At 41.5% G+C, this 72,089-nt stretch overlaps 1 protein-coding gene across 3 annotated transcripts; it reads left to right on the top strand.

Annotated features, from left to right (window-relative positions):
• The first annotated feature begins 18,372 nt into the window (after window positions 1-18,372).
• On the top strand, window positions 18,373-67,929 carry CYSLTR2 (cysteinyl leukotriene receptor 2). 3 transcript variants are annotated; one of them, XM_070239707.1, is made up of 4 exons: window positions 18,373-18,723; window positions 32,330-32,393; window positions 58,076-59,125; window positions 60,312-67,929. In XM_070239707.1, the coding sequence occupies exons 2-3, from the start codon at window positions 32,335-32,337 to the stop codon at window positions 59,112-59,114; spliced, it is 1,098 nt and encodes a 365-aa protein (XP_070095808.1). In that variant the 5' UTR covers window positions 18,373-18,723; window positions 32,330-32,334; the 3' UTR covers window positions 59,115-59,125; window positions 60,312-67,929. The 3 variants fall into 3 exon arrangements, with proteins under 3 accessions (XP_070095808.1, XP_070095809.1, XP_023477354.1); XM_070239708.1 differs by having other exon boundaries at window positions 18,374-18,723; window positions 32,330-32,441; window positions 58,076-67,929; XM_023621586.2 differs by lacking the exon at window positions 32,330-32,393 and having other exon boundaries at window positions 18,378-18,723; window positions 58,076-67,929.
• Window positions 67,930-72,089: the final 4,160 nt, after the last annotated feature.

Raw genomic sequence — 72,089 nt, 5'->3', positions numbered from 1 at the left:
GACTGCCTCAAGATTCTGAAATCCTTGAAGATGGGTTTTTGAGACATTAGTCCCCTGTCTTCCAAGTAGCTGGCTAATCTAATTAAACTTCCTTTTTCGATCTCTAACTCGTTGTGATTAATTGGCTCAGATTGCAGCTAGCAGAGTGAGCCCATTGCTCAGTACCATTAACACTTAGGGTCCCATTTTATGGCCATTTTCCCCATCTTCCAGTGAATATTGTGGCCAGGCTGCATCGCATAAAAACATCATCTGTTCTCGGGTCAATGGGGGATACCCAAAAGCCTGCCAATTCTGGAGGATGTAGCCCAACGGGCTTTCCTCAGGAATGGAGCTTGTTTTCCCATATTTTAGGGTCTCTTCTTTTGATCTGTTTCCAACCTCCCAGGGGAAACTTGTAATAGTTAGTGGTGCCACAGCTGCCACAAGTTTTTTCCCAGAGGAGGTTTATTACCCTAATAGGCTGAAACTAGGCTCAGGCCAAGTCTCCTCAGGCCAAGTTTGGCTTAGGTCAAACTAAATCCTTACTGGGAAAATAAAACTGGTGGATGCTGAGTTTAACCCAGGGATCACTGATAGTGAGGGCAAGGAGATAAAAAGGAGACTTCGGAGTCCAGAAAAGCTGGACTGTGGAAAAACAAGATTAACGTTAAGCATTCTCAACAAAAACAAACAGAAAACAGACTCAGAAACTCCAGAGAGGGTTTGACCCCATCTCATGGGACCTCTCCTCAGATGACAGGCACAAAGACAGGCTCAGTGGCTTTGGAGAGGGCCTTGAACCCCCACCTCATCAGTCCAGAGGAGATTCAATCGCCAGAGGGGACTTGAACCACTGGCTAGTCAACAGGGATTACTCCTATTTGCCAGAACCAAGCATCGGTCTTTCTGGAGTGGCCAGATCATCCAATCCTCCCAACCAGAGGGGGACTCTAACTCCCCTGAGCTAGACTACCTCTGGATGGGGATTTGAAACCAAAAGCCAGGCTCCAACAGGCAAACTTTGTGAGACAATTTAAATAACTCGTAGAGCCATGCCGTGGGGTTAGCGCCCCTACTCACCGCCATTGAGAGATCCTCTGAGCAAAGTGCTCAGTGTGACCACTGGGTCTCTCAATAGAGTAGTGACATCAAGCTGGCGGCACAGGCACCACAAAGGCATAAACCCCACATTGGGCACCAATTTGTTACCAAATCAAAGTGGGTTCCCTCCTGGTGAGTTAAATAAGACTCTACACCAGAATTAATTGTCTCACAAAGTAAAGTATACTTGCAGCAAATAGGAGACCATGTGGAATCATTTCCAGAGTCATGGCGTCCCCAAAGAAAGGGGAGCAGGAATCTTTTATTTCAGATGGGGAATGAATATTTGAAAGGAAGAAGTGGGTATTTGCTTGCACAGGCTCAGGTGGAAAACATGCTTCCACATACACTGCAGGTTGTGGTAATAAGGCCTAAGCTCCTCCTGGAGTGATCTTAGCGTTAAAAGTAAGGCAAAGGTCACAGGCGTAGCTTGTAGTGAGGCTTGGTCTGGTTCAGGGTGGTTGGTGATTCCATCTCCTTAACATAATAAAAGGGAGAGAAAAAAAACAATTTGGAAAAACAGTTAAATGCTTCCAAACCCACCCTTGAGTTCCTCAGGGTGATTAGTCGGTGACGTTTTGTCCTCATAGACTGCCTGAGCTTAGTCACTTTCTTCATTCTAGCCAGAATGTGGGGGGCGTGCTTAGATGCTAAGTCTACATTCTAACCTTCAGCCTTAAATCAAATGCCTCGCAGCTGTCCCTTATAGCAACATGTTTGTATGGAAAATGAAGAGAAAAATGAATCTGATTTCTTCCAGTGGAGCTTGTACAAGAGCTTTGTACCTTGGAGCACGGCAGAGGTTTATATCCCAGGCAGCCATGAAGGCATGCCCATGGGATTATGGGAACATTGGAGTTAGGGCAGACCTCCACAGTTCTATTGTAGGAGAGGAAGACATTTCCTCTGCCCACTCTAGGTCCTTCTGGCTGGGCTACGGATTAAATTGACATGAGACAGAATAACAGGAGAAAATTAAACAAAGCTTTATAACATGTACACATGGGAGAGACTCAGGAAAACTGAGCAACTCGCCAAAATGGTGGAAGCTTTCAACTTAAATACCATCCTCAGCTAAAGACAAAGGAGGATGTTGGGGGTGGGGGGAATGAGTTATGGGAGATTACCAGAAAAGTACAGTAAACAAGAATAAGGTTATTATGCAGATTTAAGTCCTTGCCTTCTGCATTGATAAGAGTTTTTAGAGGTAAGGTCATCTTCCCCTCTTCCTGGTACAGAGAGGGAGACAACTTTACAGATGGAGATTTCCCTTACAAATGTAAATGTCCCTTACAAAGGGTAAATTCTACTTTTCAGAGTTTCTCTCATGTCTGCAGTTTTTAAAAGTAACCAGCCCAAAATAGTCCTCATGCCAAAGAGACATATCTTGGGGTGGCCAATTCCAATCCCCCACAGTGCCACCTTTGAAACTTTTAAGTTTCACAGTCTTTTGAAACTTTAAGAAGTTTCATAGTCCAGAAGCTGAGTGGTAGATTGTTTCACCTCACTGAACACATTTCTTAGTTCTGATGATAGACCAGTCCAGTTAAATTCAGTTTAGGAGGTGGTGGTGGAGGTGCATTCCCAAAGTTAGGCCTATATTGTGGAAGCAAGCAGCCAGGTATTTAACAAGATGCCTTTCTATGGAAATAAGAAAAAAACAAGGTTAACAGTTGGAGCAAATTATAAACCAGTTCCTGAGCCCAGGGGGCAGCCAGTCAAGATTTCTAGCTATCAGAACTGAAGCATCTTTTGCAGCTTGAGATGTCTCTGATGATGTCATCAGGTTCAAGTATCTTTCTGGGTGGCTTACAGCTTACACAGCAACAGACGTGAATCTCTATTAAGTTTCTATCAAGTTATTCAGCTTCAGTTTGCAAGATTTCAGGAAAAAGGGCAGGTTCAATGCTCAATGATTCCAAATGAAAATGAGGGAAAAAACTGAAAATGTTAGTTTAGAGATTTATAGTCAGATATTTCAGGCGAGTAGGAGAATTCAGGATCCAGTCCAGTTCACATGTAGAAAAAAACCTCAAAGACAATTAACAGAACTAGGATCTAATATCCACAAATGTGTATTATAGTTTTTTACTGAAACATAATTTTTCTCTCTAAAATCACCCTTATTTTTACCAAAGATAGCCAAATTAAGACTAATTGGTTTGCAGAATAAGTTTAGTTTCAATAAACTTGGCCTAATTATTTACCTAAGTACAGTAAGAATAGCCATCGATCTTACAGGCTCTTTTAAATCTGTTTTGCTGGAACTTTTTACAAGGAATCTCAGATTGAACTTTAAAGGACTCTCAAGGCCAGGAAAGCCAAGCTAAGGATTTGTCATCATGCCTCACCTGCAATACCTTAGATTTGAGTGAATTCCTCTCTTCTCTTGAGGTTCCCCAAAATATTGAGGTTCCCTGCACCTGACAGATAAGTGACATTCGTAAATTTGCTAGGAAACAAGGTATCAGCCAATATTTCAAAGTGGCTTTGTTCCATAAAGTCCAACCCTTGTTCCTCAAAAGCTGTCTGTCATATCTGCGTCTATGCCTGTTTCTCTCAAATATGGTATCCCAATCAAAGCTTTGCTACGATAACCAGTGTTTCCAAATGTCTCCTGTTATAAGAAGAACAGATTCTTATTGAACTTATGCAAATAACTATATTGCCATGAAAATAACAACACTTACTAAGAGTTTCCAAATTCTGGAGGGATCTGGTAGGGAAAAAAGATAAATGTTTCACTTCTACTCACAAATGTATAATTTCACCAAATTGCTATAAGTCATAGTTAGCATAAGAGAAAAGAGAAAAAGATTTCCTTAAAACTGAGGAAACAAAACATCCAGAAATCGACAATATTTCTAACAAAAGTCATAAAAAATTATAATCATCCTCATCAGCTCGTAATCATTCTCATCAATTCATACAGTCCTGTATAATTGATTCTTGATCTTAATCTTCTGTTAGCAGATTTATGTGGCCATTAGTTTCTCCGTTAGATTTCTGTAATTTCTTACCCAGTTCAGTTTTATGATCTGAAAGTTTATCAGAAATCTGTATTCTAGAGTGTCAGAGTCCTTTCCATGAATGTCTCTGAAGAGGAAACATATTTTGCAAAAGCATCACAGTAAAACAATAACTGTCTGTAAACAACAACATCCCAAAATGGCAACTGACAAAGAAATTTGGTTAATTTTATGACATATAATACTTTAATAATAGAATTATGACTGATAAACAGGACAGATCAGAATTTTAGGAATGTTATATCATTTAAAAAAATTTATATCAATAACATTCACCCACATAATACCACCTAGAAAGTTTATCATCACTTGTTTGACAATGCTTCCCACGTAATTTAACATACCAAATAAGCTTAATTAGTTTAGTAGTTTTTTTTCCTTGTAGGAAGAGAGAGAGAAAATTTCTTTGAGAAGTCTCAGAGGGCCTTTGAAAATCCTCATAGAAATCCTCTTCCTTCTTCCAGGTCAAAAGAAAGCCTTCATTCAGGATTTTAATATTTTTTTGAGGGAGAAGCTTGTCAAAAATTTCAAAAGGCTTTAAAACACTTGTTCAGATAGAAAACAATGCTCACTGAAAAACACTGCTCAGTCATATGCTCAAAGTGACAACAGAAACAAATAAAAAATCTTAACAGAGAGAGCTCAGTCCGTCTGAACACAGAGAATTTTTTTAACATTAAAACTCACTTACTTAGTTGGATTTACTTTAATCTTAGCCAACTTGACCAAGCACAAAACTCCTTTCAGAACTTCTCTTTCACAAACATTCTATAACTTTCTTTTTACATTCAGAATATGTCCCATGCTTGCTTTGTTCCCTTCTAGTACTTTAGGACAAATTTATCTTTCTTAACCCAACAAACAAAAATATTTCCATTCTTTATACCTTCTTTACTGAAAACATACATTTTACTTTCCCTGAATACAAAGATGTTTGCCTTATTAATTTCCAGTAGCTTTAATTACATATATTAATTAGAATTTTTAACCCTTAAAGACCTTAGTAAAAACTAAAAAGTTAAGCAATTATGAACTGTCTTTTTTTCTTCAAAGATTAGCACCTGAGCCAACATCTGTTGCCAATTTTTTTTTCTTTCTCTCCCCAAAGCCCCCCAGTACATAGTTATATATTCTAGGTGTAGGTCCTTCTGCTTGTGCTATGTGGGATGCTGCCTCAGTGTGGCCTGATGAGCAGTGCCATGTCTGCACCCAGGATCTGAACCAGTGAAACTCTGAGCCACTGAAGCGGAGCTCATGAACTTAGCCACTCAGCCTTGGGGCCAGCCCCTGTGAACTGTCTTTTATCTCAGCATTCTAAACACTTTTCATAATTTCTAGAAACATGCAACTTCACAGTAATAAAACATATGGCATGTTTACTAATAGACTCAAACACTTTTTAGTTTTTCTGTAATAAGAAGTTAAAAGTAGATAAAGTTACATTTAGTAATTAATGTCTAATATGTTATCATATTTGGAAATGATCTAATACTCAATGAATTTTATCATTGAAATTAACCTAGCAAAACTTCAAAGTTTCAAGTTACGAAAGAGATTTTGGAACTTATTTTAAATACACATGCCATAAACTATGATAATTGCTAAAATTTTATCTATAAACTCATTTCATTTATATCTAAATCATTTGTTGCCAACACTTATGTTTAGATTACCCACAAAAACTTCATGTGACATTAGGCAAAATTAGCTATCCTTCTAAGTTATTAAGCTGAAAAATTTGTAAGAAGGATAACATGAGGGTTTTTTTTTTTTTTAACTAGTAAACCCAGGCTGTGTGTCTGCACCATGTCCAATGATGGTAACTTTGAGGACATGCCTATTTTAATCAAACCAAGAGACTTAAACAAGCTTTCATTTGCCAAAGATCATTTCATATCACGTTAACTTGAAAGACATGTAAGCACTTACTTTAAGTCAATTAAACAGAGCTCTTGATTTTGGCCATATCATCTGGGGGTAAAATTTCACACATATGTAACATGCATATGGACACATGTAAACACACAGGCAGACACAGCAGAGAAGTTAAATTTTTTTTTTTGAGGAAGTTTAGCCCTGAGCTAACTGCTGCCAATCCTCCTCTTTTTGCTGAGGAAGGCTGTCCCTGAGCTAACATCCATGCCCATCTTCCTCTACTTTATATGTGGGATGCCTACCACAGCATGGCATGTCAAGAGGTGCCACGTCCACACCTGAGATCCCAACTGGCAAACCTCACCCGCCGAAGTGGAACATGCGCATTTAACTGCTGTGCCACCCGGCCGGCCCCTGGTAGGCTCTATTTTTAATTCATCTTTTTATCCTCTCACCAAATTTAGCACAATACTGCATGTCATCAGGTCCTGGGCTGAGCATTTCACATGCATTAACTCAACTTAACCCTGAGGACAACGCCCCAGGCTGCTACATTATTGTTATCATCATTTCACAGGGAGTAAAGAGGCTCAGAGAGGGTATGTCTCACGTACACGCACACAGAGCTGGAAATGGTGGCGTGGGACTGGAGCCCAGACTGGCCTATTGCTCAGGTCCACATGCCTCCTGGCAGAGTGACTGGCCTTTCTCCCGAGATTCACTGCCATGAAGGCCCTCCCTCCACCTGGATCATCTGCTTTCTCTCCAGGGTTAGTTCCTGCCCCACTGCCTCTAAGAAGCTTTTTCTGACGTGCTCTTCCTTGGTAAGAAGAGCTGACCAAGGTCGGTCAGGACAGCAGTGACTGTCCCCTGGAGCGAAGGGAGTGGGATGGAAATCCAGCCCCTCTTCCCCGGCAACTGTGAGCCCTAGCCGGGGGCTGCAGTGAACCGAGGATGGAGCACCTTATTATAATTCTGGTACCCAGAAGCGGTGTCCTTCCTACACAGGCATCTGTAGGACTGACCATTCCTTCCTCCAGGCCCCCACCAGCACAAGTCCTCAGGAGCATTCGCTTCCTGCCTCTCTCTTCTAAGCAATGACCCCTTTGATGGCAGGACCCACATCTATGTCACTGTATACCTTTTGACCAGCATGGGGACTGGCACACCTCTGCTTAATGTTTCTTGAGCAAGTGGACCAAAGGAAGAAAGAAGGAAGGAAGAACATAGATGTATTTCTTGAAGTTAGCAAGAAGATTTCATTCCTTTCTTCATGCATACACATACATTTATTGGGTATCTACTATGCCTCAGTTGCATGTAGACAATGGGGCTACAAAGACACCTAAGATGTTCTGATTCCAGCCCATAAGGAGAAACTCACTTTTCCTTTTCCATCACTTTACACAGAGAGGAAGAACAACAGCCTTACACTAAGCTGCTTCCTTAACGTACCCTACAAGTCTTCCTGGGGCTTCATCCTTCCAGGCTCCTGATTAATTAACATGTTCAAAACAGAAGAATCCTTTTTTGTGCACAAAGGGAAGGAATTTATAAACACTGACATCCCTGGAGTGTGGGAAATTCAAATTTCAGAATGCCTTCTCCACCGCATATTTCCCATCTGTTTGTTTTTCTGCAGCATTCACTCCTCTGCCAAACCCACCTCTCTCCACCCCAGCAGGACAGAGCCCAGGCCGGTCTCCAGACAGAGTTCTTTCCCTCTGCAGCCTCTCCTCCTTCCCCATCAGAGCAGAGGGTAGCACTAATTGTGCCCTGGGCTGTCACAGCCAGGAGCCTCTTGGCTCATGTGTGATAAGCAAAATGAATTGGCTCGTCTGGACAGTTCCCAAGTGGCTTGGTGCATGGGACCTCCCTAATGACTTGGATGAAATAATACAATTTCCTGGGCTCTGCAGAATTATGAAGTCTCCAGCTATTAAAGAAACTGCAAAGTACTCTTTAGATACTTAAACACATGATTCATTTTGTGTTATTGTTTTCTTGGGCCACCAGTTTGTGTCCATTATATGGCACATGCCCAGTGTAAGAGGAACCTGCTGCCTCATCTTCAGGGCTGTTAAGATGGAGAGAAGGCTAGTAAACTGAGGAAACAATGATGGCCAGTGAATGTGTCATGTGAATGCTCAGCAATGTAAGAGGAGCCATTTTGTCTGTTTGTAAGGAGAAATTCCCTAATATGGGTAGGATGGGTTTATAATATCAAAGGGCTCTATGGTTTGTTTCCCTGGCATTTGCTAATGGTAGGAGGATGCATAATTACTCTGCATCCCTGAAATGTAGGCTCCTTATCCTTTGGATACCGTCAGATGTGACAATATTGAACTGAGAGAGTCACCGCAATGACTACATGAGCTGTGAGTGTGGCAGTGCCTAGTGTGGGCCTGGCACATGGAGTGTACCCAGTGGCTGATCATTGTAGCATTTGAGTGTGTGAATACGTGTCCCTCAGAGAGCGAGGAGCTCGTCAGAGAAGCCCAGCCCTCAGCTTACAAGGGCCTTGGTGGTATAGTTGCCTGAGACCAGCCAGCAACACAGAACCCGCTCTGAATATTTAAAACAGGGAAGGTTTGCACAGGTGGTGGAAGAGCTGAGAGACCAAGAAGGGACTGAGGTAACAGAGACTAGCACAGGAGAAGGCTTTTACTGCGGTGAGCTGCAGGGGAGAGAGGACATGGCTTTCCCCAAGCTCAGGGGCCGCCCAGCAGAAGCTGGGGCCGTGGTGGGCCGGGCTGGCAGGAGCTAGAGCCACAGCTGCCATCAGGAATGCCACCTGAGGAGCAGGTGGGAAGGAATACCCTGGCTCATTTTTCCCTTTCTTCCATGCTCCACCTTCCGCTAGCACCAAATCCAGCAAGAAGCTGGGCTGCCCTGGGAGTCTGAGCTATGCAGGCCCTGGGGGCGAGTCCCCACCCCACCCCACCCCATAGACAGCAGAGCAGGCGAGCGGCAGGAACCGAACCGAAGGTAAACAAGCTCAGGCCTGGGGCTGCCCAGTGGGCTTTGGAGCCTCAGAGGGACCAAATGAAAGGGTCTGGTTTGAGGGTCTTCGTCTGGAGTGAGACAGTTTGTTTCTAGACTGTCTCCTCCCCTCCTGTCCTTGTTCCGAAGCTTCCCAATGCCTCTATATCCCAAATGTCCCTGAGGTTTTCTGCTCAAGCTGAGTTCTTCTTTCTGAGGATGGGAAAGGAAGAGAGACAGCAGGCTCTGGCCTCAAACTCTTACTCCATCCAGGGAAGGAGAGAACAGACATTCTTCAGGATTTTCTTGTGGCTTGGTTACCATTTTTCTCAAGAGTTGTTCTTCCATCATCTACTGTGTTAAGCTTTATGTTTACAAACTTTCTCCTTACATTCTGTTATTGAAAGTAACAAATTTGGGGAAGGCTTCATGCATCAGGGGAAAAAATAAAATAACTATAGCGCATACTGTTGATGGAATAGAATTCAGTAATTAAAATATGTATGCTGACATGGGAAAATGGTTATTTTAAAGCCTTAGTGGTGACAAATAAAAATGGCAAGCAATAGGATATATTGGAGTGTATGAGGAAGCCATTTGGTATAAACCTAATTCAGCCTGACTTTGTTTTTTTTCAAAAGGGCCTGACTGTGGCTATTGAGCATGCATTGTATATCTGCTTAGACACTTCCTATGGCCAGAACAAAGGCCCTTGAGATAAAGGTGCAACTTCCCCCCACATTGGCACTTCCTTAGGGATAAGCATCTTTCCTTAGGCTAGGAACTGATTGCTGCACTCACCTTTGACCACCCAGCTCATCTGTGACCACTCAGCTGGAGACAACAGGCTGCCACCCTGCTGTGTTCACTGAGACAGAAGACCTACCTGCTGTTTCATCAATCACTGTGCCTACAGAGCAGTCTCACGACTATTGTAAAAGGGACATTTCAACCCTATGTGAAACATCCTTTCTGGGGGTATATAACCACTCTGTGCACCCCACTTCTTTGGTGCCCTTTCTTCCTTCAGGAAGAAAGGCCCCGGGCCATGGTCCTCAGATTTCAGCTCAGAATAAACTCACCCAAATTTTCATTTATAGATTGGTTATGGATTATTTTCATCGACAGTGGGAACAAGCAGGATGCAAATTTATGTCAAACAAAAGGAACAACAGCTGAGCAAACAACAGCAGAGAGAAAGGTCTAGAAGGGAAGGCACAAAAATGTTGCCTTTTAGGGGATGGTACTATGATTGATTTCTGTGTGAAGAAACAGTTTAGCCCAGAAATTCCTGTTGCTTATCTTTGTATCCTCCTTCCTTTCTCTTCCCCCATGGAGGGGGTCCTCAGTGTGCCAAGACCTACAACTAGCCTGCTGAGATTGGGCCAGACCATCTCTTGACTCTGTATTCGGGGTTCTTACCTGGCCACCTGACACCTCAAGCAAAGGTGGGAGCAAAGAAGGCGCTCACCTGCCCAGAATGAAGCCACAGAGGGCGGCGAGAGAGCCTTGAGATCTAGTCAAGCAGGATTCATGACACCACTGTCGGGATTTGGAAGAAACCAAAAGGGAATGATAAGAAACTACAGATCTAAAACTAAACTAATGAGTTTAGGTTCTCTTTTGTACCAGGCATTTTGTTGAGGTCATTCTGTAGTCCTTTTCCAGAATGCTACATTCTTGGGCACTAGTTTATCCTAAGCGACTTGACTATTTGTTTCCTCTAAAAGGCCCAGGATGAGAAGCAAGAAATTGTAGGGTCTCAAAGAGGGAAGGCTGAAAAGGAGGGAAAGGGGTCTGATAAGGGGAATGAAGAGTGTAAAGGTAGCTTGTCCCCCTTTTCCATGTTTATGCCCTCCACAAAGAAAGCTTTGCTCAAATCCTATTTTATAAGTCATACCATGGGGCATGCCCTGCTCCTTCCCAAAGGCTGTTGGCTGGATCTCTTGAGGTCCAGACCTGGAGTCTTCCGACTCTCATTCTCATGCAATATTCTGCAAGGAAAACTTACCTTCTGTTGGAATTCCTAACTTGGCAACCCATCACCAATTTGCTCAACGTATTAAAAGAGCAATTTGCAAAGGGGTAAGTGCATGTGTTGGGGGGGGCAGGTGTCATGTGACCAACATATAGCACGGTTCTCCTCCATCTCCTCCCTCCCATCTCTGATTGGACTGGACTGGAGTTGGCCAATAACGCTCACTCCAGTCTCAGCACCTCTCCAGAGAGCTGACATTGCTTGAAAAGCTAAGATTTTTCTTTGAAGGGAGAATTACACATGAGAGATTGAAAATCAAAACATTAAAATAAAAAGATTTTTATTTTTATAAAAACAAAATCAATCCACTGTGGATTAGTTAAATCTATTGGATGGTTCATGGCAACTGATCACTGTCTCCCTGAATTTTAGGTCCTCATGGCTGGAGAAGGTAGGTGTATGAGTTCCATAAGGCTTCCATAGCACATTACTGCAAATCTGACGGCTTAAAACAACAGAAATTCATTCTCTCACAGTTCTGGAGGCCAGGAATCTGAAATCAAGGTGTTAACAGGGCCATGTTCCCTTTGGAGGCTCTGGGGGAGTCCTTCCTTGCCTTTTTCACCTTCTGGTGGTTTCAAATATTCCTTGGCTTGTGGCTGCATCACTCTAACGACTTCATGCGGCCTTCTCCTCTATGAGGATCTCTTGTAAGTCCTTCAGCTTCTCTCTAATAAGGATACATGTAATTGCATTTTGGGCCCACCTGGATAATCCAGGATAGGCTCTTCTCCTCAAGATCCATAATTTAGTCATGGCTTTTGCCATGTAAGGTAATACATACAAGATCTGAGATTAAGAGATGGACATATCTTTGGTGCCACCATTCAGCCCACTATACTAGGTAATTCTTTTCTCTGTTTGTCTTATCACAGAATGGACTTACTGCACAAAAAGTGTGTTGCCTTCAAAATCTCATGAGTTTTCAAGTTTTAATTCCATTCTTTCCCTTTGTTAATGATCCAAATAGAAACCATGACTCACATTGACTTCTTCTTTGATGTTTAATCTTGTGTTATGGAAATAAGCTCCGCTCTCTGATGTCATAGCAATTTACCAGTGGTTCTGATCTTTTAAAAATCTCAGATTTGTGTTTGCAGGAACAAACCTGCTAGATTCAAGCTAGCTCTAGAAGTCTGAGTAAACAGCTCTGTGACTGATGCATTAGTGTAATCAGCAAGAAAGTGGCCCCCATTATCCTTAATTCACTTTATTACTCAGAAACAATCTTTGACATCTCCTTCAAACTTAGAGCTGATCCTCATCTTTTGATGACTTCTGCAGGCCCTTGAGAATGCCAGAGAAGTTCGCTGTATGTTGTATGCGTTAAACATGCTGCTATTTTTTGTTTTTCTCAAGGTTATCACGAGGAACAAATTGGAAAATGTGTTCATTCATTTCTCTGCTCTCTCAGGACTATCTTCTTTTTGAAGCTCTTGACCTTTTCTCTTTCTTCTCTACTTTGCTCTCTATCTTGGCAGATCTGATTAAAACGAGATTTCATCTCTTTATGTCATCAGCCCAGTTGCGAAAAGAAAGTTTCTAATGGGTGCTTTTCAGCAAAGTTACTGCCTATGGAGTGCTTAGAAAACCCAGGCTGTTCTAAAAATAAAAGAAAATCTTGAAGAGATTTCTCCTCTCCCTGAGGTTTATAGATACAGAGGTAGGGGAAAAAAGAGGCTTTTCTTTCCTTATCTAACATTATAAGACTCTTTTCAAGTCTCCTTCTGCTCCTTGAAAATCTGATATGCACAAGTTAGCTCTGGGAGTGTAGGGTTGAATTTTTTCCATTTTATTTTAGTGAGATAGACAGTAGTCAGTTGATTGAACTTTTTTGGAAGGAGGATGAAAACCTATAGTGATTGCTTGTAGAATTAGTCTTCAAGCTCTTTGTTTCTGAAGGTGAGAATAGTGATGTTTTAATATTTGTACACTGTGAATTTCTACTTGGTTAATCAAATACTAGAAACAGAGTCCCAGGCCCAGGAAGAACCTCGTTCTCTGAGCAGCAGCCTTGGCCTCAGCCCCTTCTCCACAGCTCCACAAAGAAGCAGCACCAAGAACCACCCGCCCTCACACCCACTTCTGCCATGTGAAGTTCAGATCACCGCGTTGTCCCGGCCACGGTGGTTGCCAGAGAGCTGTGGGACGTTCATACAATGAAGGTTCCAGGAGCCTTCTTCCTCTATGTTTTCACAGCAGCGGCAGCTCAGAGCTTTTGAGGAAGAACTCCTTTTCATTTCCCCTCAAGTTTCAAGACTTTGGTCACTTGTGGGAGCTAGAGATGAGATGAGGAAGGATTCCCAGGTTTGGTTCTCGGCACCAGGCCAGGGTCAGAGCCGGGAAGGGCTGGGGCAGGGCACTAGAGTCAGTGGTTTCCAGGGTTGGAGGAGACCTGGGCTGAAGGTGTGTCCAGAGCCAGCAGTCTTTCCTATGGCCTTTGGGCCAGCAGAGGACACTCGTGGAATGGGGTAGGAAGGGCAGACATTGTGGATCGTTAACAGCTTTTCAGACCCCTGCCCTGGGTTCTGGGTCTGGTGTGACATTATTTAGCTGTGGGCCAGGACTGAGCTGCCAGATCTGACTGAGCCTCCCTTTCTTCGTTTGTATCATGGTGATTTTTAAGGTCTGTTGCAGATCCAGGAAGCAAACTGTAACAAGCAAAGCAAACAAAGGCTTCCTTGTTTATTTTTCAAGGATGCATTTGCTCTTTTCTATCCAACACAACTAAACAACTCACTGTTTTGTGCTCCTCTCAGGCTCTAAAACAGTGCTTTTTATTTTTGGAGATCAACAAATAGTTCAGTTTGGCTGGAACAAGGGTTGGGAGTAAGAGGGCCACTAACAGGAAATGTGACCCGAATGGGAGGGTGGGGTGGGACCATGAAGGCAGAACCACTGGTAGACTTGGGCACGGGCCACTGCCCTGGGCACCATGCTTTAGAGGACCTCTCTCTGGTCCTCCTCCAGCCCTTTGTGTCCCAAGCGGGTGGGAATCTCTAGGGCTAAGAGGTGTGCCCACCCCGCATCCCCACTGCCCTACTGCCCTGTCTATAGTGTACCTGCGATACCTGACAATTCCCCAACCAAGTGTCCCTGAGGGCTGTGTGGCCTCTTCTTTGGGTGTTGCAGCATACGATTTGTGTAGCTCTGTGTCCTAGTGGTGGCCAAGGGTGGCTGTTTACGGAGCGGAGAAATTGACATGAAGGCTTGAGTGCCAAAGGCCTAAGTGTGGGAAGAGAACAAGGGCAGCTGCAGTTTGCCAGCTCTTCAGAGGTCGCCATGTTCCAGCTAGAGCCCCAGGGAGTCTAAGTCTGTGCAAACATATAGCACAGGACTCCAACAATTTACAAACAAATATACAATATTATAAGAAGCAATGATGATGATGAGCACTATAAAGCAAAATAAAGCAGGGAGGGGGGTAGTGTTGGGGAGAGCCCTTCCAGAAAGGGAGGTTGGGGAAGTCATCTCCGAGGGGGTGGCATTTAAGCAGAGATCCGAATTAAGTGAGGGAGTGAGGGGTGCAGGTCATTTCAGCACAGGTGCTGAAATAGCAGAGGGAAGTCCTCTTGGCTAGAGATGAAGTTGTGGAGATGTGTAGGAGGGGCTGATCAGGTCTACCTTTGTAGAGCATGATAAAGATTTTTCTTCTGAGAACGTTGGGAAGCCATTGCAGAGTCATGAGTAAGGGAATGCTATGATCTGATTTACTCTTTAAAAATTTGACTGTACAACAGCAAGAGTAGAGACAGGAAGACAATTAGATAGGATATTACTACATCCTTCTTTTTTTTAGACATATTCCAATTTATTTTTTAAATTATTTTTAAAAATTGTGGTAAAATATACATAATACAAACTTTACCATTTTAATCATTTTTAAGTGCACAGTTAGTGGCATTAAGTGCATTCACATTGTTGTGCAGCCATCACCACTACCTGCCTCCAGGACATTTTTCATCTTCCAAGATTGAAACTTTGCACCCATTAAACAGTAACTCCTCAAGGCCGCCCCTGAGGCCGAGTGGTTAAGTTCACGCACCCCACTTCGCTGGCCCTGGGTTTCACCAGTTCGGATCCTGGGCACGGACATGGCACCACTCATCAAGCCATGCTGAGGCGGCGTCCTACATAACACAGCCAGAAGGACTTACAACTAGAATATTGAGGGGAAGAAGAAGAAGAAAAAAAAAAAAGACTGGCAGGAGATTGGTTTGGGTGCAAATCTTCAAAAAAAAATTTTAAACAATAACTCATTTCCTCCTCCCTTCTGCCCCCGGCAACTGCCCTTTTACTTTCTGTCTCTGTGAAATTGGCTACTTTAGATACCTCATGTAAGTGAAATCATACAGTATTTGTCTTTTTGTATCTGGCTTACTTGACTCAGCATAATGTCCTCAAGTTTCATCCATGTTGTAGCCTGTAAGAACTTCCTTCCTTTTAAAGGCTGAATAATATTACATTGTATGTATATACCACATTTTGCCTATCCATTCATCTATCAATGAACACTTGGGTTGCTTCCACTTTTTGGCTATTGTGAATACTACTACTATGAAAACAGGTATAAAAATATCTCTTCAAGATCCTGCTTTCAATTCTCTGGGATATATACTCTGAATATGTATATTCAATTCCAGAATTGAATTGCTGGATCATATGATAACTCTATTTTTAATTTTTGAGAAACCATCATACTATTTTCCATAGTGGTTGCACCATTTTACATTCTGATCAGCAGTGCACAAGGGTCCAATTTCTCCATATCCTTGTCAGCTTTTGTTTTTGTTTTTGTAATAGCCATCCTACCATTAGTGGCATGGCTAATGGGTATGAAATGGTATCTCATGTGGTTTTGACTTGCATTCCCCTAATAAGTAGTGATGTTGAGCATCTTTTTGTGCATTTGTTGGCCATTTGTGTATCTTTTTTTTTGAGAAATGTCTATTTAAGTCCTATGCCCATTTTTTAATTGGGTTGTTTGTTTTTGTTGTTGAGTTTTAGGAGTTCTATATATATTCTGGATGTTAATCCCTTATCAGCGATGTGATTTGCAAATATTTTCTCCCATTCTGTGGATTGTCCTTTTACTCTGTTGACAGTATCCTTCAATACCCAAAAGTTTTTAATTTTGATAAAGTCCAATTTGTCTATTTTTTCTTTTAACGCCTGTACCTTTGGTGTCATATCTAATAAATCATTGCCAAATCCATGAAGGTTTTCCACTGTTTTCTTCTAAAAGTTTTATAGTTTTAGCACTTATGTTTAGGTCTTTGATCCATTTTGAGATAATTTTTGTATATGATGTTAGGTAAGGGTCCAACTTTATTCTTTCACATTTGGATATCCAGTTTTCCCAGCACCATTTGCTGAAAAGGCTGTGCCTTTCCATAAATGGTCTTGGGACCCTTGTCAAAAATCATTTGACCTGGGGCCAGCCCCATGGCCAAGTGGCTAAGTTCGTGTACTTTGCTTTGGTGGCCCAGGGTTTATCTGGTTCAGATCCTGGGTGCAAGCCTAGCACTGCTCATCAAGCCATGCTGAGGCAGCATCACACATAGCAGAGCCAGAAGGACCTACAACTAGAATATACAACTATATACTGGGGGACTTTGCAGAGAAGAAAAAGAAAAAAAGAAGATTGGCCACAGATGTTAGCTCAGGAGCCAATCTATAAAAAAAAATCATTTGACTGTATATGTTGAGGGTTTATTTCTGGGTTGTCTATTCTATACCATTAGATTATATATGTGTCTTGACATCAAGACTACACTTTTTTGATTACTGTAGTTTTGTAGTAAGTTTTGAAATCAGGAAGTGACAGTCCTCCAACTTTGTTCTTCTTTTTCAGAATTGATTTGGCTCTTTGGAGGGTCCCTTTAGATTCCACATGAATCTTAGGATAGATTTTTCTGTTCCTGAAGAAAACATCATTGGGATTTTGAAAAGAATTTTGCTGCATCTACAGATCGGTTCAGGTAGTATTGACATCTTAGCAATATTAAGTCTTCCAATCCATGAACATGGGATATCTTTCCACTTATTTATGTCTTCTTTAATTTCTTTCAGGCATGTTTTATTTTCAGTGTACAAGTCTTTCAGCTCTTTGGTTAATTAATTCCTAAGTATTTTATTCTTTTTGATGCTATCGTAAATGGAATTGTTCTCTTTTTTTTTTCTTTTCTTTCTGCTTTTTCTCCCCAAATCCCCCCAGTACATAGCTGTATATTTTAGTTGTGGGTCCTTCTAGTTGTGGCACATGGGATGCTGCCTTGATGTGGCCTGATGAGTGGCGCCATGTCCACACCCAGGATCTGAACCAGTGAAACCCTGGGCCGCCACAGCAGAGCACGCGAACTTAACCACTTGGCCATGGGGCCGGCCCCTGGAATTGTTTTCTTAACTTCCCTTTTGGATTTTTCATTATTAGTGTACAGAAATGCAACTGATTTTTGGGTGTTGATTTTGTATCTTGTCACTTTGCCAAATTCGTTGATTAATTCTGACAGGTTTTCTTGTGTGTGTGGAATTTTTAGAATTTTCTACGTATAGGATTGTATCATCTGTGAACAGACATAATTTTACTTCTTTCTTCCCAATTTGGGTGCCTTTTATTTCTTTCCCGATGTTGCTGCATCATTCTATCTAAGAAATGATGAAGACTTTAGTGGGGATGAGGGAGATAAGACATGCTTGGATTTGGAACATATTTTGCAGGTAGAACAAATAGAATTCTTGGCTTGGATGTTGGTTGTAGGAGGAAGAGAGAAGTTAAGGGTGACATCTAGATTTATGGACAGATTAACTGGTTGAATCATTGTGGTGCCATTTGATTAGACGGAGCAAATGGAGGAGTGTATGATTGGGCCAAACTCTGTTTTGGCCATATTAAATATGGTGATGGATGTGGATAATGTAGATAAAAGCAAGAGAATATGGTGGGAAGAACTCCAAAGACAGACTTTCGGGGCAAGCTCACGTTTAGAAAAGCGGTGGAAGGAGAGGCATCAGAAAAGGAGATGGAAGAAGAACCAAGAGAGTCAGAGAAACAAGGAGGAGAATTTTCAAGAAAGTGCATTGATTAACTGTGCAACAGGCTGAGGAAGGAGCATGAGGGCTGAGAGAGGACCTTTTGCATGGGCGATGAGGAGGTCATTGGGAACCTTCGACAGAGCATTTTCAGTGGATTGGGTAAGGCCTTCCCCTGAGTGCAAGTCAGTTGAGAAAGCAAGTGGACGATGGGAAGTGCTCTAAACAGCTCTCAAGTATTGTCCATGTAAAGCTGTAAAGCAGTGTTGATGTGACTGTTGTCATGGAAACAAAAACCATTTAGGAGAACTAAAAGCCACTTAAAACCCCTGACTCTAGCCCATCACAGCCCCTTGAAATGTTATGAAAGATGCTAATATGAACAGTCATTAGAGGCGCAGGGTTAATGCAGGTTTCTCCCTCCTAGATGTAGTCCCTAACCGGAAATCTTCCCCCCTTCCTCTTGAGAAGGAAGCCAGCAGCAACACCCACAGCAAGTTCTATAAAGCACAGCTGACCTGCTGACCAAAGTTCCTTATTCTCTTGCTGTCGGCTGACACTGTTCATAAAATATAATTTGCCGTTTCACTTTTCTTTTAAAGAAGCAAGCTGAATTACTTGAAGGAGGAGGACAGGAGAGAGGGGAGACAGAAGCCAACGCAGCTGAAAGAAAGAAACCTTCAGGTGAGCATTTTTATCTTTGCTTTGTTAATTCATTGCTGAGAATTATGCCTTGCTCATTCCTTCATAGTAAGAAGAATAGTTTTTGAAAAGTAAGTTTATTTTGTTCTACTATAATTTTTTTCTACTACATGTATGATCGTTTAAAAAATATCAGGAAAGTACAAAAAAGCAGAAGGAAGCAAAAACCTCCACTAAGCCTCCACTAAGCATCAATAGCCTCTCTTGATATTTTAGGCTATTTCTTTCCATTTTTTTGTGTGTTTCTGCATACGATTTTAGTTTAATTTTCATAGTTGTCTTCATACAGTATGGTTGAGTTTATATTCATTTTTTCCGTTAGAGCATAAACTTTTTCCACTTTGCTATAAATTCTTTATAATCATAATTTAAAATTGCTGCATGATATTGCCTTGAGGCTATTTACTGTACTTTACCCGAGCATTCTCCTATTTTTAGCCATATAATATCTTTCCTGCTTTTTATAGACTGGATCACTTCATTATGTAAGTTATATTTATTCCATTCAGGGTTTTGTTCTTCGGGGAGGGGAAGTGGAATTTGAGAAAGATTTCTTTCTCTGTGCTTCTGCTGAGTGGTTCTACTCAGAGGCACAATGAAACAGAAAGAGTGTGTGAGAGTGTGTGCTCTGTAATTAAAAATCTGTTTATTACCCCTTTGGGACCTCAATCGGTGGTTCTCAACTCTGGCTGTACATTCAGTTAGAATCACTTGATTCAGAGATTAGAAAATTACCCCTAGAATAATTGAAACAACTTTTGGTGGTGAGCCTGTCTGTAGTTTTTGATTTTTTTTTTTTTTAAGTTTCAACAATAAAAATTTCAACAGATAACAAAGAATCTGTAGTTTGTTTGGTTTTTTTAATTTCAAAAATCTTCCAGGTGGTTCTAATGGGTGGCCAGTATAATAACAGCAGACCTAGGTTATTTGAAATATTTTCTGTCTCTGTTACATACCTGAGAGCAATATATTTTAAGAGAAAGGGAGGTACGCTTTCAGGCGAACCACCCAAGTCTCCCTTTCAATACTATATAAATAATGCAAGAGTAATTTGTGGGAAACATAAGACTTCTAGAAATTTCTATCATCCATCTCAACCACATAAACTCTTGAGATGAGAATCTACTTGAGACTTTCAATTTACTAGTGCTTTAAAGAGATGGATTCATTTTCAGTGCATTGGTGGTTAGAAGTTAGAGAGATTGAGGCTCCAGAATGTTCTAAACATATCAAAATTAAGCCTAGCCTCTGTTAGTAGCCTGCCAAGGCAGCCAGACTTCCTTTCATTTGCAAACTCTTTAAGGATCAAATGCAAGGTGGACCTTTAATACCTGCGATTAAATGTTATTAATAGGTACAAATTTTATTAATATTAAAAGGCAGAGTAAAGACAGATGGCATTGGATGTGGAGGCAGCAGATGGATTACCTGGTTTTCCAGGAGCATAGACATGGCACTTACCTTCTCTGGACCCCATGCCCCAAGAAGGAGAGTGGACAGAGTTGAGAATAGACCAAAGGCAGCTAAACCACGATGAAGACTGCTAGCGCCTTCCTAGCTACGGCAGGGATGAACTTTTATTTAACCCAGCTTAATCGAGAGCATGTTAATGAAATTTCTTCTTGTTTTGACTCAGTGGAGGATATCTGTTTAGCACCTTCCTTAATGAACACAAACATTCACATAGTACTTCACTGTTTACAAAACTCATTTACATACACTAGTACATTTGACCCACATAATGGCCTGCTGGAGGGGGTAATTCTTATTTTACAGCTGGTATAGGTGAGACCTAGAGAACATAGGGTCTTTTTTAAGGTGGAACCAAAATTGGCCGAATCTGGGTGAGCCCAGGGCACATAGTCCCTTCCTTACAACTTGAATAATCGTTATTGTAAAAAATTTGTTAGAACAAATTTTGTTATGTCTGTATAATTGAACACTCTGATGTTTATTAATTGGCAAAGAAAGGTGATCATGATATAGCGATAAGAAAAATGGTTATTTTTCTTACAAAACAGCATTATAGTAGACCTCATTTTTGTTTAAAAATAGGCATATTTAAAGAAAGATGAAAGGAAGCAAATGTTCAAAAATTTGGATATATCGGGTTGGTGGTAAAGCTTCTAATTTAAGTTTATTTCAGCTTGTGTTACCTTGTTATTTTTTACCATAAACATTCACTACTTGTGTAATAAAAATATAAAGTAAATTAAATAGAATTATTCTTGTCTTTCTGGTTGGCTCTTCTCCACATGAAATGGTTGCAGCTCCTTTCACTTGGCCACAAAGAAGCCTCCTATTTAATTCTCTACAAGTTTTGTTCATTATTGTCACAAATCTTATTGTTACCGTTCGCTGGCATCCACTGAAAAATTGTCGAGTGTCAGACACCAGGTTAATCGCTTCACATCCATTTTCTTCAACACTCACGCCAGTCCTCCCTCTGCAGAGGAGGGTTTTGAAGCTCAGAGAGGTGAAGTGATTAGAGTGACTAAGACGCAGAGCTGACGCTTGAACTTGGGTCCCTTCTAACTCAAAAGCACACCTTCTCCTTCCTTATCCATCCTGCCTCCTTATCCATCTGGGATCATAAGCGATACCCCCATCATCTAGGCAACACCTGTTTTGGAAGAAAAATGATGTATTTTTGCAACGTACTCATTGCAATGTGTCAGGGTCACCTTGGGCATTTTTAGTATCTCATGTGTATTCCAGACTCAGGGACTCCTCCTGCTTTTCTAGTTTGTCTGGCACACCGGATATCTGAGGTGTGCTAGTCCCCCAAGGCTAAACCTGGAAGACGAGAGCCTAACAAGGGATTGTGCAATTACGCAGTGAGCTCTGGTTAATGCAGCAACCAAGCTGGATAATGCAGAGAAAGGCAAGAATTTGCCTGGGTTGCTCATCTTTGCTATAGAGTCTTATCATATCCGTGCAAGAACTCCCCAGCACTTTATCTCTGCTTTTCTTGGGGAGCTGACCGCTGCTTTCTCTGTACTGGAGTTACTTGTGGGTGGGTTTCATCCCTTCTGTGAGACCCAGAATGCCTGAGCATAGAGTCGTTGCAGAAAACCCAGCACATGGGCTCCATTAATAATAAATAGGAAGGTGTAAACAAATTAATTAAGGTGTAGATAAATTAATTCATCAGTGAATGTGGACTTTCAGTTAACAGCTTGTGTTTATCTCTGTTGAACCTATTAACCTCTTTATATTAATTAATCCACGGAGAAAATGGGACAACCTTTGAGACTATTTAAAGGAAAATATCTCTTAATGGATTGATGACTTGGTGGCAGTGCGGGCTGATTCCTTTAACAAAGAAAGTAATGGGGAACAGCAAGTTGGAGCCAAAGAATCCCAAGGTTGGGGGGTCCCTAAGAAGAGCAGGAGCCAGGCATGGAAGCTTTTTGCATCTTAGTGTTTCAAGAAGAACTTTCAAAAAAAGATGGGGCAGGGGGAGCCGATCTTAGAACACAAATGAAGAAAAGAGAGGAGAGGAGGGGAGGACGGGCCAGTGGAGGGACAGGGAGAGGGAGAGAAAGGAGGGAAGGGAAACCTATTTGCTCTGGAAGTTTAAAGATTAATTAAGCTGGGAGAGTTTAAAAGGATCCAGTCTACCGTTGTTACCTCTATTGTACATTATAAAAACAAGAACTTTTTTCTATCATGAAAAAAAATATTATTTCCCATATAAGTGTCCTTCTGTGAGGCCGTAGAGACATCATTTACCTCGTTTGAACCTCTAGTACAGAAAACACAGAAGGCTGTGTCTACAGAAAGCTGGGAGGCAGCACGGAGTCTCTGAAATATGTTGTATTCTTTTTATTTTGAGCCTTAGCTCAACAATGACTTTGTTCTCTTGTAAATTCTCCAAGAGATTTGAAGGCAGTTCCCCTTGTTGGTTGTAGCAGACATAAATCCCTACCAGGAACTTGTTGGCATCGATTAAGAAAGACTATTTGGAACCCTCAGAGATATAAAAAGTGTTGCTTTCTACCATGTTTAGAACAGAGCACCATTTGGGTCCCTTTTGCAACTACTCCCTTGTCCCCATGCCGTTGACCCTATATTCTTGTCCCCAGACCTTAGATTTGAATTTCAGAGACAGAAAATTTGTGAGGAAAAATGCACTAACATCATTTTGTTGCCAAAGACCATTGGGATTTTTTTTCCCAGAAGATAATTATTGTGAGACGTAAAACGAGGGGCTTAGATAATAGTGTCATTAGCTCATTCATTGGTCATTTATTTGAGCACATTTATGTGCCACAAGCTGTACTAGGGCCAGGGATACAGCAGTAGACATGTGAGACCTCATTCTTGTCTTCAGTGGGTAAACAGTCTGGTGGGTGGGATAAACAAGAGCTAGTGGCTGCCCCATGGGGTAAGTGTGAGGCCAGGAAGCCTATGGGGCTGCAGGAGCATGTGGAGCAGCAGCTAGCCAAGAACTGAGTGGTCAGAGAAGGCTTTTTCTAGAGGAAGTGATGTCTAGAAAGACGCCTGAGGTTGGGTAAGAGATAGCCAGGTGATGAGCTGGCAGTCAGAGTGAAGAGGCAAGAGAGAGCTTGGTGTGTTTAGGGCACTGAAATGAGTTCCCTGAGGCTGGAGTGGATTTTACTAAGGAGAGTGGTGTGGAGAGAAGATGCTGGTTGACAAGGTTCAAACTGTGAAGAGCCTGGAGTTGAACTTTGTTCCAAGGTGATGGTGGGTTTTAAGCAGAAGAGGAACGTGGTCAGATATGCATTTTGGAAAGGTCACTCGGGCCACTGTGTGGAGAATGGATTGAGGACAGTAAGAGTGGAAGCAGGGAGCCATTCAGGAGACTGTGTCCATTGTCCAGATGGTAGACAACAGCCTGAACTAGGATGGCCCTGAGCTGGCCCCTATGAGGGAAGGAGGGGCTAATGGAGACCGCCAGGTAATGAGGCCAGGTCTGCCTGGGCAGAGACGCTGGGCAGCAGGACTATCTAGGGGAGGAGGAGAGCCTCCCATTGGCTTTTGTGCCTTGGCCTCTCCTCTTTGGGTGACAGATGCCCACTGCCCCCACGTTCCTGGCAGCTGCCTAAGGCACTTTCCTCGGCAATTCCTCTGGTTTTCCATTTTTCCGGAAATATGAAAACATTCTCTCCTGATCTGTTTATTTCTTACTATCCTACACTGGTATCCTGCACCTGCATACTAAAAAGTTCTAAGGCCTTTCTCCTGTTGGCAGCAGACAGGGTTGCAAAAGGCATGATGGTGCATTGAATGTGTACAATGTGCTCCTCAGTGGGCTGTGTTGGAGGCTTCACCTGTGGGGCCTCCTTGTCCTCTCAGTAACTCCAAGTGGTTGGGTACTTGCTAAGGCCACATGGTCAGCAAGGGGTAGAGCTAGGATTTAGATCCTGTTGGGATTTACTCCCGAAGGTTTCCATGATATCATAGTCCCTCTATACCATTCCGGGAAATGTATGATGTTTAACAAACTACCTTTGTAAATAATTCCTTTTCTCTAAGAAGCAAATTTAATGGTAGAATATGAAGTGCCTAGGTAGGAGAGAAGAGAAAGAGAGAAGGTTTTAATTTGAATAAGTGGGCTTTGGGGGAGCCCCTGAGTCATGTCCTTTAGTCACTTTGATTGTGGACAGGGAGAGTCCTAATGCTGACACAGTCCTAGGAAATTGTTGGAGTGAGAAGGGCGATGGCTTCTGAGGTGACACTTGCTGATCTTCTTTCTTCTTCTGCCTTTGGAATCAAAAGATTTAGGAATCAGAGACTCATATGCAGAATGATTCTGTGGCCTCACTTAGATCAGAAATTGGGTTAATAATAGGTACCACCAATCTTTCTTAATATACCCACGAAGTGCATTAGAAAAATAACAGGGGGCCGGCCCTGTGGCCGAGTGGTTAAGTTTGCGTGCTCTGCTTCAGTGGCCCAGGGTTTCACTGGTTTGGATCCTGGACATGGACATGGCACTGCTCATCAAGCCATGCTGAGGTGGCGTCCCACATAGCACAACCAGAGGCACTCACAACTAGAATACACAACTATGTACTGGTGGGCTTTGGAGAGAAGAAGAAGAAAAAAAAAGGAAAATTGGCAACAGATATTAGCTCAGGTGCCAATCTTTAAAAGAAAAGAAAAGAAAACAAAACAAAAGACCCACAAAAATTGTTGAGATTTTTAAATAAAATTAAATCTATAATCAGTGTCATAGGCTCATGTGTTCTGTTAACAAAGAAGAGCCAAGAAAAGTTATGAGGGCCAGAGACAAGACAGCATTTAGTCAAAAAGATGCTTTAAAAAAAAATGAAGTCATATCTCCAAGGAGCTCAGAGCTTTCCTCACATGTTTATGTTTTTTTGTGTTGAATTTGTATTTGCTCTTTATTGTGATGGTCGGCTGAGTGTTAGTGGTTAGGATGAATGTGGAAGAAAAGCTAGCTTTTGGAGAATATTAGAGAATGAAACAAGGGGATTTAGCAAAGACACAGGTGGGAAGAGGGATGTCAGAGAGAGTGCCATGCATCTCACTCTTGGAGGCAGAGAGAGGCCCTCTCGTGCTTGGACGCCAACCTTCTGCTAGAGTTCAGTCCCTACTATGTCCCTGGGGATAAGTTGTTCTCTGGAAATATTTGCCTCCTCCAAACAACACAAGAAAGAATGAAATTGTGAAAAGACTCCAATTTTAAGGGGCAGTTATTGCCAAAAGCGCCCATAACTCATAGGCACCCGTTTGCACAGGGAAATTCTCGAGAAACCAACGTCAGAAGAGAATGGGCAAACTGACCCATCAAGGATATAGAGGAAAAAAGCTTATTAGCAAGGATAGAAAAAAGGCAACTATTGCTAAACAATCAGCCCAACACTGATACGTAAAGAATCTGCCATTTTGGACACCCCAACACTTTCCGGATTATCACTTTTCACCCATGTAGATCTTTTCCGTAATGGTGGCTCTGGCAATACACATCTTCTTGGGGCACCTCTTCTTCCAGCTGTCCACGTGCATTTGTGGTAGTGGATGACATTTTACCAAACACTCTATGGTCTGAGTGAAGTTCTCCTTTCGGGGAAGAAGGCCAAAGCTGGTATGTGCTACATGTCCAGCCCCAGCCCCAAACCAGACCTAATGGTCAGTGTTTCAAGAAGACTCAACAGCCTGAGGCAGAGTCCAGGCAAGGAAAGCAGCTCCCATGAGTTCTCAAGAGTCAGGGAAAGTGCTAGAAGGAGAGGGAGTCAGTCGTAAGCTAAAGGGAACTTGTGGATTGGCAGCTGGGAGAAATCACTGAAAAGTTGACAACCCAACTACTATGATTTCAAGAAAATGTTCTAATTAGAAAACTTAACCTCATAGGGAGTGTCTGGTCTTTAGAGATAAAATAGGAAGCCAAGATAATGAAATTCAGTTCTTTTGGGGCTTTCTGAACTTTCTCTGGACATTCTGGAATTTAGTCAAGAGGCAGGTCAGAGAGACTGAGCAATCGCCAACATCCCCCTTCCTGCTCGCCCAATCCTGGTGGGTTCCTGGGAAATCTGAGGTGAAAAGGTGAAGGGTGCTGGAAAGTTTGCTTATGAGAGAATCCAATTAGTGCCCAGTGGCACAGTGGTTAAGTTCACACGTTCTGCTTCAGCAGCCCGGGTTTCACAGGTTCAGATCCCGGGTGCGGACCCGCACACCACTCGTCAAGCCATGCTGTGGCAGACATCTTGCATGTAAAGTAGAAGGAAGACAGGCACGGAGGTTAGCTCAGGGCCAGTCTTCCTCAGCAAAAAGAGGAGGATTGGTGGCAGATGTTAGCTCAGGGCTAATCTTCCTCAAAAAAAAAAAAAAAAAAAAAGAATCCAATTAGATTAGGTGATTACAAGGGAGAAGCTGCTCAGTGCACTTGGTCCCCCACGGGGATCCTCTACCTGTTGTGACAGTTAAAGCCTTTCCACCCTTGCTGCAAGGACACTCTCAGATCTTCCCCCTGACAGAAAATAGACCAGTTCCCAAGACTGCTCCTCAGGGGGTTCAAGCTATTCCAGAAACCCGTGGAAATCCTATGAGCAACACGTGGAATTTTCTGTCTGCTGAGCTCCAGGGTGGCTTAGGCACGTTTGTTTGGGATCTGGGAGGAGAGGGCCCTATAAGCTTTGCAGCTTCCAAATGTACCGTCCTAACCAGAGGACAAAAAACGAGACAAGAAAACTCTGACAGGCCCTTGGGGGGAACCATCTGTGGTTCCCTGGGGTGAATTATCATGCCCCAGGACTCTGGTTGAGAAGTCCATCTGGGCCCAGAGCTGTTAAAGAGAATTTCTGCAGGACAGAGAAAGAAGAATTGGAGAATTTCCTCCCCAGGGGATTTCCGAGCCATGAATCCTATTAACGCCTACTTGTTTACAGCCAGTGGGCCCTGTGCTGACTTCACAGCTATGAGGCTTGGGGAATTAAACCACATTTGGAAGGCAAAAGGCATTAGCCTCGTGGTGCTTGAAGTGACTTGCACTTTGGGGCACTTTGAGGCACTTTGGGGGAGACAGGGTGGAGCAAGGATGGGAGCAGCAGAAGGCTCCGAGGCGTTGACATCATGGAAACGGGGCCCTGTGTGCTTCACTCCCCTGCCCCTCATTTATTCTGGAAGCTTAGAGACCAGCTCAGGTCCTCATTCAAAAGATGTTGCCTTCTCAGTTCTTTTCGTCTGTATTTCTGCTTTGATCTCCAAGAACTTAATTCACTTTATCCCTTTGAAAAAATTCTGAAAGTGCAAGAGCACCAGGGAGGCCAGAAAAGTCTATGAAGCTTTATGTTCCTGCCATGACATTTGGGGCCTGTTTCAACTAAGGGCTGAGCTAGCAGTCCTGGATTTCAAGAATGAGGCACTCTGGGGGCCTGTTTTGGGGGCATATTAGTTGAGCACTCTGGGCCTCTCGGATATTGAGGGACAAACAAGTTGTGGAATCTTCCAATCCAGAGGGTCACGATTTTAAGGAGCTAAGTCTGTGAGCCTTTGCAGCAACAACAGTAGCACATGATACTTTCTCTGGTCCAGGCCTGGCTTAAGCGCCACTCTTGTATCATGTCACTGAATTCTCACAACAACCCTGAGAAGCGGGACTGTTATTATCATTGTCCTGTTTTACTGACAAGTAAACCGAGGCACAGGGAGATAAAGTCAGCGGCCCAAGGTCATAGAGCTAGTGAGTAAAAGAAGCAGGACGCGAATCCAGAGTCTGTGCTCCTCCCTGCTGCTTGACCACTGCTTCCCCGCCACACAGGCACTGTCGCGCCTTGCACCATTTTTTATCACTAAATCATCTCTCAGCCCTTGCTTTTATATTTTTACTAATGCCCTGAGATCCTCTTTGCCTCTTTAGTCATTTCTCTAAGCCCCAGCCTTGAGGGTTAATCTTAACAGTTCATGGCACTGAGTGCTCACCCTGTGCGGTATGTTTCACGTGCATTATGCCATTTATGGAGAAGGAAAGCAAGGCCCAGAGAAAATGAATCACGTGCGGAAGATCCCCAAACTTGTCAGTGGCAGGTTTGGCTCTATGGCCTGACACCATGTGATCATTCCATGAACTTTAACAAGAATGTCCTATTTGCCATTCCACACACGCAGTCACTCTAGGAGCTAAAATCCAACTTATGTTCTAAAATTATTAGATAAAATGAAGAGATCATTGCGGGGAGAGTTGTGAACTGCAGGATGGGTTACTAAAGCAAAAGCTTCCTACTGTGGGGAGCTTCAAGCCCCCAGTGACGTGGCAGTTATACGTAGACATAAGTGAGGAGGAGAGGAGAAGCCCGATGGGGCTGTGAGCTCACCCGGACCGTCACACGGATTTGTGTCTAACACACACGTTGTACAAGCCTGCTACGGGAGCTCTGGTTTGTCTAGTATTTAAGAGTTCCCCCAAATGGGTGCTCAGAAGAACAGGGGATGCAAAAATCAGTAGAGTGCCCCTTCCTGCTGCCAAGCCAATCTCACAATCTGGAGAACGCCAATGTGATGTGTCTGCCTAAGATACAGCTATCAAAGCACTGGAAGAGCTAATTTTAGGCTGCGGTCACGTAGTCACAAGTGCCGTAGGAATGACAAAAAGGAGAGAGGCCTGTGCGAAGTGTCACTTGGGTACGGTGACATACAGAAGGCGATGTTGAAAAAGAAGAGGATTTAGCTCGACGAGAGTTAGGCACCTTGCCGAATGGGAAGGAGAGGAGGATTAGAAGAGGGGGAAGGCACAGGAATACGAGGAAGAAGTACACATCCAGGTCTGGGCTGCACGGCGCTGAGGAGCAGAGAAATAAGAACAGGAATGCCTGCCTCGCAGTTTTCAAAGGACTTTTGCATCCATTTTATGTTCCATTTTGCATCCATTTGATGATCCTCTCAGATCCCTCTTCAGATACGGGGTTGGGGGGCCTTGTTATCCTTATTTTACAGATAAGCTAAGTGATGTGTCTGGCCAAGGCCACACATATCTAGAAAGTGGCGACCAGGACCCAGATCTCTGTGCTCTTTCTACCATCTGTCACCTCGTTGCATGTCTCCACTAGTTGGTGCTGAATCTCATCTACAAGAATATAGGTACAGCTGGGACAAGTAGTGAAAAGTCTTACATTTCTGGTTGAGGAATTTGCATTTGGTCTGATAGGCAATTATAGGTTCATGGTGAAATGAAAATGATGGGGTTTTTTTTTTCTGCTTTTTTTCTCCCCAAATCCCCCCCAGTACATATTGCATATTTTTTTTAGTTGTGGGTTCTTTCTAGTTGTGGCATGTGGGATGCCACCTCAACGTGGCCTGATAAGCAGTGCCATGTCTGTGCCCAGGACTCAAACTGGTGAAACCCTGGGCCGCTGAAGCGGAACGTGTGAACTTAACCACTCGGCTACAGGGTTGGCCCCTGAAAACGATGTTTTAACTGGTTTAATCTAGCAATGGTGTACAGGTCAGGAGATGTTCACAGTTTCCAGGCATCAGCTAATAAAGGCTGGGGTTAGGATGGTAGCTCTGAACACAGTGAGTAAGGATAGAATTCAAGGCACATCACGAAACAATGGAGATAACTCTGTCAATTGATGGGATGTGACATAAAGGAAAAAGAAAAATTAAAGAAAAAATCCCAATAGTAGTCAACCATATTAGTCAGCTAGGGCTGCGATAACAAAATACCATAGACCAGGTGGCAGAAATAACAGAAATCTATTCCTCACAGTTCTGGAGGCTGAGAAGTCTAAGAACAAGGTGCCAACAAGGTAAGTTTCATTCTGAGGCCTTGTCTCTTGGCTTGTAGGCAGCTGCCTTCTGGCTGTGTCCTCACAAGGCAAAGAGATAGAGATAGAGATAGATGAGAGAGAGAGAGAGAGAGAGAGAGAGTGTGAGAGAGAGAGAGCAAACTCTCTCATGTTTCTTCTCACAAGGACACTAATCCTATTGGATCAGGGCCCTACCCTATGACCTCATTTAACTTTAATTATCTCCGTTAATGTCCTACCTCCAAATACAGTCATACTGAGGGTTGGGCTTCAACATATAAATTTTGGGTGGACACAAACATTCAGGCCCTAACATCAGCTGAGTGGGATTGGTTTGAGGAGGAGGATAAACTCAGGTCAAGTTTGAAGTGAAGACAGAATCTTCAAGGGCATCCTGTAGGCAACTAGAAATGTGCAGATATATATTTCAGGTCAGAATTCAAGACAAGCTACTTAAGTTCTCTCAGTCTCAGTTTTCTTTCTTTCTTTATAAAATTGAGATAATAATGCCAACTCAGCCTATCTTAAAAGATAGCCAAGTGGAGCAAATGAGATAACCGAGAAGAAAACTCTTTGCAAATTATAAGATGAAAGTGTTACCGCCCAAGGCGGGGGTCGTCTGCCTGATGCAAGACATGCCAATAGTCAGGAGGCAAGGTGGAAGGAGAGAAAGGACTTTTTAATCACAGCTTGCTAGCAAGGGGGAAGATGGCTGACTAATGTCCAAAGAACCATCTTAGAGAATAAAGACTACAGGCCAGTTATATAGTGGGCTGGTCTCTGGGTAGAGGAGGCAAGTGGTCTCCAGGTGACATCTGGTCTTAGTTCCTGACAGTCTTTTGTTTTACTGGCTGTGCCTCAAAGATGGGAGCAATGCCCTATACCCTGATCTTTCAGTTGCCATTGATGATGGCTGTCAGGGGGTCATCACCTTCCTAAGGAACTCAAAAGAACAAAGTTATCAACTTACAGCAGCTGGGAGGGGCCATAAAATCTACAGAGCACCTCTGGGTTAGTTAATCAGAGGTCATTCAAAGTTGCAATATGGGTTTTTTCCTACAATATGGCTTCCCTTATGTCAACCTTGTGTTAGCTGGTATCAAAAGTATGATATTTTCATATGTAAAAGACATAACTGGTAGTCTGAGGAAGAGAGACAGTTGTAAAGTCTCCATGGTGGTGAGTTCTTGGGGGATTACAGAGAGAGGTGAGCCAAGGACCACGGTGGAGCTCCAGTGGGTGTCCACAGTTGCGTGAAAAAGAACTAACAGTGGCTTTGGAAGAGCTGAGCAGTCAGGAAATGGAAAACCACATGGCCTCAGGGCCACAGAGGTCAAAGGAGGGGAAGTTTCAAAAACAAGATGTGAAGATCAAATTCTAGAGTTACTGAGAAGAAAGTCTGAGGAAAGGGCAGCAGAACCAGCTGCTGAGCAGGAACAAACGAGCTTATCCTGGTTATGTCTGACTCACAGGAGGTGGTGGGGACAGGCAGGGCAGCTATTGCTGTAGATAAGGAAGAGGAAGATGAGGGAGAAATGACAACAGTGAGGCTGGTGATTCAGGGAGTTTAGGTGTAAAAAGGACAAAGAAAAATAGAAATTTGAATAGGTCAGAGTTAGGTAGGAGAGGAGGATGCTGGCATTTGGCTGACCCCCTGCTGTGCATCGTGAACACATCCTCTCAATTACAACTCAAAACAATCCTAAGGGACAGTCTTTATTAGCCTCATTTTAAAGGTGAGGAAGCAAAACCTCAGAGAGTAAGGCTTATATAGCTAGAAAAGTGGAGGGTTGGGAGTCAAACCAGGACTACTGGACTTCAAACACAGTGTACATTCTACCCTAGCACAGTTCAGGTGTAGGATGTTTAAAAAGAGAGGAGGAGAAACGAACAGAGGCAGAAACTGAAGTCTCTTGAGGGAGACAGTGTGAGAGTACGAATCAAGATGTCTCTAAAGAAGAGAAGACATGCGTCTTCCCTCCCTGACTCAGATTCTTCCTCCAGCAACAAACCCTTCACAGCTGCAGAGCTTGAGAGCTACCCTCCCATCGCTTTCTCAGCTGCTGCTCCTTTACCAGCTTCCTGTCCTTGGGCTTCCACCCCACCCCTTGGATCACTGATAACCTTCTTATTGCTAAGTCCCTTGATACTTTGTATCCCCACTGACCACTCTCTCCTTAAAACAGTCTTTCTCTAGGTGTTCTTGACCTTGCATTCTTGATTCTTCTTGTATTGTTTGGCCAGTCTTTCTCAGTCATCTTTTCAGGCTTCTGTTCTCTCTGCCTGTCCCTTAATTGTTGATGTTTCCCAAGGTTTTGTCCTTGACCCTCTTTCTTTCTCTGTTCTTATAGCCTGCATGAGCTCATCGACTCTTCTGGCTTCAGTTACCATCAAGTGCTGGTGGCCCCTACGTTCGTAAGTCTCCCGCAGCTCCTCGTTCCCACATCTAGACTGCAACAGACAGTTGAGTCATGTTTCATAAATGCCTCAAATCACAATGCCCCAAATTGAACTCATTTCCCCCCTAAACAGATTCTTCCTTCTTATGTTCTTTTTGTTAATGTAAGGCACCATCCTGCCCCCAAAACATCTGAGAGGATCCTTCACTCTCTGTTTCCTTGACCTTCCATAACTAGTCTATCCACAATTCCAGTCAACTCTCATTTCTTTATATCTTTCTGTCCCATCCAGATATGTCCACCCCCTCTGCCCTGGACAATCACAGAACATCCTTACTAGTCTCTCTAAACCTAGGCCTGCGTCTTTCCGAACTGTCCTCCATCTGCTGTCAGAATCACCCCTCCAAAATGCAACTCTGTTTCCCACACTTTAAGAGCTCTCGTTGCCCTCAGGATAAAACCCAAACTCCTTACTGTGGATGTAGATCAATCTCAAACCACCATCTGCCTGCCTCATCCTCCCTTTCATGCTTCACCTAGGTGATACGACTGGCAGTTCCCCAAATTTGCCATGTGCTCTCAGCAATCCCTTTTTGTACACCCTGTTCCCCTTTCTAAAACCCCTGAACCTCTCTCCTTAGCCAACCTTTCCCCTCAGTATCTTGAAAAACTCTTCATTTTTCCCTGAGACTATGTGGAGCCACTCCACAAGTTCCCATGGCACTCTCTACATCTTATTCTGATGGCCTTCTCACCTCTCTTTGTCTTTTAACTTCCCATCTCTAATAGAGCTTTGTCTATGAACTTTCTGATTTATTCACCACCCTTAAGTTTCCTTTAAGTCAGGGATTGTGGTTTCTTGGTTGTCATATACACAGGTCCTAGTATACGTGGTTCAGAGAGAGGCAGGACAGCATTGTGACTGAGAGCTGACAACTGGGCACACAAGCTATTCCATGTCTCTGCACTTTGGTTTTTCTCATCTAGAAATGACCAATTCAGAGTAGCTAGGGCTATTCAAGGATTAATTAAGACATGTAAGGAGTGTAGGGGAGGAAGGCAATTCCTCTATCCTCTAGGTCCTTCTGGCTGGTCCAAGAATTAAATTGTCATGAAACAGAATAATAGGAGAAAAATCAAACAAAGTTTAATAACATGTATACATGGGAGGAACCCAGGAAAACTGAATAACTAGCCAAAATGGCTAGAGCCCCCACCTTAAATACCATCTTCAGCTAAAGACAAAGGAGGGTGTTGGGGTTAGTGATTTGGGGCTTCAAAGGGGAAGAAGGTCCTTTACACGGAGATGGAAAAGCAAATGTTTGTTAAGCAAGTGTTTGCTGGGTCACTTCTAGACCACATGGCCTGAGAGACACAACTTTGATAAAAATGGGCCTGCTGGTGCTTTTTTTTTATCACACTTATTTTACTTTATACTATAGTGATATTACAATATTAGCTCCTTCCTAGAACAACCATTCTATCTGAAATTTTTTTAGGCAGTTTTGGGGAAGGTTAAATGTTCTTCCTGAGTCTTCTTAGCCTTTTGTTCTTAAAAGTAATCAAGACAAACAGACACATTTTGGGGTGGCCAATTCTGGTCACCCACAGGAGCTTTGCAGTGTGCCTACCACGGCTTCAACACAGTACAGGTTGACTGTTGCTTCTTGTTGAATGAATGAGCACCTGTGGCTTGAGGTGGAGGCGGGCCGTTAGAGGGAATGTGCTTTCCCAGAGCCCTTTAGCAGGTTTGACCAAGGCTGGGTGGCTTGAAGTGAGGTGTGGTGAGGCTGGCTGATGAAATCCGACAGCCAAGGACCCTGGTGGCAATTTGCCGGAAGAATTTTCAACGTGGGATTTAGAAGCCCCAGAAATGGTAGCCAGCAGGACTCAGAAGGTCAACTAGCAGCAATCAGAGAGGCTGCTGGCACGGCCTGTCTGCCTGTTCTCCTCCCAAGGAGGTGCCGACAGGTTAGGTGCCACTGCTCTCTCCCTCAAAGCTGCTCTGTGCACAATCTCATCATTAATTCCTTGTAAAGGTGATGCAAACTGCGCCAACCTTTTTCCTCCAGAACGTTATCTACTCTTTAGCAGTTTCCCACAACGTGATGGCAGCTGGTTGTCTAATTGCACATCACTTGCTGTTGTGCCGGGTACATCTGTGTCAGTGTGCAAGTGCCTCCGTCTTCCGGTTCTGAGGGCAGGTCACAGGCCTGTATCTAAGAACTGAAGGGCCGCACACCTGTGGGCTCACAGGCTCAGTCAGTGCTGACGGTCAGGGAGGAATCTCTGACAAGGTCTAACGACCTCCTGGGAATGCATCAAAAGATTTTTTTCTCTAGGTATAAATGAAAATAACATGTCTGAGGTTTTGGACAGTTACAGCTTAGCTATGACCATGCAAACATTCTAAGCATCCATGTAAGCTATTCACGATCATCAGATTTTAACTGGTCATGCCGCATGTCTGTTTCTCTTCAGAACTGAAATACGGAATCTCCCTCTGCCCTGCTGCTCACTGTTTCTTCTTTGCTCTTGCATTACCAGTAAAGCTGCAGGAGACAGAGCCTTAATTCTTTTTTTGTTCCCAGCCCCCTTTCAGTCCAGGAAGTCGTGCACATGCTCACTCTCTCCTCTCCCTCTAAAGCAGTGGAAATTATGCTGTCAATTTATTTCCTAATTTCCCTTGAATTTACCTCTTCATATATTTCTCAGCTTCCTGTCACATACTTAATTGGTTTGGCTGGTTTTTACAGCCACATCTAGCAGGCGATTTTTTTTGCAGTCTAGTGGAAGGTTGCAATGTGGTGTAGTTAAATGTATTTTATATGAGCAGGAAAGAACAAAGTGTTTCAAAGGTTTCTTAAGAGAAAGTGTTGAGCTAAATGGAGTTGGGATCTGAGCTGGCTCTGCTTTTAGCCTGTGGCTGTTAGCTAAACGAGGCTCCTAGGAAGGATGTTTGTGTAATTTCTTTCTTTAGCTTTCTAGGGATTAAGATGCTGTTGGAATCAAAGCCCCAGCTTCTGTAATAATCCTCTCCCGCGACTGCAGCTGCTTGACAGCTGTCGGCCACTCCCACTCCCTCCGGCCTCTGCAGGCCCAGAAGCAATTCCAACCTCAGGCAGAGGAATAGAAGCAACTCTGGGACTCAGTGTTACCTTGGGTTGATCAGTTCTGATCTCGTGCCTCCAACCTAAAATTGGGCATCCCTCTTGGTCCTGAGATTCAGTCCCCACCTCATGAGGGAAAAAGGGTCCCCTGTCTTGGCAGCCCTGGCCTGAGTCTCTGTACCCAAGTCTTTGCCTAGTACTTGGGCTCTCCAGGACTCAGAGCCCGCCTGCAATGGCCAGGCCTCCTCTCAGGTCCAAAATCATCCCCTCGCACCATGACCTGACCAGTAAAAGGGCCTTGCTGCTTGTAAACTGACCTCCGCCATGAGTTCTGCTTTCCTCCCCAGTTACTCAAGGCGTCTCTGTTGCCAGGGTCTCTTGTTGGTCCCCACACTCCTCAATTCCCTGGTGCGCCACCTGTTACCACCTTTTAAAAGACCTCTTGTCTGTGGTCTTACCTGCTGGAATCCATGCTCTGCCTATGATAAGGGACTTTCCGCAGTGTCTGTAGCTGCCACACCCTAGTGAGGGAGTAGTGCAGGGCAGGGTCCCCAGCTGCCCTTTCATTGCAATTCACAAGCCCTGCTGGTCCTGAGATGGGAGAAATGGTTTTAGGGTCTTCAAGGTCAAAAAGTTTAAGGACTTGCTTGCTTTCAAGTCTATTCCTACTGTTTCAGACCCTTCCCTGGCCTCTTAGATACAAGCTTTCCCTAAGATTCTGTCAGAATCCTGGCTGTAAAGTCAGGGTCTTTAAGACTAGAGTAGGTTCTATAGTCCATATAGCCAGGACTCCATCTATAATGGAATGCTTCCCTGAGAATTCCTCTGGCTGGTCACATAGCAGTCTTAGTTCCTGTGTGTTGTCTCCCTGTCCCCTAGATTCTGTGAGTTAACCCTTGTTTTAGGGCTCTGCCCATCTAGAACTGACACAGATTTGTGACTTCCTGGACTTTGTTTGTGCGTGCTGCTTGTACTACCTCTAGCCTTTCAACTCTGTACTTCCTGATTTGGGGTTTGATTTTTCTGTCGTGGCCCTGCCAACAAATAGGAACTTTAATTCTCTATAAGGTTGAGTTAAAACATTACCTCCAAGCTTCTCATTTTGCTGTATTCCCTTTCCCAAATCAGACTTACAGACTTCCAGCCTCCGTGTTACTATTTCCCTGAAACGTATCTGCAGCCTTGACCTATCTCCTGAACCCTAGCATGTGTGCGCCCCGTCTCAGCTGATAGCTGCACCGTTCTCCCTATAACCCAAGCTAGAAACCTCAGACTTGCTATTGAGACAGATCAAAAAGAGAGAGAGCCATTATCCATGTAATCAGAACTAATGCCCTAAGGTCATCTCAGAAATAGGATGTAGCTTATGTCAGCTCGGCATATGAGAAATTTCATCTTGTCAATCTACTCCTAGGCTTCAAGAAATCAATTTATGCAAACCAGACTCACAGGGGACTAAGTTTTTAACCCAGAACTCTGATTTGTACATTTATAATAGGGGATTCTACTTTCCCTTTGTTGCAGTCTTCCATTCCTGATCTACAGTCCACTCTTCCAGAGAGGCCCAACTAAGCAGATGGGTTATCAGAAGATTCCTGGTAGGAATAGACTAAGAGCAAAAGAGTGACATAGACTTGAGAGATTTTTATCATAACATGGCAGAACAATCTGAGAGTAATCAGTGTTTCTGTAGAGTATGCTTTTCTAGCAAACACCAAGATAAGTATAATTTTGACGCTTCATACAAATGTGAGAATTGAGGTCATCAATTCACCCCTGTGGTCAGTGGGATGACAGACGTTGAAGCTCGATCATTCCTACATTCATTCATGAGAAGGGAACTGGGGAGTACTTACTCAGTACCAAGTACCCTGTGAAGTACTCTCTCTCCATCTCTCATTTAATCCTTGCAACAACTCTATGAAATAGATATTACATATCCCTGGGGTTGAATTATGTCCCCCAAAAGGGTATGTTCAAGTCCTGACCCCAGGTCCCTGTGAATGTGACCTTATCTGGAAACAGGGTCTTTGCAGATGTAACAAGTTAAGATGGGGTCATACTGGATTAAGATGGGCCCTAAGCCCAATATGATTGTTGTTCTTATAAGAAGAGAAGACACAGAGACACAGAGGCACACGGTGGGAAGATGATGTGAAGACACAGAAGGAAAACACCACGTGACAGAATCAAGAGATTGGAGTGATGCATCCACAAGCCAAGAAATGCCAAGCATTGCTGGGAGCCACCAGAAGCTAGAAGAGGCAAGGAGGGCTTCTTCCTAGAGCCTTTGAAGGAAGCACGGCCCTGCTGACACCTTGATTTCAGACTTCTAACCTCCAGAACTGTGAAAGAATAAATTTCTGTTGTCTTAAGCCACCCGGTTTGTGGTACTTTGTTAAGGCAGCCCTAACAAACTAATACACTCTCCATTTTACAAATGAAGTAATGGATGCTCAGAAAAACTAATTTGCCCCATAAGAAGTGCTTAGAGCTCCCTGACTCCAAACTCTTGAACACTTACTGGCTGATCTGGCCCATTGGGGCGGTGGGGGGAGGTGTTCTCTTTCTTTTCCATCAAAATCATGTACCAGATAAATTATATAACAATCAGAATTTCCCAAGTAAGATTGTGTAGAACATTAGTTCTGTGGGATATTAGAATGTTAATGTGCAAAAAAGTTTTCAGGGCCAAAAGATGGGAAGGATATACTGTACAAATCAGGCCTCTACAAGACCCCAGAGCCTTTAACATGCTTTATGAATCTCCACAAGAGGAATGCTATCGCTTACTGTGTTTCTCAGGCTTATTTGAACATGGAAGCCTTTTCTTTTATAGAGCATCTCGTGCAATTCATATTCCGTGGAAGATACTTTGGGAAGTGCTGAATTAAAGACAAAAAAAACCCTTCTTTTTCTGACATCATTTACATGTCAACCATGTTTTCTTCACATCTTCACATAGGTTTCTGAAGCAGAATTGAAAAGCATCCTTGCTGCATCAGAAATATATTTACAAACCATTTCTTTGGGTGGGTTAACTTAACTAATGTTTTACCATACTTCTTTTATTCTTTAGATTGTTGCGTGGATTCTCAGAGTCAGTGTGCTCCAGTTAAAGGCCATTGGGAACATGTCTGTAGTTGGACAAAGTTCGGTTTGTGGATTTGTTGTATCCAGGGAGAATGCTCACCTTGGGAAACTGGGTCATCTCAGAAAGAGGGTGTTAGAAAGGAATTAATTATTATAGGATTTGTGCTTGCATTAGATAATTTGGGGGTAATATTCAAGGAAGTAGGACTTTGCAGAAGCAAAAAGGAGTATTAGTTCTTATAACAGACTGAAAAATAGGGACCCGGACTATCACACCCAGACAATGAAAATATGTCTCCCCAAATCCCCCTTTTCTTTCCTAGACATGTAGGAGGCATTTTCTCCACCCCCCACCCCCAGTCATGGGCTGTTCTGTAGGCTTTATAAGGCGAGAAGTGCAGCAAGATGTGTTTACACCAGCATAAATTTCCCCTTGGCTACCTAAGAAGAAATTAAGGACCTCGTGATTATCCATGACAACTCTGCCTAATAAATTTACATTTCAATGAGGCTTGGACAAAGATAAACAAAGCCAGACACTAGTTAAAGGGGTAAGGATGGATTTGAATTGGTAATATACTATTGCAGTAGGGGAAAGAGTCCAATATGAATTGAACTCAACTTCAATTTTTACAGAGAAGACTGGATATTTTCAAAGGAGAATGAGGGAACAGGAAGCGGGTGAGCAGGGGCTCAGTAGAGTTAGGGAAGTGAAAAAAAATTACAAAAAGCAGGAAAGGAGAGTTGGTCCACGTGAAACATATCTGGCTTTGCTAACTGGTACTTATAGAGGTCAGACTCCTACCTTCCCACAGAGACCGGGAGACAGGGGCCCTATCTTCAGGTGTTGGCTAGTAAATTCTTTTCTCAGGCTGTATAAGAAGGGAGGGCTATGTTCATCCTAGGGATGCAGCCTGGAGCTGTTAAAGCTATGTTAGTGTTTTACTCAAGTCTTTATAGGCCAAGATTGAAGCCTAGTCAGGAAGAGGGTTCAGAGGAGCCTGGCTAGAGTTTGATCCAGGAGAGAATCTGTTTTGGTTTCCAGAGCAGAATTTGTATAATTTATTTCACCAGGATCAGAGACAAGTTGTGGATGATCCTTTCCAGTTTCATTATCCCTCTGGTAGTTGTGGCTTGCGCAGTATACATGTCTGGGAGTCTGCTATCCCTCTTGGGAGTTCTCTCAAGTAAACTGGCCTTGCCTCTTTCAGAGGCTTCTGTGTATTCCTTCTAGGGAAAAATGATTCACGGGAGGGGTAGTAGTTTTAACCATCTAAAATTCTCTAACAATTATCCTGAATACACAGGATAAGTTAGCGCATGGCAGGTAAAGTGTAAGCCTGGTGTCCATATAAGAAGTATCCTAGTGGGGCAAACACTGTACTGGTATTGGGAATTTAAGAATCATTTATTGCAATAGGAATGAGCCTTTTTTTAAAATTTGAGAGTCTGTGGAGGGAGTCACTTGAAGTCGATAGAGACCTTCAGTGGAATCAAACAGTCTGAAATGTCAGGCTGCAAACAGGCTGGAATGTCTCTGAAGAAAATACTGTAACTATTTTTATCCAGGGTAGGCTCAATCTTTGTTCCCACTCCTAATGGGTTAGGTTTTGATGATAGGGTTGTAAGGACCTCAGCAGAAGCATTTTGTTGTTTTGTGGTCAATGTGCCATTTTTATAAGAGTGGCATTTGGGATTAATTATGTAAGGGAGACAAATATAAGAAAAGATATGTAGAAGAAAATTGACCTTTTAGAGTGTCTTTTTTTTTTTTTGGAGGAAGACTAGCCCTGAGCTAACTACTGCCAGTCCTCCTCTTTTTTGCTGAGGAATCCTGGCCCTGAGCTAACATCTGTGCCTATCTTCCTCTACTTTATATGTGGGATGCCTACCACAGCATGGTGTGCCAAGCAGTGCCATGTCCCCACCAGGGATCCAAACCGGCTAACCCCAGGCCACTGAGAAGCAGAATGTGCACACTTAACCACCGTGCCACCAGGCCAGCCCCTGGAGTGGTTTTTTTTTTAAGTTATTAAATTTTGTCAGTAATCAGTTAAATGCAGAATAGTAGCTATGGTCTGATAAAAACACACTAGAGAACTGTGCTTTTCTTAAGTGACAGAAGACCATAATAGGGTTACAGGGTAAAGATAAGGAAGATCAGATTTGTTAATAGAAGAGGATCAAGTACAATGAGGGACAAGATTAGTAGTAAAGAGAAAGGAAAAGGGTGCTAAAGAATCAAAAAATTAATTTTGTTCTGTCTTGTGTGAAAGCTGTCTGCTTCTGCAGTCAGTAGTTTGTTCTGCTGTTTTGGGCAGAAGATGTTCACTTCTGTGCATCAACAGCTTCTGGAGAATTTCTAAAAATATTCAGTTTGAGATATCTCAAAGGAATGGACTTCCAGTCGCTGGGTGGAAGTTACATATGTCCTTTTAGTTGAGAAACATGAATCCAAAGATTAAAATATTGGAATCTTGGATTGATGTCAGCATCACGGTGGAGTGAGTGCTCCCGTTAGACTCTCCTCCCTAAGATACAATGAAAAGGACATTCGTATACCAACAGAGGACATTCACACAACACAAAATACATCAGAGAGGCCCATGCAGCCATATATCTGAAGTGATGGATCCCCCTGGAGGAAGTGGAAGGAGGTAAGGGGATCTCTTCTCCTTCCCCAACGGCAGCGGCCCAGGGTGTGGAAACTTGTGTGGCTCTGAGAGGAAAGGGGAGAGGGGCAGCCCTCTGCTGGAACTCCTTTGCTCCCCAAGTTCCCTCACAGCCCATGGGAAAGCCCCACACAGGGGTGAATAAGCTATTGCAGGGGTGTCTTCATCAAGCCAGCACCCCAGGAGAGCAGATAGCAAGGGCAGATCGAGAATGCCCTGGGAGAATGCAAGCAAAAGAAAACGTCCCTCCTTACACCCAGAGGTCCAGTTCAGCTGGTCAGCCAGAGCACCCACACAGAAAAGTAGCAGCTGGGAGCAAGTGAGCTGTGGATTGCAGTGGGCTCAGAATATACAGCTCTTGACCTCCACCCAGTGGTGGTAGGTGGAAGTTGCAACCACATACTATCACTATTTGGAGGCACAAATCCACACTGTAAAACAGTATGGAAAAATATTAAATCTCTAGACCAGAAGGAAAATGACAAGCACCCAGAAATAAATACTGAAGGCAAAGAAATTTATGATATAAATGACAGAGAATTCAAAATAGCTATCATAAAAAACTCAATGAGTTACAAGAAAATGCAGATAGACAGTTCAATGAAATCAGGAACTTCTTCACAAAAGAGATTGAAACTGTAAAGAAAAACCAATCAGAAATGTTGGAGATGAAAAACACAATAGTGAGATAAAGAAAAATCTGGACTCCCCGAATAACAGAGCTGATATTTTGGAGAAGTGAATCAGCAGTCTGGAGGACAGAAATATAGAAATGCTTCAGATGGAGGCGGAGAACTAAGATGAAAAAGAAATGAAGAAATTCTCTGAGAAATATTCAACTCAGTTAGGAAATTCAACATAGGGAGTGTAGGTATTCCAGAAAAGAAGAGAAGGAGAACAGAGCAGAAAGCTTGTTCAAAGAAATAATAGCTGAAAACTTCCCAAACCTGGGGAAGAAGCTGGAAATACAAGTGAAAGAAGCCAATACATCTCCTAACTAGATCAATGTAAAAGGACCTCCAAAGCATATAGTAGTAAATCTGGCAAAAGTAAATGACAAAGAAAAAATATTAAGAGCAGCAAGGCAGAAGAAAATAGCTCACAAAAGAACCCCTATCAGGCTTTGAGTGGATTTCTCAGCAGAAACTTTACAGACTAGGAGAGAGTGGAATGATACATTCAAAATTATGAAAAACAAAAACTTTCAGCCAAGAATACTCTATCCAGTGAAAATATCCTTCAGGTATGCTGGAGAAATAAAAACTTTCCCAGATAAGCAAAAGCTAAGGGAGTTCATCACCACAAGAGCCCCCCACAAGAAATTACCAAGAAGGCCCTCATACCTATGAGGGGAGGGGAAGAAAGGGGTTACACAACCTTAAGAAAGGAGATAAACAGGTAGGCAAAATCAGAAAATTGAAGCTCTCTATCAGAACAAGTTAGCAAATACTTAATTACAACATTAAAGATAAAGGGAAGGAAAACACCAAAAATATATATAATCTTGTCATTTTAACCACAAACTCACAACACAAGATGGAATAAGTTTTGATAATAACTTAGAAGGGGAAGAGAAAAGGGATGGAATTGGCTTAGTACAAGGAAATAAGAGGCTATCAGAAAATGGACTATCTCATCTACAAGATTTTTTTATACAAACCTAATGGCAACCACTAAACAAATAATCAGAACTGACATACAAATGATAAATAAAGAGAAAACTAAGAAAATCATGATAGAAAACTACCAAACTGAATTGGTAGTCTGAAATTCGTGGGATGAGAAACAAAGGAAATGCAGAAGAACTGAAAAACAAGCAATAACATGGCAGCATTAAGCCCTCATATATCAATAATCACTCTAAATGTAAATAGATTGAATTCTCCAAACAAAAGACACAGAGTGGCGGGATGGATTCAAAAACAAGACCCAATAGTATACCACCTCCAGGAAACACATCTCAGCTCTAAAGACAAACACAGGCTCAGAGTGAAGGGATGGGAGAAGATCCTCCAGGCTAATGACAAATGAAAGAAACCAGGTGTTGCCATACTTATATCAGACAAAGTAGACTTCAAGATAAAACAGGGAATGAGAGAAGAAGAGGGGCAGTACATAATGATAAAGGGACACTCCACCAAGAAAATATAACACTTCTAAATATATATGCACCCAACACAGGAACACCAAAGTACATAAAGCAACTATTAACAAACCTGAAAGGAGATATTAACAACACCACAATAATAGTAGAGGACCTTAACACCCCACTTACATCAATGGATAGATCATCCAGACAGAAAGTCAACAAGGAAATAATGGATTTGAACAAAAAACAAGACCAGATGGACTTAATCAATATATATATAGAACAATTCATCTCAAAACAGCAGAATACACATTCTTCTCAAGTGCACACAGAATATTCTCAAAGATAGATCACATGTTGGGAAACAAGGCAAGCCTTAATAAATTTAACAAGATTGAAATCCTATCAAGCATCTTTACCAACCATAATGCTATGAAACTACAAATCAGCCACAAGAAAAAAGCTGTAAAATGGCAAAGATATGGAGACTAAACAACATGCTACTGAACAGCCAATGGATCATTAAAGAAATTAAAGGAGGAATTAAAAAATATCTGGAGACAAATGAAAATGAAAATACACCATACCAATGCATATGTGATGCAGCAAAAGCAGTCCTAAGAGGGAAATTCATAGCAATACAGGCCCACCTTAACAAACAAGAAAAATCTCAAATAAGCAATCTTAAACTACACATAACAGAATTAGAAAAAGAAGAACAAACAAAGCCCAAAGTCAGCAGAAGGAGGAAAATAATAAAAATTAGAGCAGAAATAAATGAAATTGAAACCAAAGAAACGGTAGAAAGGATCAATGAAACAAAGAGGTGATAAACAAAATTGACAAACTCTTAGCCAGACTCACTAAGAAAAAAATAGAGAAGGCTCAAATAAATAAATTCAGAAATGAAAGAGGAGAAATTACAACAGATTCCATAGAAATACAAAGGCTTGTAAGAAAATGCTATGAAAAACTATATGCCAAAAAATTGGACAATCTAGAAGAAATGGCTAAATTTTTAGGTCATACAATCTACAGAAAGTGAACAAAGAAAAAATATAGAATCTGAATAGACCAATCACAAGTAAACAGATTGAAACAATAATCAAAAACCTCCCCCAAAAATAAAAGTCCAGGATCAGATGGCTTCCCTGGAGAATTCTACCTATCCCCCTCAAACTATTTCGAAAAACTGAGGAAGCTGGAACACTTCCTAACACATTCTACAAAGCCAACATCGCCCTGATACCAAAGTCAGACAAGGACAACACAAAGAAGGAAAGTTACAGGATAATATTGCTGATGAACATAGATGCAAAAATCCTCAACAAAATATTGGCAAACTGAATAGAGCAATACATTAAAAAGATCATACACCATGATCAAGTGGGATTTATACCAGGGACACGGGGATGGTTCAACATCCACAAATCAATCAATGTGATACATCACATTAACAAAATAAGGAATAAAAACCACAGGATCATCTCAATAGAGCAATAGATGCAGATAAATCATTTGACAAGATCCAACATCCGTTTATGATAAAAACTCTCAATAAAATGGATATAGAAGGAAAGTACCTCAACATAATAAAGGCCATACTTAACAAACACAACATCATACTCAACGGGGAAAAACTGAAAGCCATCCCTCTGAGAACAGGAACAAGACAACAAGATAAGTGTGGCCACTCTCATCACTCTTATTTACCGTAGTACTGGAGGTTTTGGCTAGAGTAATTAGGCAAGAAAATGAAATAAAAGAAATTTAAATAAACAATGAAGAAGTGAAATTCTCACTGTTTGCAGACAACGTAATTTTATATATAGAAAACCCTAAAGAATCCATGGAAAAACTATTAGAAATAATCAACAACTACAGCAAAGTTGCAGGGTGAAAAATCAACTTACAAAAATCAATTGCATTTCTATACTCTAATAATGAACTAATGGAAAGAAAACTCAAGAATACAATCCCATTTACAATTGCAACGAAAAGAACAAAATATCTAGGAATAAATTTAACCAAGAAGGTGAAAGACCTACACAATGAAAATTATAAAACAGTATTCAAAGAAATCAACGACGACGTAAAGAAATGGAAAGATATTCCATGCTCACAGATAGGAAGAATAAGCGTAGTGAAAATGTCCACACTACCTAAAGCAATCTACAGATTCAATGCAATCCTGATCAGAATCCCAATGACATTCTTCATGGAAATAGAACAAAGAACCCTAAAATTCCTTTGGGACAGCAAAAGACCCCCAAATAGCCAAAGCAATCCTGAGAAAAAAGAACAAAGCTGGAGGCATCACAATCCCCAACTTCAAAATGTACTACAAAGCAATAGTAATCAAAACAGCAGGGTACTGGTACAAAAACAGGCACACAGATCAATGGAACAGAACTGAAAGTCCAGAAATAAAACCACACATCTACGGACAGCTAACCTTCGACAAAGGAGCTAAGAACATACAATGGAGAAAGGGAAGTCTCTTCAATAAATGATGTTGGGAAAACTGGACAGCCATACACAAAAGAATGAAAGTAGACCATTATCTTTAGCCGTACACAAAAATTAACTCAAAATGGATCAAAGACTTGAAGGTAAGACCTGAAACCATAAAACTCCTATAAGAAAATATAGGCAGTACACTCTTCAACATCAGCCTTAAAAGGATCTTTTTGAATGCCATGTCTACTCGGACAAGGGAAACAAAAGAAAAATAAACAAGTGGGACTTCATCACACTAAAGAGCTTCTGCAAGGCAAAAGAAACCAGGAACAAAACAAAAAGACAACCCACCGACTGGGAGAAAATATTTGCAAATCATATATCCAAAAAGGAGTTAATCTCCATAGTATAAAAAGAACTCACACAACTGAACAAGAAAAAAACAACCAACCTGATTAAAAAATGGGCAGAGGATATGAACAGACGTTTTTCCAAAGAAGATACACAGATGGCCATTAAGCACATGAAAAGATGTTCAACACCGCTAATCATCAGGGAAATGCAAATCAAAACTACGCTTAGATATCACCTTATACCCATTAGAATGTCTATAATCACCAAGACAAAAAATAGCAAATGCTGGAGAGGTTGTGGAGAAAAGGGTACCCTCATACTCTGCTGGTGGGAGTGCAAGCTGGTGCAGCTGCTATGGAAAACAGTATGGAGATTTCTCAAATAAATAAAAATAGAAATACCTTATGACCCAGCTATCCCACTACTGGGTATTTATCCAAAGAGCTTGAAATCAACAATTCAAAGAGACTTATGCACCCCTATGTTCATGGCAGCATTATTCACAATAGCCAAGATGTAGAAGCAACCAAAGTGCCCACCGACCAATGATTGGATAAAGAAGATGTGATATATATATATATATACACAATGGAATACTAGTCAGCCATAAAAAGACAAAACCATCCCATTTGTAACAACATGGATGGAACCTTGAGGGTATGATGTTAAGCAAAATAAGCCAGACACAGAAAGACAAACACTGTATGATTTCACTCAAATGTGGAAGATAGACAATGACATGGGCAAAGAGAACAGTTTAGTGATTACCAGGGGGAAGGGGTTTGTGGGGTGGGCACAAAGGATTAAGGGGTGCATTTATATGGTGACTGATAAATCATAATGTACAACTGAAATTTCACGTTATAAACTATTATGACCTCAATAAAAATATATATATATTGCAATCTTCATGCCATGTCAGTTGACGGTACCAAGATTCTTTCCATCAAGGTTCAAGAGAAGTTTTCCTCTTATGCCTTTTCCAGGAGATCAATATCTAGATTTCAGATCACACAGAAGCTGCTTTGGAGGCAGCTTTTGGAAATGCAACTTTCCTGCATCATCATATTAGATTGCAGTATCAAGGACAGGAAGTAATTCCCAAATGCATAATGCAGCCTGTTATTTATTCAGAAGGAGATAATTAGTGGGTCCTAGAGGAGATTGATCTTATTGCCCACCATCAAGGCCAATGGAAATACTATGGCCATTAGAAGTTTGAGGGTTTCAAAACTCCGTTAGTTCTTATTACTTTTGTTGTCTGTGAGTAAGGACAGTGATGTTTCTAAGTCAAAGGTAAAAGCTTTCAGTTCTTTATGGACTGTATCGGTGAAATGTGTGTCTTTATTATTGAAGAGACAAGCTGGGATTACAAAATTAAGCAATGATTTTTTCCCACCATTGCAGTCAGAGCTCTCCAGCAAAGAAATGCCTTAACATGCTCTGAGAATAAGCAATAACCAGAACCTATTCATAGACCTTTTGGAGATGTTCAAAGGAGCCTCGAGGCTCTGCCCATCCATGTTCTACCTTCTCAGTCTTGCTAGGATTATGTTGATGGCAGGGAGGTCATGCATTGGGACATCCTTTAGCAATAGCTTTAAAATGATCCCACCAATGTTGGTTTAACATCATCGCCAGTTTCTCTCCGCTATTGTAGGTAATATCATAAAGCAGTTTTGCTAAACTCTACTTTTATTATGGCTCTCTCCTTAGGTAATAGCACATCTCAAGTTTCTTTAATTCACCGTCTGTTTTATAGGGATTCTCGTGGTGTCAGGATATCTCTATTTCTAAAGCATTTTAAACTCATGGACAAATGCAAGATCATATACCTTCTATCAGTATAAATATCTTTTATCTTTTATCAGTTGGCAGGTCTGGGTAAAGGCAATTAATTTAGCCATCTGAACTTACTTTATTTTGAGGTTAAGCTTATATTTCAAGAGTAAATTCAAGTCAGTGATAGCATCGCCTGCTTGCCAGTTCTTCATTTTTCTTTTTAAGTATGAGCCAACCAACAAACAAAATTAAATCAGGGGTATCCAAGGAAGAATCTAGAAGGTCCATAAAAGGTATGGATAGTTTCCTAACCAAGATAACCAATCATGGTCTTCTTTTTCTCCAGATGAGGGAAGGCGGGTAGCTAGGTTTAGTGTTACAGCGATGGGTGGTGACCTTTGAAGGGAAATCAACAGAATTGTATAGGAGGCTAGGTGATCAGCTGAAAAGTCTTGAGTTATTTCTATCAATGAAGAGAGTCTGTACAGCAGGGAAACTATTAAGTTTAGCGGAGACCCTAGAACTAAGTCGACTAAGTTGACTTAAGGCTTCTGTAAGCCTTGCTGCAGCTGACATAGCTCTTAGACAAGACTGTTCTGCCATGGCCACTGGATCTAACGAAAGACTGAAATAAAAGGTTGGTCTCTGATGATTCCCATATAATTGAGTCAGAACCCCCAGTGCTGGTTCAGACTTGTCATGACAAAAAAGGAAAAAGGTTTTGTAAATCTGGATTCCTAGAAAAAAAATCTTTTGATATTCAATTATTATAGTAATCTTTGTATTTAAACATGAGCATGCTTCTTTTGACTTAAAAAGTAGGTAATCCTTGAAAGATATTTATATTAGCATATTTTACTTAAGTGTATTAACTGAGGAAAGTCAACTTTCTTTTCAATTCATTAGTTTTTTATTACTACATTTGGTAAACAAAAGAGCTCTCATAATAATTTTAAATTAATTAAAATTCAAAGGATTTTTTTAGAAATCTAATTATTCCCATTGTCTTTCCTTTAAGAGAATGAAGGAACAAATCCTCCATTACCTATCGGCCATTGCAGTAAACCTAAAGACACTTTAGGCACAAAAGCTGTATTAATAGCTTCATTGTTCTGAATTTGGGGCCCAAATTTGGGAAAGGAAGAATCAAGAATAGTTGTCTGAGGAAACCAGACATAAGTCATAAGTATCAAGAGTCAAGGAATGATTGCAAGCACAATTTTAAAAACACATAGCAACTAACAATAGTTATTAGGAACTTAACTTTTTTTTAAAGAAAGGAATCTTTTCAAAAATGATTTAAAAGTATGTCCAAAGCACTGAAAGTTAACCAAATCCTTTATTGACAAACAGAAATATTTACTAATATGAACATAAAATAACCTAGTTATTTTATATTAAAAAGACTCAAATTCTAATTTTACTCTTTTTGTGCGTTATTCATGCAACAATCTGCAGTAAGGATTTATTAACATGCCCTTATGTGTATGCATTTAGGCCTTCACAAACATGCAAACATACAATAAATTTAAAGTATTTAACTCTAGCTTTAAAATTAAATCTACTAATCGGGGCTGGCCCCGTGGCCAAGTGATTAAGTTCGCGCGATCCGCTGCAGGCAGCCCAGTGTTTCGTTGGTTCGAATCCTGGGCGCGGACATGGCACTGCTCATCAAACCACGCTGAGGCAGCGTCCCACATGCCACAACTAGAAGGACCCACAATGAAGAATATACAACTATGTACTAGGGGGCTTTGGGGAGAAAAAGGAAAAAAATAAAGTCTTTAAAAAAAAATTAAATCTACTAAATAAAATAACATATATATCATATTAAATTTACTCTTGGAATAAACTGTTTTAGCTTTCCTAATAAACAAACAGAAAAGCATATTCATTATCTTGTATGCATATTGGGATTTCTCTGTATTAACCATTTATATTAATTATCATCTTTAACCAAAGTAATCAAATTTCCTTTTCTTCAGGCATAAAAAAAGTTAGAATAGAGGAAAGAAAGAATTATTTAGATACTTTTCTGTCTACTAGCATTTATTTCATATAATTTAAATAACTTTGATATATAAACATAAGATATAATTCAAAGCTGTTTGATTGTTTCGTTCATCTATTGCCATTCTAAGAAATAAGGTAAAAATTATATTGACAAGTCTTTTGTATCTTTTTCTTATTTAGAAATTATTTAGGCATCCAAAGAGAATTTGTTGATTAACTTAATCATTTGCCTAAGGTCTTAAAGTTAGTTAAAGGTCATAAAATTATATTTTAATTAACACATTAAATCCTTATGATTTGTAGCAATGTAAGAATTTTATAAAATTAAAACTTTAAAAAGGCATGCATTATTATCACTCATTTTAGTTGAATACAATTTTATATGTATAATTTTAAATTTTACACATTATAGAAATAGTGGAATCTTTCTTGACTCATAAAACTGATGTAGGACATTCAGTTTAATCAAAAGAAATTTAACCCTGGCTTTGTACAAATCAAAATATTGTGCTGACAATTGTTTTTATATTATACTAGTTTGTTAAACACTCTGAATCATGCCGAAAATGTTATCTTCTTTTAACCTGAAGATAATACCCTTTCTTCTTTTCTCATAACTGAAATAGTAAGGGCTGTTATGCAAATATACTTTTAGTGTTCACAAACAGAAACATATTTTAATAAATTTTTATTTCAGACATTTTGACTGTTCATCTGGACTAGATATTCCTAGAATGTGTACATGAAAAGCGAATGACTCTTTTGATCAGGTAATCAGTAATTTCCTAAGAAAAGAAAAAAGAAAGGAAAAGGAATTGAAAAAAAAAGAAAATGGAGCCTGCTTCAGATGAATGTGACATCAACACTGAAAAGGATGTTTATGTTCCCTCTGAAGAGAGGATATAAAGTTTGTATATAGAAAAACAGATTTTGAAATATATGTACACAAAAAAGAGTGACATCCAAATTGTTTTAAATCCTTGGTAATTTTATCAATGTCTGATTTAAAAGCCAGCATTTAATTAACCTTGAAGTATGGAAATAAACAAGGGGACGATCTCCAACATTAAAGGAAAGGATCTCTCTTTTCAAGAATCTTTTCTTTTTTTTTTTTTCCTTCTTCTTCTCCCCAAAGCCCCCCAGTGTACAGTTGTATATTCTAGTTGTAGGTCCTTCTAGTTTCGTAGACAATCTCTTCTTGAAGCTTTCTCCACTTTTTGTTCTAAAGTGCCTCTTAAGTAAACAATCTTGTTTATTGTCAAAAGTTCTCCAAAGTGGCCATTTCTTTTCTTTCTTTCTTTCTTCCTTCCTTCCTTGTGACGAAAGTTGGCCCTGAGCTAGCGTCTGTTGTCAATCTTCCTCTTTTTGCTTGAGGAAAATTGTCACTGAGCTAACATCTATGCCAATCTTCCTCTATTTTGTACGTGGGATGCTGCCACAGCATGGCTTGATGTGTGGGTCCATGCCTGGGATCCAAACCCATGAACCCCAGGCTGCCAAAGTGGAGCACCTGAACTTAACCACTATGCCACTGGGCTGGCCCCCGAAGTGGCCATTTCAATTCCAAATTTTCCCTGGTGAAGTTGTGCAAGTAACAGAGATAAGCAGGCACATTTGTGTTACCATGAGAAAAGCTGAAGGAAACAGTTCTTGGGCCTGGAAGAGGAGTAGTCTTAGGTTGAGGTTCAGAGGTGTAAAGATGGTACTTATCTGGACTTCTGTTTTTGGAATTTGGGCAAAGGAAATTGTTTCCAATTAGGGCTTAAAAATCTAAACAAAGCAGTTCTCAGGGTCACAAAGATAAGACAAAAAGTCCTTCCAAGTCTTGAAATGATGACCTGCCACAAAGTTTATCCAAAGGACAAAATTTGTTCAAAGAATGCCAGTCCTTCTAAACTCTCAGCCCGTGGGGCAGCTGGAGCATGGACTTATGAGGCCTTTGCTTGTCCTTTCCTTACAGACTTTTCCTCTTATAGACAAACAACATTCAAGACAGACAGACCATGGAATGGGTCTTAGAAAGCTAGAAAATGATTGTTGCAATTTACAGATTTACAAATCTGATCAGTAACTAAAATGTCTCAGAGGACTTATTCCTAGGAAAACAAAATAAACAGCAGCTGAAGGTTTTCAGCAAAGTATGGGAGCTCAGTTCAGTGTGAACTTATCTCCAGCCACGAACATGGGTCTCAGATGTGTGTGCTATTACTGAGTTGAGATACTTGTTGAAGGCAGCAAAGAGTTCACACGAAACTCCATTTTTGTCAGCGTCCCCCAGCCAAAGATCACCAGAAACACACTTGTAATGGACCAAGTTGGTTTTATTACTCATTGCAACAAGGCTTCCGAGAGCCTTCTACCATCTTCCTTTGGATCATCTCTCCAGGCGTACGGTGTGCACAGGTTGGGGAGGAATGCTGTTTGTGGGGAAGGGGATCTTTCACAACAATGACAAAAAAGGCCCTAAACACAAGAATTATTGAGTAGTTCTTTCTAGATAGAATTCTGCAGTTATGCTAGGGTATGCTGCTGAAACCACATTTTTTTTAAATTAAACTTTTCATTTTGAGATAGAGATTCTCATGCAGTTTTCAAGAAATAATAGAGAAATCCTTTGTCTCCTTTCTCCCAATGGTAACATCTTACAAAACTCTAGGATAATATTACAACCAAGATATTGACATTGATACAGTTATGATACAGAGCATTTCTTTCTTTTTTATTTTTTAAGGAAGATTAGCCCTGACTTAACATCTGCTGCCAATCATCCTCTTTTTGCTAAGAAAAATAGACCTTGAGGTAACATCCGTGCCCGTCTTCCTCTACTTTATATGTGGGAAGGCTGCCACAGCATGGCTTGATAAGTGGTGCCGTGTCTGCACCTGGAATCGGAACTGGCGAACCCTGGGCCACCGAAGCGGAGTGCGTGAACTTAACCACTGCACCACTGGGCCGGCCCCAATACAGATCATTTCTATCACAAGGATTCCTCAAGCCACCCTTTTATAGCCACATCCACTTCCCTCCCATCCTCAGTACCTTCTTAATCCCTGACAACTGCTAATCTATGTTCTCCATTTCTGTAATTTTGTCATCTTAAGGACATTATATAAATGGAATCATACTGAATATAATCTTTTGAGATTAACTCTTTTTTTCACATTGCATAATTCCCTGGAGTCTTATCTTAGTTATTTCAGGTATCAATGGTTCTCTCCTTTTCATCAAGTAAACATAGTTTATTTATCATTGAAAGACATCTGGCTTGTTTCCACATTTCTACTGTAAATAAAGCTGCTATAAATATCCTTGTATAAGTTTTCACTTCCCTGGGATAAACAGTTACTGGATAGAATGATGATTGCATGTTTGATTTTCCAAGAAACTGCCAAATTGTTTTCCAAAATAAGCGCATCATTTTGCGTTCTCTCCAGCAATGTGAGTGATCTGATTTCTCTGTATTTGGTGTTGTCACTATTTTTTATTTTAGGCATTCTGATAGGTGTGTAGTGATATCTCATTGTAGTTATAGTTTGCATTTCCCTAATGGCTAATGCTGTTGAACAACTTTTCGTGTACTTATTTGTTATTTCTGAAATATCTGTTTATGTCTTTTGCCAATTTTCTAACGGAATTTCTTGTTTGTTTTTAACTGTTGAGTTTTGAGAGTTCTTTATATATTCTAGATACCAGTCCTTTGTCAAATACGTGGTTTGCAAATATTCTCTTCCAGTCTGTAGGTTATCTTTTCACCCTCTTTACGGGCCTTTTACAGAACAAGTTTTTCATCTTGATGAAGTCATGTTTATCAATTTTTCTTTTTATGGATTGTGTTTTTTATCTTAAATCTAAGAACTCTCTGCCTAGTCCTGGATCCCAAAGATTTTCTCCTATGCTTTTTTTTCTGAATTTTTTATAGTTTTACATTTTCCATTAGTCCATGATCCGATTTAGTTCATTTTTGTATAAGATGTGAGGTTTAGGCCAAGATTTTTTCTTTTGCCATGGGTATCCAATTGTTCCAGCACCTCCAAAAAAGACTATCGTTCCTCCATTGAATCATTTTTGTACCTTTGTCAAAAATTAGTTGGGTGTATTTATGTGAGTCTGTTTCTAGGTTCTCTGTTTTGTTCCATTGATTTACATGCCTATCCCTTTAATACCACACAGTCTTGATCACTTTAGCTATAAAATTAAGTTTTGAAATTGGGTAGATTGAGTCTTCCCACTTTATTCTTCTTTTCCAAAATGTTTTAGCTATTCTAGTTCCTTTGTCTTTCCACATAAATTTTAAAATAATCTTGTCTATATTTACAAAAAAGTCTTACAAGGATTTTATTAGGAATTCCATTAATCCTGTATATCAATTTGGAGAGAATTGACTTCTTTATTCTGTTGAGCCTTCCAATCCAAGAACATGGTAGGTGTCTCCATTTATTTAGTACTTTGATTTCTTTCATCAGCATTTTGTAGTTTTCAGCATATAAATCCTATGTGTGTCTTGTTAGAGTTACACTTACACGTTTTATTTTATTTTTGAATGGCTGCAAAATGGTACTGTATTTTTAGTTTCAGTGTGTCCATATGTTCATTGCTAGTATATAGAAACACAGTTGATTTTTGTATATTTATCTTGTATCCTGTGACTTTGATGAATTCACTTGTTACTTCTATGACTTTTTCTTTGTACATTCCTTGAGATGTTCTACGTAGACAATTGTCATCTGCAGACAGAGAGTGTTTTATTTCTTCCTTTCTGATCCATGTGATGTTTATTTCCTTCTTTGCCTTATTTCACTGGCTCAGACTTACAGCACTATGTTGAACAAGAGCAGTGAGAGTAGACATGCTTTCATTGTTCCCAATTTTAGGGGGACGGCATTCAGTCCTTCACCACTAAGTATGTTAGCTGTCAGCTTTTTGTAGATGATTTTTATCAAGCTGAGGCAGTCCCTCTCTACTCCTCTGTTTCTGAGAGTTTTGATCATGAATGGATGTTGGATTTTGTCAAATGCTTTTTCTACATTGATTGATATGATTGTGTGAGTTTTCTTCCTTAGCCTGTTTATGTGAATTACATTGACTTTTTAAAATATTGAACCAGCCTTGAATCCATGGTGTATACTTAGTCATGGTGTATAGTTCTTTTTGTTTATTGCTAAATTCTGTTTGCTGCTATTTTACTGAGAGATTTTTGCATCTATATTCATAAGAGATACTGGTCAATAGTCTTTTGTTTTGTTTTATACTGTCTTTGCCTGGTTTTGATATCAGGGTAATACTGGCTTTATGAAATAAATTGGGATGTATATCCTTCTCATATATTTTCTGGAAGAGATGGTATGGAATTGGTGTTCATTCTTATTTAAATATTTGGTAGAATTCTCCAGTGAAACCATCTGGACCTGGAGATTTCTTTTTCAAGAATTTTAAATTAAAAATTTAATTTTCTTAATGGTTCAAATTATTATTATTATCCTTTTGATGTTTGCAGTATCATAATGATATCCCTTGTTTCATTCCTGATAATAGTAATTTGTGTTTGCTCTATTTTTTCTTTTGTCAGTCTTGCTAGAAGTTTGTCAATTGCGTTGATTTTTTCAGAGAAATAGTTCTTTGTTTTGTTGATTTTTGTCTCTTTTTCTGTTTTCAATTTCTTTGATTTCTGCTTTTATCTTTATTAACTCCTTTCTTTTGCTTGCTTTGGGTTTATTTCATTCTTTTATTTTAGCTTCTTGTGATGGGAGCTTAGATGATTGATTTCAGACTTTTGCTTTTGTAATGTATGCATTTAGTGTTATACGGTTCCCTCTCAGCTCTATTTTTGCTGTATCTTACAAATTTTGATATGTTGTATTTTCATTTTCATTCAGTTCAATATTTATTTTGGTTTCCCTTGAAATTTCCTCTTTGACCCATGGATTATTTAGAACTGTGTTGCCTAGTTTCCAAGTGTTTGGAGATTTTCCTGTTATCCTTCTGCTGTTGATTTCTAATTTGATTCCATTATAGTTACAGAGCACACTCTGTATGATTTCAACTCTTTTAAATCTGCTGAGTTTGTTTTATGGCCCAGGATGTGGTTTCTCTTGGTATATGTTCTGTAAGCACTTGGGAAGAATGCATATTCTGCTGTTATTGGATGAAGTATTCTAAAATGTCAATTAAGTCCTGTAGGTTGATGGTGTTTTTGAGTTTTTCTATATCCTTGCTGAGTTTTTGTCTATTTGTTCTATCAGTTATTGAGAGAGGGTGTTGAAGTTACCAATTATAACTGTGGATTTGTCTATTTCTCCATTCAATTCTATCAGTCTTTACTTCACATATTTTGCAACTCTGTTGTTTGGTGCATACACATTTAGAATTCGTAAGTCTTCTTGGTGGATAAACTCTTTTATCATTATATAATGTCCCTCTCGGTCTCTAGTAATTTTCTTTGTTCTGAAGTTTAGCTGATATTAAGAGCTACTCCTGATTTCCTTTGATTAATGTTTCATGGCATGTATGTTTTTCATCCTTTTTCTTTCAATTTGCTGGTGCTGTTATTTGAAGCGATTTCTTGTAGACAGCACACAATTGGGTCATACGTTTTTTATATTCCAGTCTGCCAATCTATCTTTTAAATGGTATATTTAAGCTATTTATATTTAGTGCAATTATTGGTTTGTTAGGGATATGTCTGCCATTTTATTTTATCTTTGTTTGTATTATCTATTTCTTTTCCTGCCTTCCTGTTGGTTATCTGAACACTTTTTGGGGGGGGGGGGGTGGTGAGGAAGATTGTCCCTGAGCTAACATCTGTGCCAGTCTTCCTCCATTTTATATGTGGGACGCTACCTCAACATGGCTTGATGAGCAGTATGTAGGTCCCTGTCCTGGATCTGAACCCACAAAGCCTGGGCAGCCAAAGCAGAGCTCATAAACTTAACCACGACACCACTGGGCCAGCCCCTGAATGCTTTTTAAAAATTCCACCTTGATTTATCTCTAGTATTTTTGAGTGTATCTTTGTGTATATCTTTTGAGTAACTGCTCCAGGTATTACATTAGAGAAACATGATTTGTCACAGTCTATTGGCATCATCATTTTACCAGTTCAAGTGAAGTGTGGAAACCTTATCTCCTTTATATTCCTTTACACTCCCCTATTTATAATATAATTATCTTTAAAAATTCCTTTACATCCATTTAGAACCACATCAGATGGTGTTATAGCTTTTATTTCAATCATCAAATATAACTTAGACTCAAAAATAGAAGGAAAGCCTGTTATATTTACCCATGTTTTTTGCTTATCATGTTCTTTCTTCTTTTTTTTTTTTTTTCTGAGGAAGATTAGCCCTGAGCTAACTACTGCCAATCCCCCCCTTTTTGCTGAGGAAGACTGGCCCTGAGCTAACATCCATGCCCATCTTCCTCTACTTTATACGTGGGACGCCTACCACAGCATGGCTTTTTGCCAAGCAGTGCCATGTCCACACCCGGGATCTTAACCAGCAAACCCTGGGCCACCAAGAAGCGGAACCTGCGAACTTAACTGCTGTGCCACTAGGCCGGCCCCCTCATGTTCTGTCTTTTTTTCTCATATTCCAAGGTTCCTTCTTTTATTAAGTCCTTTCTGTTTAGAGAACTTCTTTTAGTCATTCTTTTAGGGCAGTCTGCTGACAACAAATTCTCCTAGTTTTCCATCATCTGAGACTGCCTAGATTTCTCCTTCATACCTGAAGGATATTTTTGCTAGCTATAGGACTCTAGGTTGGCAGGTCTTTTCTTTCAGCATTTGAAAAATGTTGTGCCACTTCCTTCTGTCTTCCATAGACTTTGATGAGAAATCTGCCGTCCACCAGATTTAGACTGCACTGTCGCAGGGCACTCATGTCGACATGGGCACCAGGCTAACAGTTCCCTAAATTTGAGGTTTTAGCTTCACCAAATAAATTAATGTTTATTCTGCATTCTAGAAATTTATCATGAAATGTAATGGAGCATATAGTAATGACCTAGCCAATATTTTTGACTCAAGTTTCAAAGAAAAACTAATATTTCTCTCTGTTTCATTAAAACCTGGAAACACATAAGTGGTAAGCAGGAAGTAACTTTTTGTGTCTGTTTCTTTTTAATCTAGTATGGAAAGAAAACTTATGTCCTCAGTTCCATCTGTCTCCTCATCAGAAACAGAACCCAATGGCACCTTCAGCAGTAATGACAGCCACAGGAACTGCACAATTGAAAACTTCAAGAGAGAATTTTACCCCATCATATACCTGATAATATTTGTCTGGGGAGCCTTGGGAAATGGCTTTTCCATATATGTTTTCCTGCAGCCTTATAAGAAATGCACATCTGTGAATGTTTTCATGCTAAACCTGGCCATTTCAGATCTCTTGTTCACAAGCACACTGCCTTTCAGGGCTGACTATTACCTCAGAGGCTCCAATTGGATATTTGGGGACCTGGCCTGCAGAATTATGTCTTATTCCCTATATGTCAACATGTACAGCAGCATCTATTTCCTGACTGTGCTGAGTGTTGTGCGTTTCCTGGCAACTGTTCACCCCTTCCGGCTCCTCCATGTCACCAGCATCAGAAGTGCCTGGATTCTATGTGGGATCATATGGATCTTTATTATGGCTTCGTCAGCAGTACTTCTGAAGAATGGCTCTGAGCAAGACGGTAATGTCACATTATGCTTAGAGCTGAATCTGAATAAAGTCATTAAACTACAGGCCTTGAACTACCTCGCCTTGGTGGTGGGCTTCCTGCTGCCATTCTGCACACTCAGCATCTGTTACCTGCTGATCATTCGAGCCCTGTTAATGGTGAAAGTCTCAGAAACAGGGCTGCGGGTTTCTCACAGGAAGGCACTAACCACTATCATCATTTCCTTAGTCATCTTTCTCCTGTGCTTCCTGCCCTATCACGTACTGAGAACCCTCCACCTGGTCATGTGGGAGGTGGGTACATGCATAGACTGGCTACATAAAGCTGTGGTCATCACACTGGCCTTAGCAGCAACCAACAGCTGCTTCAACCCTTTGCTCTATTACTTTGCTGGGGAAAATTTTAAGGACAGACTAAGGTCTGCAGTCAGAAAATGTCATCTGCAGAAGATAAAGTGCAGCTTTCCTGTCTGTGTATGGTTGAAAAAGGAAACAAGAGTGTAAGGGGTTACTAGGTGAGGCCCATTCTCATATCCTTGTGTCCACCTTCATTCACACGTAGTCTCCAAATACCTTGTATTTAAACCATTCCTAACAAAGGTCAATTCTCAACATTTACTTGACCATGATTTTTGTTAATAAGACCTACTTCAAAAATTTCATTAGGTGTATTTTCAGTGGTTGAGTCTAAATGAGGAATGAAAAGGAAAAATTCCTACTAGACTCTTGCAATCTGTCAGACTTGGAAAAAATGCCAGGCACAGTGGGTGCTACTTTTCATCAGGTACTGTACCAGATTTCTGGTCCACCAGGCATTCTAAATTCTTAACTTTAAGACAACCCCAACTTCCCCAGTTGCTCAAGTTCCTCTTCCCTCTTCAATCCCTGGAGATATAATCAATTAACAAAGCTATGGGAGGTCCCAGAGCAGATAAGAAAAGCATCCTAAGAATTCAGAGGAAAGATTTTGACTGTGAAGAAGAAGGCTACCCTCTAACAAAGCAGAGTCAAGATCCCAAACAAGAACAGTGAGAGAGAAAGGGAGAGAAGAACTGGGGCAAGAGAGAGCCGGTGAGAAGTAGAGAGGAGAATGAATTTCATTTCATGCTGGGAGAGGGGCTCTAGCACATTGGAGGCAAGAATGTTCCCTTTGCCTCTCTCTTCCTGGGGCTTAGGAAGGAGAGGAAGAGTAGGAGGAGGATCTGGGGCATTGCTCTAGGGGATGGAGGGATTGTGTGTGGAACAGGGGAGAGGAAGGACCAATTTTACTCTTGAGATTTGGGTTTGGACTGACTTCACTGCAGTTTTCACTCCTGCCCACTAATCCACTGGGATGGCAGCTAGAATAAAGGAGGTGGCTCTAAGAGTTAGTTGGGCACTCAGTGAGAGGGTGCGGTGGAGAGCAAGCTGCAAAGGTTGTTGTACCCCTGAAATTCTATTAACAATTTGGTGGAACATGAGTAGGGCGGTGCTGCCTTCTTTTTTTGAGAGAGTGGAGAATAGCACTGGATAATGGGAGGGAGGTCATTTCTGTCCACTGAAACAAAGCTAAGGATACTAAGGACACTACCAACTACTACCACGTTGACCACTGTACTGCAACAACTGAGTGCCTCTGCATGCTGGGCAGACTCGGCCAGGCACTTTACATTCATTAATCCCATTTCACCCTCACACCAAAGCCCTGTTTCCATTTTACAGATGAAGAAACTGAAGTTTGGAGAAATTAAGAAACTTGTTCAAGTTCACACATCTCGTAAGAGTTTTAAAACCTCTGTGCAGAAGCATTGACTGGGTGCTGTTCCCACCACTCCCCCTGCAAACTTCCAGGAAGATTGGTTGAGAGTCTGAGTGAGAGCTCCTTTCCTCTGCCAGCAACCCACCCCTCCTCACTCTCATTAGAAGACTGAGGTTTTCTCTGTGGAGTTGCTGACCCCAGGCACAGTGGAGGGTGGGAGGAAGGTGGTGTTCTGAACCTGGAGAGGGACTAAGTGAAAGTCTTCCCAGTAAACAAAGACTCCAGTGCTCTTCCCTTACTTGGCTCCAGAAAGCTGACAGACAGACTCAGAGCCTGCAGGACCTTCCTCTGGGGGATCTGCCAACCCAAGAAAAAAGACCCACAGATACAGGCCGTTGGGGATTCTCCAGCACAAAAGCTGGGTGCCTGCCCAACACCTACCTGACGGGGAAGCCTCCAAGGCAACTAACCCCTTCCACTCGCAGAGGGCAGCTAATCCACCTGCTAGAACCTCTCTTAATTATCAACAGCAGATGACGACTCCACATTGGAGGGAAAGGCCCGAACATGAAAAGCACCAACAAATAAATGACAGGGTAGATAGAGACATTTCGGTGTGAAAGTTCTCAACGTCTTTATCACCCTTTCACTTCTTCTCAGAAAGTTCCTGGAGGATGTTCTCCTCCAAAAGAAGAGATTAAGCCAAGATAAAGGAAAACATGGCGTTTAGGAAGCAAGGAATCCAACATGGGAGAAACATGAAGAGAATTCCCAGGGTGTTGGTATGCTGTAAAAAAGCAAGAAACCAATTGATTTGCACACATTGGAGAGCTTGGGATGAGCTAGTGATAAATACACAGAGAAATAAGCAAAAAAAAAAAAAAAAAAATGGATAATGCAATTCTTAAATGCTAGGTAAAAAGAAACTGTTGTATAAGAGAGGAAATATAACCATAGTACACTACAAGGCTCAACTGTGAATAATATTTACGTAGAGAATAATGTAAATAGCAAAACACTGTAATATAACTTTTTTTGAGAAATGAGGGGAGAGGATGTGTATGTGGTGGGGGGATGTGTAAGAACCATAAGTCCCTATCTTTCCTCACAGAAAACACACAATAACTAAAGCTAGAGAATGATAAATAGCTGTATAAAAAATGTTATTTAGCAATAAGAGCTAAAGACCAGAAGAAACTGTGAAAAGAATTGACAGAGATTGCCTCCGGAGAGAAGCTGGAGGTGGGAGGAGAGGGTGGGGACTTCTCTTTTCCTTTGAAGAACTCTTTAACTGTCTTGTGACTATGTTTTGCTGAAATAAAAATTAAGTTAAAATGGAATTTTAAAATTTAAATTAATTCTGAATTGAAAAAAAAAAAAAAACATGACAGGGGCCTGGCCCCATGGCTAAGTGGTTAAGTTCACACACTCTGCTTTGGTGGCCCAGGGTTTGACCGGTTCGGATCCTGGGCTCAGACATGGCACTGCTCATCAGGCCACGTTGGGGCGGCGTTCCACATGCCACAGGTAGAAGGACCGACAAATATACAACTATATACTGGGGGAATTCGGGGAGAGAAAAAGCAGAAAAAAGAAAAGAAAAGATTGGCAACTGTTGTTAGCTCAGGTGCCAATCTTTGAAAAAAAAAAACAAATGATGACAAGAAAGGCCACCAGAGGTGGAAATTGAACCCTGACAGGAGAAAGAAAGCAGGGAAGGACTAGACTTGGATTTGGGCCCCTGAGGGACATCCACCCAGACCTGCCGTGGGAGGGGAGTCTCCTCTTGGGGTGAGGGGAGTCACTTCCTGGCGTCAGAGGTGGTTTGGTATGTCAGGATGTTTTTAGTTGCAAGTAACAGGAAATGCAGCTCCAACTGTCTTACACAATAACCATCTCATGTAACTAAAACATACAAACGGAGGTCAGACTTCAGGTCCTATTCAACCAGGGCTTCTCTATGAGCCTTCTTCTCCGGCTACTGGCTTGGTTCCAGGGCTGAATCTCATTGTAGGAACAGGCTGATTGCAAGTAGCCTGAGGCGACATGCTTCCCTGCTTGTATCCAGGACAAGAAAAGGTATTTCCTGCCTAAGTCATCTAACAAAAGTCATGGGCTTCCTTTCGATGGGACCTACTCAGATTACACACCGGCTCCTACACTAAACCAAGGAAAAAGGGATTGCTCCCACCAAATGAGAGTCAACAGAGTCTACACCTGGCTGGGCTTAAACCCACTGAAATCTCAGGGGAGAGAGGTGAAAGGGGGCCTGCAGAGACCACATATTCTGTACTGCAAGTGAGGTGGGAAGAGAACTGTCTGCTAGCCAGGCATCCCTGCGCTGCGTCGTCAGGACCTAAGTAGCAGGCCCAGCAGCTGAGGAGGGTGGAAGGACAGATCGGCTCCAGGATTAAGGATGAAAGCTAAATTAGAAGTTTATAATGTGAAGTCATAGAAATCTCAACAACTTTCCAAGATAAAGCTGGGAATAACTGAGAGCAACCTAGGTCCTTGAGATGAGCAGTAATAGGGAGTTGTGAGTTACTAGTGTCTTTAAGTCCATGGGGTGAGGGGTGTGTGTACGAAAGAGAGAGAGAGAGACTAAGACCTTAATGACTTATTTTTCCTTTTTCCAAGACTTCTCCTTTTTCCAGGCAGGGCGAAGCATCTCACTTGGCGAAGAGTCCTTGAGGAAGAGGACGTGAACTCTTTCTGTGCCAAAGTGAAAGCCCAGGGCATTCAGGGGTTTTAGATACAGTTCTTTTGTTTGAGAGATTAGGTATCCCCTCAAGAAAGTACATAAATTATTCAACTGGGAGAAAGGAATTTTGCTGTGTAAATTTCAGTAGCATCCTGGAACTGTGCTTTTTCAGTGAGGAACTAAGAAGCAAATGCCATTATATTTTGTAACTATTTTAAATGACCAATTTGCTATTTTAGATTTAATTAAGTTGATTTGGAATTTATTCTGAAGTAGAGATGATGTCAAACTGGCCAAAAATGGGTTAGGAGGGGAGATCGGCAAGGGAGATGGCTTTCTATAGAGAATTCATTTTTCTTCTTGGAAAAGAGCTTGAATAGAGACCCTGTTAGGGGAGAATGGGGGTGGAGTGGGTCACCCAGGGGATGTGGGGATGGGAGATCCTTCTTCTAAGGGCGTTTCATCCCCAAGTAGATGGAGGCAGCTACTTGAGTCTAATAAAAGCCACAAGGAGAAATATAATGAGAGAGGACTTGTTAAAAAGTTAATGTGTTTCAAAGCTCTAATAAGTAAAAAGAGTATGGCCCCATAAGAATCCACAAAGAGATCAAAGAAACACAGACTGGAAATGAAGGCTAATTTACATGGGGAACTGGAAAGGTCTCAGAAGTGTTAGCTGTATGACGTGCTGAGGAGGCTGAATTCTAAGCCAAGGGACCTCCACCCCCTCCCCTGCTCCTCTGCCCCCAAAGATCCTTGCCTTCCAAGTGTTCAGTGGACATAGCAGGGCCTGGTGGACATAAAAGGAACCTGCAGCCTGGGTCTGTGGACCAGCGTGGACCAGTGGCTGATGACTAGAGGGGCCTCTCTGATGTGCTGGCTCATGTAGGAGCTCAGGACCTTTGCATAACCCTCAAGTTGGAGGAAAAAAAACTACTGCATACTGCTCATATTAGAGAACCCTTGTAATGATTAAGACTGAATTTTCCATTAGCCTTGTGGGATGGGTGCTTAAAGTCTGGCATAAACTAATTTTCCTAAAGTTAAACACGATGCTTTCTTTATTCACAAGATCTTTCATACAAACAAAATGTGCAAATTAAAGAAGAAGAAAATTGTTACCTCTGTTCTTACTCCCTCGCCTAAAGAAATAGAATCTTACCAGTACTTTCTCACTCGTTTATGTGCCCTTGATCCTAGAGGTAACCACTATTCCGAATTTTGTGTTAGTGATTCTTTTGCTTTTATTTATGATTTTACCACATAAATGTATCTCCAGGCAAAATATTATTTAGTTGTGGATGTTTTTGCACTTTCTATAAACGGCATAATATAGTAACTATTTTTTTTCCCACTCAGCTTTATCTTTTTGAGGTTCAAGCACGATACTTCTGCTTGTGTGAGTGCAGCACAATTTAATCATCCATACTTCTGTTAATGGAGACGGTTATTGTCAGCCTTTGGCTGTCAGGAACAATGCTCCCATGAATGTTCTCACACATATCTCTCAGTGCACGCGTGTAATAGCTTCTCCAGATTATACAGTTAGGAACGTGTCCATAATCAACATTTCTAGATAATACCTAACTCTCTTCCAAATTGGTTTTACCAATTCACAGCCCTGTGCAGAGTATATGAGAATTCCCGGGGAGCTACCTCCTTAGAAGCCTTTGAGACGGTCACTTTTAACCTATTCCAACCTGGAGAGTTTCAAGTGACTTTCACTGTCGCTTTCATGTAAATAAAACTTGGAGATTAATTACCAATAAACTCTCACGAAATGAAATCCTAAAGATGGTACTTTGGATAAAAGAAAAATGATAACAATGGAAAGTCAGAAGTGCAAGAAGGAATAGTAAACAAAGATACAGATAAATACATAAGTAAATAAAAAATTCTGGGTTGACTGTCTTCTGCTTTTTGTTGTTGCTAACAAGAAGTCAGTTGTCTAATTGTTATTCTTATAATAATAATAGCTAACTATAGTGCCTATTAATGTTGGGCACTCTTCTAGGAAATGTGTACGCATTTTTCATATAATACAAGAAACTGAAGTGTTATTAATCATATTTTACAGATGAGGAAACTGAATCATAGAGAGGTGAAGCAACTTGCCAAAATGTACTTGCAAGTGATAGAGCCGGAATTGAAACCCAGCCAGTGTAGTTCCAAAGCTCGTGTTCTCACCAGCTACATTTGACACTGTCCTATCTTAAACTCTTATTTCCTGCACTAAACTACAGTGTGATACTGCTTCATAGACAAGCTGATTTCCTATCTGGTTGGCCTTAAGATTTGACAAATAAAAATGGCAAGTAATAGGATATATTGGAATATATGAGGGAGCCATTTGGTGTAAACCTAATTCGACCTGACCTTGTCTTTCCAAAAGGGCCTGACCCAGGCCGTTGAGCATGCATTGTATATCTGCTTTAGATATTCCCTATGGCAAGAGCAAAGGCCCTTGACATAAAGGTGCAACTTCCCTTCCCCTCCCAACATTGATGTCTCCTTAAGGATTAAGTATCTTTCCTTAGGCTAGAAACTGATTGCTGCGCTCACCTGTGACCGCCCAGCTTGAGACAACAGACTTGCCTCCTGCCATGCCCTCTGAGATAGCAGACCCACTACCTGCTGTGTCCATCAAGTGCTGTGCCGACAGGGCAATCTTGTGACTATTGTGGGAGGGACATTTCAATCATATGTGAAACACCCTCTTTGAGGGTATATAACCACCCTGTGTACCCTCACTTCTTTGGAGTGCTCTGTTCCTTTGTGGAAAGACTCTCCCGGGTTATAATCCTAAGATTTAAGCTCAGAATAAACTCACCCAAATTTTCCTTTATAGATTGGTTATGGATTATTTTCGTCGACAGATTTCTCTTTGTCTTTCGTGTTCTGAAATATTACTATGCTCTATTGAGGTAAAGATTTCTTTTTAATTATCTTTACCTGGATTCAGCTGTGTCTGATCCATTGTTAAACCCATGTTTTGTATTTTTTATTTCAATTATTCTACTTTTCATTTCTAGGAATGCGGTTTTTTTTTCAAAGTGGCATAGTTGTAATTTATAGTGTCTTGCTCTTCTCAATCTCTCCAAGCCTGTTCTTCATTTCTTGAAATATGCGTATTTTATACTCTGTGTCTAATAATTTCATCATGAAGTCTGTCCCAGTCTGATTTCCCTGTCTATCATTTCTGCTGCCTCTCACCCATGGTGAGTTGGTATGTTTCATGTTTTTTAACTGTGAGCCCCTATTCTTTGGAACTATATCAGTAGGAATTTTTTTCTTTTGAGGAAGATTAGCCCTGAGCTAACATCTGTGCCCATCTTCCTCTACTTTATATGTGAGACACCTGCCACAGCATGGCCTAATAAGGCATAAGGGGTACGTAGGTCTGTGCCCAGGATCCAAACTTGTGAACCCTGGGCCACAGAAGTAGAGCGTATGAACTTAGTTACTACTGCACCTGGCCAGCCCCTATCAGTAGGAATTTTTTGAGGCTTATGTTGACTTTCTTCAAGAAAGGTTTTGCATTTATTTCTGCTGGGTTCTTGGATGCATTACAATCCTGGAACCACATTAAATTAAATTCACTACTCAAATTTTTTTTTCACCACATAGGTAGTGCAAATTCTGGCCATAACTGCCTGAAGAATTAGGCTGTGTTTCAAAATTTTCAAGAGAGATATTTTTCCACCTTTATCTAATGGAGGGATCCAGACAGGCAAGGCCCAGGGAAGTTGCACAGGTCTCAGCAGGAGGCAGAATTCATCAGCACAGGATTCATCAGGCCCATCGGACGCCTGCTGGGGAGGAGATGGAAACATAGCAAACTATCACATCATCCAAAGCAGGAAGGAAATGAAACATTTTGGAAGTCATTGAAAGGCAGATTTTATGTTAATTTGAAATAAAATGTTTGGTTAACCTATCGCTCTCTGAGCAACTTCTTGATTTTTCTACATTCAGCATAGACATCCCCTTGGCATATACCACAAGCTCCGAGAGCTCAGGCTTGTTCGAACCGTGCGCTGTCCGACTCATCTCATCGATTACTCGAGTTCTCATTAGGTTCTTGGGTGCTGAGTAAAGCTTCTCTTGACCCTTGTGTCAGTCGCTGTCTCCAAGGACCAGGTTACTTCCTAGAGTGTCCTGTGCTCCAGGCTGGAGTTGCTACCCAGAAATTTGGGATGAACTCGCTCAGGGAACAATGTAATCACTATCGCTTATTGAGTGTGTGGGGACCTGGAATTGGCCACCCCAAGATATGTCTCTTTGGCATCAGGATTATTTGAGGCTGATTGCTTTTGATAAACTGGGACAGGGAAGGAGGCTCTGAGGAATGGAACTTGCCCTTTGTTAGGACACGTTTACATTTGTAAGGTAAATCTCTATCTGTAAAAGGTGCCTCCCTCTCTGTACCAGGAAGAAGAAAGGAGATGACCTTCTCTCTAAAAACTCTTAGTCAATACCAAAGGCAAGGACTTAAATCTGCATTTTATTGTGCTAGTCTGGTAACCTCCTGTAACTGACTTCCCTCCCCCTCCCAACGCTGGCATCTCCTTAAAGATTAAGCATCTTTCTTTAGGCTGGGAACCGATTGCGGCGCTCATCTGTGACCCCCCAGCCCGAGGTAACACACCTGCCACCCTGCGGCGCCCTCTGAGACAGCAGACCTATCTGCCGTTTCCATCAAGAGCTGTGCTGACAGAGCAACTTCGTGACTATTGTAAAAGGGACATTTCAATCACATGTGAAACACCCTGTTTGGGGGTATATATCCACTATGTGCACCCCACTTCTTCGGTGGCCTTTCTTCCTTCAGGAAGAAAGGCCCTGGGCCATGGTTCCTCATAAAGCTTTGTTTAATTTTCTCTTGCTAGTCTGTCTCATGTGAATTTAATTCGTTCTCCGGCCAGACGAACCCCCATTTGGGGAGAGGAAATGTCTTTCTCCCCTACAAGTGCCTAGATCTAAACTGTTTTCCTAGAACGCTAAGAGGTTATTTGCATTTTTCACTCCCATTCTTTCGAGAGTGTAACCCATAGAGTTTTCTAGAGGCTACGTGATGTGTGATATCATAACACTCTGAATACAGAACAGATATTCGAATGCCAGACATTAAAAGATTTGCAGAAAGGGAACACTGTCACTCTTCTAACTAAATATTTTTTTATTTTGAAAATATAGTTATTTTTCATAAAAACATATTTTTAAAATGAACATGTGATGGGCTTATTAATGTTATATTTTTTAACGAAACATTTTCATGAGAAACTTAACTGAAAAGTAAATTTCAGTTTTTAATGTATTAAATATTGATAGAACTCACGTCAGCAAGAGCTCTTTTGAGTCTTCAATAATTTTAAGAGTCTAAAGGGATCCTACAACCAAAATTGATTGCAAACTGCGCGAGGTCACATACTCACCTTTCCAAAGGTACGTTCTCTTTAGTCTTCAGAACGGATCTGTGAGATAAAGGCTTTGATCTCCAGCTCACGGAAGGCGAAAAGGAGGCTCAGAAGAAACCCACACATCTAATAAGAGAGAGATCTGAGATTGAACATGCCCACTTTCTCTGCTCTACTCACTTTTCTGCACTGCCTCCTGACATCCATTGTGGCAAAAGGAAGTTTTCTGTAAGAGAAAGAAACCCACAACAGTTAGCGATTTTGTAAGAAGCAAACTTCACTCTCCAAAGCTTTCTGAAAATTATTCTCTGTGTTACTTTATCTGAAGGGGAGGAAACTAACTTAGTTCAAAGTGACATTTCTCCATCCCTGGCTTAGCCCAGGGTTCCTGCTCCGGGTGTTGCTGGGTCTCTGCTAGGAGGGGTCCTGAGATAAGACGTGGGTCCGCCACATCTGCACAGTGCCCCCTGCTGGCCCCTGTCTGCTCCAGCACTGCTTGGTCAGGTCTGGTGGCCTTAGACACGGCTCCCCTTTCCAGAGGAACACACAGGGACCGGAAGCATCTTACAAAGGTTGGGAATTCCTCCAGCAGCCACCGGTCTTTTATACGAATATGTGAGGCTGCCTTCAACCGTGAACCCTCCCTTGGCATCTCTCCTAGTTTGCAGGTCCACTTTTCTGCATGGTTTCCACACCCAGAGCTCAGAACACACATAAAGAACAGCTTCTCTACTCTTGTCACTTGAGGAGGAAGCCTGGCATGAGCTTTGGACCCACAGAAATCTAGATTTGAATCCAGGCCCTATGACCCGGAGATCAGCAAGTTACTTAATCTTTCTGAGCCCCACTCTTCTCATTTTAAAAATAGAAATGTTTTTCATAACCTGAAGTACTCGGCACAGGGCTGAACAGCGCTGGGTCCTGGTTCCCACTTTGCTCTGGGCTGCAGGAGGAGCTGTCACACTGCAAAAGGAGTCACTGTCACTGAGAGTGACTGTGGGCTGAGTGAAACCTCGCCACACCCTGGTCTCCTTCCCGTCTTCGGCCGTGGATTTAGCTCCCACCAGGGGCAGGCGTTTGTGCGGCTCTCAGGGCACGAAGTTGAGATAAGAAAGGGTCTCTCCTCCAAAGGAGCTCACGGTTTAGTGCAGCAGTTTCCAATCTTTTCACAAACATTGCTCAGATCATTCTTCCCTTAAAAGACTCTTATTTTTATTTTTTAAAAAAAGATTTTATTTTTTTGGAGCAGTTTTAGGTTCACAGCAAAAAAGAGCAGAAAGTACAGAAATTTCCCATACACCCCCTTTCCCCAGGTGCGCATCAACATCCGCCACTAGAATGGTAACCTTTGTTACAGTCTAGAACCTACAATGACTCATCACCATCACCCCAAGTCCCTAATCTACCTCAGGCCTCACACTGGCTCTTGTACATTCCACGGGTTTTAACACATGTGTATGTTCTAAAGGCGTGTGTGCTAAACTCGAAGCAGGAGTCAGAGTGAGAGAGGATTTGAAGCTGTCACGCTGCTGGCTTTGTAGATGGAGAAGGGACCCGCGAGCCGGGAATGCAGGTGGCTTCCAGCAGCTGAAAAAGGCAAGGAAGAGGATTCGGCCCTAGAGCCTCCAAAAGGAGCACAGCCCTGCCGACACCTTGATTTTAGCCTGGTGAGACCCCTATAGGACTTCCAGTCTATGGAACCGGAAGAGACAAAAATTTGTATTGTTTCAAGCCACAGGGTTTGTGGTAATTTGTTCCAGCAGCAGTGGGGAACGAATCCTCAGGGGAGCATGTACTCCGGGGACCAGAGCAGCCCACTGGCCGGAATGTAAGCAGAAACCCAGCAGAGAGAAGCAGGCCTCCCCCGGTAGGGCCTTCCGGGTAGCACCTCGTTATCACAAACACCTTTCGCTTCCTTTCCTAAACTTGGAGTATTTTGCATTTCAACAATCCTCAAAATAGGGCACCTGTAGCATTGAGATGATTGCTTTCCTTAAATAAGGGGTATTTATCATTTATCACATTATCCTACTTGAAGTGATTATTCTCATTCCTCAAATTGAATTTAATTAATTTTCACATTTCAAGGGCTTGATAACTGCTAACTATATCCACTTGGTCAGTAGCTCCATAAACAATCTGCATTTTTCCCTCTCACATTTATTTGCATCTAAAAGGCTGTATTTACTTCTCCAGATTAAAACTACTCTGTATGCTAGGCCATGTTGGCAAATTCTCTGGAGGGAAGAGAATCCACTGGTAAAACACGGCCCAAGAATGTGTGGCAAACAGATGAACACTAAGCACGTTGTTTTAGCTGATGGAAGAGGATAGAAGAGAGAAGGTATTTGTGAAAGAGACAACACCTTTCCCTTGAGACTGCCAGGATGCCGAAGGTGGAGCTGGCTGCCAGACCCCAGAGCAGAAACAGTAGCAAGCAGTATCTGCTCACAGACAACTTTGAAGGCGCTCTCCACTCGGCGGAGCCTATTCCTGATCTTATTTGTCTGGGGAACCTTGAGAATGGCTTTTTCATATTCGTTTTCTGGTTGCCTCAGAGGAAGCCCACGTCTGTGAATGCTTTCATACCAGTTCTGGCCATTACAGATCTCCTGTTGAGGGGCACTCTGCCTTCAGGGGGGACCATGACCTCAGGGCTCCACCTGGGTGTTTGGTGACCCAGCCTGCAAGGTCATTTTTCTTTTAGGAAGATTAGCCCTGAGCTAACATCCGCCACCAATCCTCGTCTTTTTGCTGAGGAAGACTGGCCCAGAGCTAATATCCATGCCCATCTTCCTCTATTTTATATGTGAGATGCCTGCTACAGCATGGCTTGATAAGCGGTGCATAGGTCCACGCCCGGCATCTGAGCCCCATGAACCCCAGGCCGCTGAAGCAGAACATGCAAACTTAACCACTGTGCCACCAGGCCGGCCCCTGAAGTGTCATATTTTATTTTTGTGAGTCAACATGTGCAGCAGCATTTACTCCCAGACTGGCCTGAGGGGAGTGCTAGAAAGTGCTTCAAAACAAAAGGAGAAGCCTATTGCTAGATTTACATGATGCATAATTAGACTGATATCATCATATAACATATTATTACATGCCTATAAAATTTGTGTGTCTGTTTGCATATATGCTCACTAATAGAGATATAGCATTAGGGCAAAATTCTTTTACAACTCCAGCAAGATTCTGCCGTCAACTTTCTATAACCTGCAATTAGTACTCTGATCAATAAGGTTATAACCATAAACGAATACTACTTCTGTACTCGCCCTGCACTTTCAAATATCCACCACAGCTGCACATGGACAAAGACTTTCCCGAGTTACAAAGCACTTTCACATCCATTATTTCACTTCATCCTCACAATAGTCTGGTTTCAAAGTGAGGAACGTAAGGCTAAGAGTGTAAGTGATGTCCCCATGATTGCAGAGCTACCAGACAGGGGAGCTGGAGTCAGCAAACAACACTTGCTATTTCTTCTGTGTGATTACTCCTTTTGGGAGCTCAAAAATATTCAGTTGTGAGGTCATAACAAGAATGATTATCACTGATTCAGCATCTACCGCATGCCAGGCTCTGGACTGGGCATTCTGTGCACTTCTCATGCAATCTTT

This window comes from Equus caballus, chromosome 17 (genome assembly GCF_041296265.1).
Source record: "Equus caballus isolate H_3958 breed thoroughbred chromosome 17, TB-T2T, whole genome shotgun sequence".
NCBI lineage: Eukaryota > Metazoa > Chordata > Mammalia > Perissodactyla > Equidae > Equus > Equus caballus.
This window is presented reverse-complemented; position numbering and strand designations above follow the sequence as displayed.

Coding starts and splice junctions, on each gene's coding strand:
- CYSLTR2 (XM_070239707.1), top strand. CDS start 32,335: ATGAGCTCATCGACTCTTCTGGCTTCAGTTACCATCAAGTGCTGGTGG. Junction 32,394..58,075: donor TGCTGGTGGCCCCTACGTTC/GTAAGTCTCCCG, acceptor TTTTTAATCTAG/TATGGAAAGAAAACTTATGT.